Source organism: Cololabis saira, chromosome 4 (assembly GCF_033807715.1).
Source record: "Cololabis saira isolate AMF1-May2022 chromosome 4, fColSai1.1, whole genome shotgun sequence".
In the NCBI taxonomy this organism is placed as follows: domain Eukaryota; kingdom Metazoa; phylum Chordata; class Actinopteri; order Beloniformes; family Belonidae; genus Cololabis; species Cololabis saira.
In genome coordinates, this window is record NC_084590.1 from 16077106 (window position 1) to 16149194 (window position 72089).

Sequence of the window (72089 nt, forward strand, 5' to 3'; positions counted from 1 at the left end):
TGCTAAAGTCAGGTTCACGCTACAAGATTTTAAGGTTGAGTAGGTGAACATTTCCAGTAGCCAAGGTAAATAATTTGTCACTTTTTCTGCAAATCAATCAAACTTTCTGCTTTTTTCCCCTGTGGTGGTTATACAGTATGCACTCATCTCATGAATGCTCAGTAGGCACGACTGGTGTTTACAAACGAGATCAGTGGCTGCAATAAATAAAGTGAGAAGTAATACTGGTTGAGACTGAAGAGCAATGCTACAGTGAATGTATGTCTGCTGAACAAGTACTGTACTGTTACAGTAGCTGGCACAGTTGTGTGCATTCATGTGATCTGGAGGTGTGATTCCGAAAATGTGATTTTATTTTATCATTTATTTCTCTTTGTTTGCATTTTCACAAACTATATACAGTTCAGGTGATTTGATGTCTTGACATAAAAATAAACTTGCGGTGGCCTGGGCTCTTAAGGGGCCTGACTGGCCCTTATGTCTAAAAGCAAAAACAAAACAAAATCCTAGCAAACATCATTGGTGCATCTGATTGGCCTGCAGAAACTGGCACCGCCTACAAATAAAGGGATTTGTGTTTGTTAGTTGTTAGTAATGTGGCGATTAGTCAAAATGAAAAGTCAAATTTTATTTTCCAATTGATCAACACGAAAGCACAAGGAGGCAAGACAGGGGGGCAGAGGCATGTGTCCAGCGACCAACAGCCACGGGGTTTTCTGAGAGCCTCAAAAGGCGACACACGAGGAGCTGCCTCGGCAAACATGTTTTTAATGTATACACTCTTCCTGTCATACATGTTGTGATTTCTTTTATTTATTTATTCATTTACAAACATGAGCGTTAGGCCGTTGAGAATGAATTAGGGAATTCAAACCAATTTCAAATGAGTCCATTCAGATTCAGATTTTAAAAGCAATTATTCAAATCCAAATTCAAATTCAGGTTCAAATTGAATGATTCACATTCAGATACAAAAACCTCAAATTCATTTCCTACTGGCACAAGATTTATCCCAACTACTGAAAAATATCAGACATTTTCAAATCTTCCATCAGCAGTGGTGTTTAGTCCCCCGCTACATCATGTGAGTTAACGTTTAATCAATGACAGATACAAGGGAGACAGTTGTGTTACAAGCTGCAAACCTATCTGAAGATAGCATGATGATCACTGTTGAGAGTCTCCATGAGCCTTTTTATGTAGTTGTAATAATGGCCTTTGCTGCTACCATTGATATACAGCCCGTCATATTTGGAGTTACCTGGTATAACCTGGATGAAATTAAACATTTATTTAATAATATGTGTTGTGTTAAACTGACAGGTTAATTATTTTAATAGTATTTTAATACTTTGGCCGCTTTGCTATACCAGTCTGTGTCCATACCAGTAAATTGTCCACATCTGGCCCCGTCCAACACAGAAGTAGTTGCAAAACTGTGCCAGTGAAGAGCATTTGATTAATCCACGTTAATTGCTGATGGGAGAATGTTGGGTTTAATCAGTTTATCTGTGTGTTTATGTGGTTTTGCTGTAAATTATGTGATTGTAACTTTTTATCCTTGCTGGTTAAATGTGTTTGACGCCTGAAATTTATGTTCACAAATCCATATGGAATATGTGCGTCTGTGTGTGTGTGTGTGTGTGTGTGTGTGTGTGTGTGTGTGTGTGTGTGTGTGTGTGTGTGTGTGTGTGTGTGTGTGTGTGTGTGTGTGTGTGTGTGTGTGTGTGTTTGTTGCAAAGCTGGATATAATGCAGGTGCTTCAGAGGGAGGACGGTCCACTAGTTCTACAGATGAACTGGCAGCATGTAATGATTACACTCTTTCCCCGTATATCAGGGTCATCTCAGGTTATTTCTGGGTCATCTCAGGTCATATCAAGGTCATCTCAGCCTGGTTGTAGCTCAGAAGAGCTTACAGGTACAAGGGAATCTATAGTAGAAAAACAAGTTTTTGGTTTAAACTTGAATTATGTATGAAATATGATTATGTTATTAATATAGAATAGATATGCAACAATTAATCGATTAATCATTGACTAATCAACTATTGAATAATATTCTTTTTGTCTTTTTTTTTAAGAATAAAAATTCCCAAATTCTCCGATTGCAGCTTCTTACATATAAACATTTTCTGGTTTCTCAAGTCTAAGACAGTAAATTGAATATGTGATTGTTAACTGTTAGTTTGTACAAAATAAAACATTTGAGGATGTCTTCTTGAGCTTTGAGGAATAGTGATCAAAATGTTTCACAATTTTTCACCACTTTTTAGATCAAAGCTAAACAGATTGTTTATCTTTATTTACATTTTGTATCAGTAACAGCTTAAAATCAGCAGCAATTTATTATAGTAATCTGGCATTGAAATAATTTACAAACAAAATATTATAGGTTTCGCGTTTAGCTCAAAGAGACCTGTTGTGACAGTTGCAGTGAACCTTTTGGTGAGTGTGGGAAAGAAAAGCACTGGACAGGTGCCTTATACTTTTGTGTTAATGGCATTTAAATTTAAATTTGGTATATAATAATGAGTTTTTAGTGATTTCTCTCCCATATGTGTGTTGTGTGCAGCAGCTGCTCAAGTGTGAGCATGTGTGTGCAGTGTATGAGTAGGGGTGGCCTGAGAGAGTGTATGACTCCTGGACGGACCTTTTGTCCCAGTCCAGCCCTGTGTTGTACACTACAGTAAGGACGACTGTATCCCACCCGTAGCCTGCGGTTGTTGGCTGGTAGTACACGTTCATGTGATCTGGAGGTGTGATTTTGCTGGATCAGCAACAAACAGGCAGGGTGAGAGGAAACAACAGGGGAAACCTGGAGGGGGAATCAGACAAATGTACATCAAACAGCACAAAGAGCACGTATGAAACATGTAATAAGAGGAACTACTAGTTGCCAGATCTGTTGAACAGCTAGTTGATCAAGCCGACTCACCAGGAGCATCTTCTTTTATGTAGTTATGTGATACTTACTGTACATGATACTGCCATGCCACCTGCAACTGCTTCATGAAAACCAGAAACAAAGAGCCTTGTGACAAAATCTTGTAGTCTGTGTCCTCCTGTCAGGAATCAGCTGTGTTTTGTGAACCTGCCACAACAAAACTCCCATTCATAGTTGGTTACATGTGCACCATGTAAAGGGCACTGTACAACAACACTGAAATGTTATGGTCTATGGTTATGCCTAAAGGTAAAATCAATCCCAAGAGTTTTGAGTGTTCAATAGTTAGGATTGGCTCCCACTAGGACAGGACTGGTTAATCCTACATCATTGGCAACTTTTTTTCCTTTGGTGTCCATTGTTTGGAGTTTATGTTTGAAACACAAACCTGGTCCGCGGTTTGTGAGTAAACTGTGATCAGCAGCAACAAGAAAAGCTTTAACTGTAGGCGGACCTAAGCTGACTTCAGGTCAGTCTTGTAATTAATTATAGTTGAATTTTATTAATTGTTTCTGTATGCTGTGATATCCTGACTACCTAAGAGTAACAAGGGTTTTACAGATGATTATTCTTACTTTATATCTGGAGTTATGAGAGCATCTAAATTGTTGGAGATTTTCATGTTCATTGAGGCCGTCCATCTAAGCTATTGGTAAACAACTTTAATGTTAGCCATCCTTTTGAATCTTCTTCAGTCTGTGGCCAACACAAGATGAAGGTCACATCATTGGTCTTGTTCTGTCCTTAGGTTTTTCTGTCTTATGTCCCACAAAAATTATCTGGGGACCTGTGGTAATATGTAATAATCACGGAGGGTGTCTGTGAATGCGTCATGTCTCTGATTTTTAAAGTAAAAATTCCAAATGTGATAATATATTACAACTTTACAATGTATATCCACCCCATAGAGTGGGATTGTGGCAGGGTGGAGGAGCTGCAGCCACTTAGGCTGATTAGGGCACAGGTGGGCCCAATCAGCCTCTCCACCCTGCCTGCCTGCATAAGGCATGGCTGCTCTCCCTTGGAGGCTGCTGAAGCTGGAAGCACGTGTGTCCCTGGTATGCTGAGGTGCTTGTGCACGTGTTGGCGGTGATTTGGGCAATAAAAAGGGTTCTGCACAAAGCTCTGTGTCCTCCTCTATCCTGTCGGTCGGGCCCCCGTAGCACTAGCCTTGCTACACTGGAGCCGAACGTGGGGCCCAATGGGGTGGACAAGGGAGGCACGGAGCGGGCCCTGGACGCGCTCGCCCAGGCCATGGCGGACCTGAACGCCCTGCTCCGGGACCAGAGCGAGCATCAGCTCGCTGTGCTGGCGGCGCTGATGCCCGTGGAGCGACCCACCCCTGCGCCACGCTCGAGGTTCGCCGCAGCAGCGCGGGAGGAGCTGGCGGCGCCGCAGCTGAGAGGCCGGGAGGCAGAAGCTGCGGGCCGCCAGGCGACGGCTCCTGGGACGGAGGCGGAGTCGGATGCGGAGTCGGAGGCGGAGGTGGAGGCGGAGGTGGAGTCGGCTGCAGAGGTGGAGGCGGACCAGCAGGGCGGCGTGACGGAGGAGGCGGTCCTGGACACACCAGCTCCAGAGAAGGGCTGCGCCGTGGAGGAGGTGGTCCCGGGGACGGACCAGCAGGGCGGCGTGACGGAGGAGGTGGTCCTGGACGCACCCCGGCCACGGCCGCGGATGCCTTCTGGCCCGAGGCCCCCATGGGCCAGGTCCCGAAAGCAGCTTTCTCTGCAGTTGGCCCGTCGCGGAGGACGACCCACTGACCGTTGCCGCTGGTCGGCCCGACAACGAGGGCGGCCTCCCGACCGGTCTCGACGTCCGTCCGACCAGGGAGGGCCCGGGGGCGCAGACGGCGGTTCCGGGCTTCCTCTCCCGCTCCGAGATGGGCGGGGGGGGGAGTATGCTCGGCCGGACGGACCCTGGCGCGAGTTTGGCGTTGGGGGTATGTGGCAGGGTGGAGGAGCTGCAGCCACTTAGGCTGATTAGGGCACAGGTGGGCCCAATCAGCCTCTCCACCCTGCCTGCCTGCATAAGGCATGGCTGCTCTCCCTTGGAGGCTGCTGAAGCTGGAAGCACGTGTGTCCCTGGTATACTGAGGTGCTTGTGCACGTGTTGGCGGTGATTTGGGCAATAAAAAGGGTTCTGCACAAAGCTCCGTGTCCTCCTCTATCCTGTCGGTCGGGCCCCCGTAGCACTAGCCTTGCTACAGGGATTATTAAATATTTTTAGATGTAAACTTATAAAAATGAATCAACATGAAGCTTCATATGAAGACTTGTGAAATACAGGCCGTTTCTCAATACGCGTGCTTACTTGCGTTTTTGGGAATTGAGAAATGGCCACATAGTCACGTGCTGCTGCATTACACAGTAAAACACATTTTATCTTTCATCAAGCTCAAAGCCTTTCTGACAGCACAAAACCTTCAGGGCATTAACAAAGGCTCCACTTATGTTAACCATTAAGTTTATTATTATCTATCTATCTATCTATCTATCTATCTATCTATCTATCTATCTATTGTTACCATGGCAATTTACAACATAGGCCAATAATCCATTTTCAGATTTTTTCACTTCTCAAAATGTGACTTGTAACCACTGAAATCTAGCTCTTGAGTGTCTGATCAGATGTTTTTAAATCAATATAAAAATATAATGTTTAATAAAAAATGCGAGGCCTTCACTTCACTTTTCTGTAAATTAGGGTAAAACCTTAGACTGCATAAAACAGTGGACGAAGCATTAAGTTTCATGACTCATCAGTTTCTGAAGACAAATTTGGAGTCAGTTTTACTTCTTCTGGAGCGCAGCCATGTTGCTTTGGTAGCCGACAGAAACACCCACCATATGTCCATCACAGTTAGTTTTGCTCCTAGATCCTTTAGCCAAACCCCACCAAAACACTGCAGAGTTGCGTTTAGTCTACACTGTGTTAATAAAAACGGGTGATTGCTTCGCGAAGCGCGGTAGCATGACGATTTCAGATGAAGAAGTGATAGTGACTTGCCATTGGCTGAGCCAACTGTCAATCAATCATATTAGAAATACATTTAATGCCTTATATAAACTGTCCTGGCGTGATACAAAACAAATCATTCCCCTGAGAGTCGTCATGAGGTCAAACAATTGGGACCCATTTTTTAAAAAAATTTTTTAACCAGGCTGTAAATACGTTTATTTATGTACTAAAGGTGGACATTTTAACATTGTAGTCAATGGCGTTTGACTCGCTTTAGGAGCCAGCCTCTATCAGTCAGTCGAAGAACTGAAACAAATCTTAGTTCCGCATGTGACTTAATGCGGAAGTAAGATAGTTGGTACTTTACTTATCCAGCGTGAACACACAGAACTAAGTGACCGGGTGTATCTTTAGAATGACTCCAGGTCCAGAGGTACATTTTTTGTCCAGTGTGAACATTACAATAAATACAATAATCCTATCATGGGTTGAAGTTGTTCAACTTCTCAACACCTGTACAATTCCTACAGTATTCCACTTGTTTACACACAAGAGATAACTTCATGGTTTTATTTTATTAGTTAAAACAGATGCTCTGTCTCCTTTTAAAATGATGCAGCCAGAGTAAAGTCTTGGCCATGGTTAAAGAACAACACTGTTGCTAGAAGACAAGAACAAAAGGGGGCTAAACAAAAGTGAAAAAAGACAAATTGCAGTTATTGTTTGACATTTTGAGAGCTAGTTGGTGCAGATATCAGGAGACTTTTAAAGCTGAAAGGGCTCAATTCCTTTCGGATATTATCTGGAATAACATTATCTCCTATAACTCCCACAAGCCTTGTGTGGCTTTAAGCACTATTACCACTCTTGTCTTGATAATTCCTCTGAAACCTGTCTTCTGTCACTGGTCAGTTTAACCTTCTGTCTTCATGCTTTCTCTCATAATTTGTGAATAAAACCTTATAGATCGTCTTGGTCCCGGTGTTGGAGCAGGATGTGGTGGCTGATGTTAGACATGAAAGAAGTTCCTGCACGGACTGACTGCATGCTGCTGAGGAGGCAAAAAGGTGAGACTCCATCTTTCTACTTACCTCTCAGTCTGCTCCAAGGACAGATGGCCAGACACACGCCTCAGCCCAGACAGAAGACGGAAAGAGAGGAATTCAATCACACGCCATGGTTACCCCCCTACAACCCCCCTCCAAAACCCCATTTCCCAATATGTTCTCCCCTCTCCCTCTCCTCCCCCACTCCCCCCTTTATCATTTCCTCTCATTCTTTTTTCATCTTTTTAAGTCGCTTCATTTCAGATGCATTCATACATTTCCAATATCTTTATGTATGAGTCTGTCTCCCTTCCTCCCTCCTCCCCCTCACCTACCCTTGCCTTCCCTCCTTTCCATCAACCCCCCCACGTTTCCTCATCTTCCATCTCTTCTCTCACTATGACTCCCTTCTTCTTTCTTCTGCCCTGTCTTCCTCACTCCTTCCCTGACACCCCCAACCCAACCCCCATCCTCCTATCCCTCCATCCCATTACTGTAATCCATCACTCCTCCATCAGCCACCATGCAAACAGGCCTCCTGGTTACCATAGCAACCACCTCCGGCCCGGCAGTGTGTAGACCTTCTCCGATTGGCTGGCAGGACCTAAGCAGTCTCAGTCTGTCTGGGAGAAGTGGTAATTGGCTGGGAAGCCACACACACACAGACACACACATGTACACACACACACACACACACACACACACACACACACACACACACACACACACACACACACACACACACACACACACACACACACACACACACACACACACGCATGCTGCATAAACAGTACAGTATTCACACACTGACATATTGTATGCACATAGACATGCACACAAATACACACACATAAATATAAACACTAATGTAGTTACTTTAGGCTTAAATAAATATACATACATATATTGTTTTGGGTATTAAAATACACATACATGCAGCATAAACATCCTCAGAGATATAAAAGGGAGACAGGGGTCAGAGTAATGAAGCTCATAAGAGGATGAGGGCTCTAGGCAGTGTGTATGTGAGTGTGTGTTTGCAAAGAGATTTTGTGTGAGAGAGCATGTCTGAAAGTGTGTGGCACACAGGCATTTTTGTGTGGGTTTCTGTATGCACAGGATGGCTAGGGTTGGGGGTGGTGTGCAGGATTTTGGATAATGTTGAAACTCTGCCAAAGGATGGCTGGAGAAATAGTTGGTTTTTTTTTGTTGTTGTTGTTTTGTTAAAAATACCTATATTCACCCCCAGGAACCAACTGTGCACAAGATTTTTGAGTTCTGTCTCCTGGAAGCAAAGAAGGAAAAAATGTGGCTGCTGATGGGTCTGACTTCACCCTGCTGCTGTTACACAGCCAGGTCTGGCCAACATGGCAGCTATGATGAATGTCTCATCTCCAAGAATACATCACAAATAAAAACTGTACCTGCTCTGAATAGCAAAATGTATTCTCTGCAGTGTTGCTTGACAACAATCGTAAATGTTGAGGCGCCCACGTCCCTGATCATTAGTTTTTTTAAGCACTTTGGCAAAAACATGCTGCTCCTTTAAATTTTTTGGCAATTTGTTACCAATTAAGTCCTCCCAAGACACTTGAAAAGGTAAAAATAATTTTGGAGAGCTCTGAAAAAAAGAAAAGAGAAGGGGTCCGAATGGTATGTTTTTGCTGAGAAGTGATTAATTTAAATTGGAAATGATGATTCATTATTCCGGGTTTGAAATCTGACTTTGAACACACCGCCTTGATAGATTTCAATCTGCGCAGTGAAAAGAGGGGAAAATGGTTAGTGTTAGCCTCAGCTTCAAGCCTGGAAGAGTGGCTGCATGTGAAAGAAGAATTGTATGGACAAGCTCTTTCCACCTATTTAAAAAAAATACAAGTCTGACTTCTAAGCTGCCCTAGTTGGAAAGATGAGGAGACGAGACAGAGAAGGAATACTGCCCAAAATGGCACAAAAATTGTGTGATTTCTTTTTTTTTTGGCACAGCATGTATAATGCACACACAATTACGCATGTGCACACACACACACACACACACACACACACACACACAACACATGACAGCACAACGGTTAAGCTCATTTTTCAATCTCATCTTTTTAATGAAAAAAAAATGAATTGAGAGAAGAGAAAAAAATCGGGTAAATTGAGAAAGCTGGATGATTTCACAGAGAACGCTTGACAGCGGTAATGGCAGCAATGCGGTCACAGTCCACATTTCAACGCATTCCCAGTTAGCACACGGAGAACGAGAGAGCAGAAGGAAAAGAGGGTCAAAAATGTCCCGGAAGATTTCATCTTCCTCCTGAGGTAAAAAATACAAATTAAAAACTCTTCTGTATCCAGTGTTGTTCACAACTAACAATGAAAAAAAAACAAAACAACGCATCAGTTAAAAAAATGAAACAGTCCACCCGCCCACACACACGCTCACTCACATATATACTTACAATGAGCTTCATATTTTTGACAAAGGGGGAAAAAGTGCAAGCAAGATCACAGAACAAGTTTACAATCCGGGCCACGAGTGGCCCAGCTTCTCAACCCTCCGGTGGAGCAATCCCAACGGCCAAAGATCAGGCCTGGAGTGTAATGGCATCAACCCTTTGTTGACCCCCTCACCCCCATCCCCAAGCATCAGCCTCCACTGAGTTTGCCCACTTGTACAAATGAAGATTCAATTTTTCAGAATACTCAGATCTCTCCAAAGCTCATACATGGCTTCTGCCCTTCCCCCCCTTCCTCAGAGAGTACAATCAAAATGAGTTCGACTCCACCATGCTTCTCCCATCCAGCTCTGAGAAAGCTCCTAATATAAAGTCTTTTCAGCCGCCACTGACATCTCCATCACCTCGCATTCAAAACACAAACGTTTCCTTGATTTTCAATCTAAGAATCATTCTGAAGCACTTCCACTCCAGCACACTTCAAGTGTAGCTCTTGGCTGTGATTGGTTAATGGAGACTTTTGATTGGATACAACAGATTTTGTGAGCAAATATAACACAAGTATAACACACCATAATATGAAACAGTGTAATCCAAGCGCTTTGTGTGAATTCTGTACACTCAAGTACACTTGTTTTAATCTGCAGTCAACGTTACAGCTCTCTGCAGCACTGTGCATTGCAACTGGATCCCCAGCAGAGAAACAGTAATATTTCACTAATTTGGTTGATTTTGCTTTTTTACTGACCCTCCAGTCGTCACACGTGGTTCACAGTCAGGCAAACAGACAAATACCATTTCACACAGAGGCATAAACACTCCAGTAGCAAATGCTGCCACGCTGTGCAAAATGCAGAAAGAAAAGAAAACATATTTATATAGAAAAATAAATTACAAAACCAAGACAAAAAAAACAGGAAATAAAAACAGTTTAAAGTTTTCCCTCATCATTATTTAGAAAAATGTTAAGAATAATATAAAAATGATGTCAGAAATGAATCAAGTGCCATTCATGCATCGCTGGAGTTACATTGAGCTGATGGTAGCACAGTATTTGCACCTAAGTCCTTCGCGATCAGATGGCGGAACACAAATGCAGTTCAGGTGCATTCTAACAAGCCAACTGATATTGCACATTTCAAATTTTAAAGACATGATACAGCGAGACAAGATGTTTATTCAAACCAAAACCAACAAAATCCCTGCTGTTTGATTCATGTTTCATTTTTTTTGACAGAAAAATGTAAAATACTGTATGACATTTGTTGCCTTTTAATTCAGTCAGATATTTACAGCTATTGTCTCCAAGCTTAAAGCTAACAGATCAGTAAACGAATGCCTACTCTGAAGTAACATTTTAGAAATGTTGCCTGCATCCTTCAAACTCAACACTTGCACTTCAACTGTTTGTTGTGCCCATTAAAACGGTGTTGAAGAATCCAGTTGAACTGCTTGAGGCTATTATAATGGATTTTTGAGTTAGAGATTTTACTTCCTCCCCCTTTTTTTCCCTACAGGGGAAGCTTACAAAAAAGGCATGCTGGCTGGCATATTAAGCCCATTATGACAAACTCAGCCTCAAGATCTATAGTGGCCTCTCACGTGCATTGCAGGCTGGCAGGAAGCAGAAAGTTTTCTGACATCTCATCTAACCGATATTTTGCTTTCACTAAACAAACGGCCTCATATTTCACAGGACACAAAGAGGATCTGCGTTTACTAATTTCACTTCCCACATTTAGTTTCTGTGGCCAACTACGACAAAAAAAAAGAAAAAATCCACTTAATGAATGTGACTGAAAATGTGATTATGTTGGCAATAAAAGCAATGACCTCTGACGTTTTGCCGTGGTGATATCTATCCAGGCTTTGGCCTTGGTAATCCTGAATAAATAAAGATGCTACTGTATTTTGACTGGGATTGAAAGTGGTGAGTAGCATATTAAATGAGTTAAATGAGAAAATTTATCTTTTTCACAGACGTCAAACTTTGTTTCAGCTGTGAATAGTTAAGCGAGTAGAGCGTTAACTGATTCCCATGTGACAAAGTAAAAATGAAATATTGTGTGAAACATTTGAAGCGAGATTTGTGTATTATTATTCTTTCAAACAATGTTTTCACTTTTATTAGCTCATATTGGCTTGACTTTAAAGGGCTGTCAGAAATATTCTGCAGATATAAGAGGGAAGTCATGTGGATCGAATGACAAGCCTTAGAGCTTCGCAATCAGAGAAAATATGTGTAAATAAAACCTCTGCAGCTGTTAAACATGAGGGTGGATTGATCATGCTGTCTTTCTTCTGCTGAAGCGAGTGACAAGGGGAACATCTCAATGACAGAGAGAAGAATGGACTCAATCAAGAGGCAAATTCTGGAGACAAATAATAAATGATTAAAAATAAACTGTAAATTAAAAGATGTATGATAGATAAAAAAACCCACAATGGACTAGCCCAGGAGATGCTAGCTAAACCATTTGAAATGCTCGTGAAAGTTCATCGATCTAAACGCCGGTTATGGACATCCATCGGTTTATGGCTATAAAAAAAAAAACAGTACATCGAAGAGAGCCCAAGTTTTTTGCTGAAATAATCAGCCAAAACCGCCCAAACAAATCTGGAAAGTGGTCACGGGTTTCTACCAACGGTTGCTTAGCAAGCAGTGGCCCGCTTCTTTTCTTTTTGTTATTTCAAAGTTCAAAATCACATTTAACTTGTTCAGCTATCCACAGAAAGAAAAATAGTTGTTTTTTTTACATGTCTCCTTTTGTTGCGTAAACATGAAGTTCCAGTTATGGGATGGATAGCTAAGCTGAGCTATCCATCCCATAACTGGAGCCACCGAGTAACCAGCGCCACGCTGACTGACGTAAACAATTCTGGCTGCTATTTCCTTTAAAGCTCAGAGCAATATGTTAAAGAAAAGGACAAAAACAAACCACTTTTGTTGGGACTGCGGATTACGAGCCCGGCTATATTGACTTCTCGACCCATTGCTCAGAAATATTTGTCACATAACCTACTGGTGAGAACATAACTCCCAAACTTGTCCTTCAACACCCGTTTGTCTTTATTGAGGACTTCAGCGCCAAGACTTGTCACACCTTAATCAAACTGTCTGAATGAGTAAATGCTGACTTCCCTTTATATTCCCATCATCATCAATTTCCCTTTGGGGATTAATAAAGTATTTTTGAATTGAATTGAATTGAATTGAACTGATCTCACGGCTACTTTCCTCTCACAGACCCCCTCTGGCTTGGAGCTGGCTACAGTTACTGTACTGCTCAAATAAACTCACACAAACAGATACAGGCACACACAGAGCTTAAAAGACACAAAAATTGGCCAAAGAGTTCTTATCACAAACACATTATTGCGAATTAGGTGTGCTTTCTTTTCCATTTCAATTAAAAGTTGTTGTTTTTTTTTCCAAAAACAATTGAAATAACAACATGCAAATGAACATAACTCTTTAAAAAAAGGAATCATTAAAAAATATGCTTTTAGGCCTCAGCATGAGCCAGACAAAGATCTGCATTGTCCACACATGGATCCTACATTCTGAACACATACATGATACACACCGGGCACCAGGAGTGTTTCAGTCTCGCATTGGCTTCACAGTCATCGTTTCACAGGAGGATGGGGTGAATACAGGGCAGGTGAAGGATCTGTGAGGACACTAAACCTAATTTGTCATGTTTAAATACACAGGTTCATCTGACGTACCAGATTAGATAGAAATCCTTCCTTCCTTTTGTCAGAGGACCCCATCCGTTCACTAAAACCTTCAGGCTCAGTCCCAAAGTGTGCCATTCATTTGTGGAAACCCCATGCATGGAGAGGTGGAAGGGTGGATTCCTGACCAAATGCTCCTTGTTTTCCCTGGAGGGAGTTCATTCATGAGTGTGTAGTTAAAAAAAAACTAAATAAATAAAATAAAAAAAACAAAAAAAAAAAAACAGTCAGTCTAACGCTGTACAATTCACTTTCTGCGCAGGACCGTCGGCCCCGTGCAACAAACAACAGAGCGGAGTTCGGTGTCTCAGACTTTGCAGTTAGTGAAAATTTGGTTGGGTTCCGGTTTCACAGTTGGTGAACTCTGAAACACGCAGCTCCGCGGTTAACTAGCCTCTTCACTGTATGGTTCTTAGCCCCAACGCCGCCATATTAACTCTCACACACTACTTGATTGAGTTGCAGTTGAAGATCATCAGGGCTCATCCGAGGGCCCTTATGAGGGTTCCTGTGGAGTCATAAGCCGCAGAAGTGCCATTGGAGGGCTGGAGTAAGTGTCTTGCTAGCAAACTTATGGCCAGCGTATGAATCCCTCTGCTGAGACAGAGCAGTGACGATGGACGGGGTGCCGGGGGTTCGGGTGAAGCACAACAGGGGAATTGGAGTGACGAAAGAGGCCGGCGCGCCACTGGAGAGACGTCCGGGAGCAGGTGCAGCGCTGTGGGTGCTCCGCGAGCTCGGCCACACCAGAGGTCACACAGACTGATTGTAGGGAAAATGGATGCGAGTAGATCAGAAGAAAGGGGAGAGGTGGAGGTGCAGAAGCAGAAAGAGGAGAGGTGGCTGGAAGAGGAGGAGCTCCGCAGATTAAGTGAGGGTGATGTAGGCTGAGGCCTTCTCCTTCAGTTGTCTCAGACACAGATGACAGCTCCAGCTCCCTGTAAGACACACAGGGCACATCACAGATCACCAGTTCAGTCACAACTATTGTAAAGCCGCATGGATTAACCCCCGACTTCACACAGGGAGCTAAGCAACACTGTAAATTAAAGCTGCGCGCTGAAACACCACATGCTGGGCCGGTGATTTGTGGAAGCAGGAGATTTGACAACTATTTTGAGATGAGTTTTGCAACATTAATTAAACATTAAACTTACAACTAACCCGAGATTTAATGCTTTAAATCTTGAAATCGTATCAGTTGGAGGTTTAAGCACAGCACAGACGGCGTCAGGTCTATAGGGTTACGATCCATGTGACAGAATCCATGAGCTGCAACTGGCTTTTGAAAGTAGTTTTTTGTCAATTGAAAGCTTTGCACACATTAGCACAGCTCGTTACTGAGTAATGAACACCGAGGTAGCACTGCTGCTGTATCTTCAGCCAAATTAAACTTTTGTAATGGAAACAATATTTTTCTACTTCTCATTTCCATGACGACACCATCAAACACCCTGCCATCATTTGCGGTTTATGTGACAGTTTGATATGATTGGTTGCTGCTGCTGCATTCCTGTGACTGTAGCTGCAATGCCAAGACGCTCTCAGCCTTGGGACATAAGGATTTTCAGAGGGATGAAGAGTCCTGAGTGCTACAGATTTCACTGCCTGAAAAAAAAAATCCCAAACAAAAATTTTAGAGCTTTCGAGCGTTTCTCACTCTCCTCAGTGGGGCTGTCTTCCCATCTACAGTGCAGACACTTATATAATCTGTGCTAATAGCAAAGGCGTTCTCAGAGGACGTCTCTGGGTTGTGCAGACTGACCAAACACGGGTTGAAGGACTCTTCAAGAGCAGTACATCTAGATTACCTGCTGTATGTAATACATTTATTACACATTTGTGGAATTACATTTAGGCGATGCCTGTTGCAGTAACATGCTGCTATATGAGTAGGATTACATATTGATTTTTTTTCTCTTTATTGAAAACATTGATTTTATTTATTGATTTTTCATTTTGGTTTGAATGCTTTCACTTTTGACACTTTTTAAGACTTTTTAACCATTGCAACGAGAAAGTGGTTTACAAGGTGGGAACAGGTGAATGAGATTTCAAAAACCCAAACAGTACCGAGGCCCAGTTCCCCAAACCCTGATGAGTTTAAAGGGGTGATGTGATGGACGATGAGCAGAAGGTAAGCGGAGGGACAGAAAGAGGAAGATGAAATTATCACTTTCCTCAATCATAACGGGGAATGTGAGGTTTCTAGCACTTAAGATGGACAAGTTTGCAGCACTAACGAGGATACAGCCGGAGCATCCAGAGCACTATTATGTGCTGGCTGCACCACCATATTCCTATGACTCCTCTGTCTCTGGCTTTTAGTCTATACCAGTTTATATTTCACATGCAGGTAGCAAAGATTGGTTTAAGTTTCAGTTAAAACAATATCTTTTAAAATTTTATGAATGATGATTTGTCATTTAGAGGGAACAAAGTGAAGGTTGAAATATAATTATAGGTAGTGTAAACCCTATCGTAATAAGGTGAAAAGTGGTCAAATAATTCTAGATAAGGTCATTCCAGGCAGGTATTGGTTATAAAGGTGTTTTATTTGATTTCATTTCTATGTGTGTATGTCTGAGAATGATGGTGATTTGGTTATCCTCTGTATAGATTGTGATTAAGGGAGTTGTGTCTATTATTGTTTTGTTTTGTCATGTATAATGTATGTTTGCATGTATGAAGTGTTAATTTGTGTGTTGTGTGTATGTCGGACCCCAGGAAGAATAGCTAATGCTGTGGCTAATGCTAATGGGGATCCTAAATAAAACAAACAAACCAGCAGACAGATGTTTGAAGAGGAGCTGCTAAAGTAAGGGTGGAGGTATTGCAGTCCTTGGTGTTATTTAGGACGTGCTACTGTGAAACATTGTCTCTGTAACCTGGATATTAAACTGTTAGCAGTAAGATTTTGTCCATATCATATACAAATAGTTCACCAGAGTTATTTTGGTAGCATTATACACCCCAGGGTGTACCAACAGTTTGACAACGGCTCCAGAAGAGAATATTAAATAAAAGTGAATTGTTCTATGCGAAAGTCATAGATGCACAGTTCCTCTGCAGGACCTGCTCTCAGCAAGACAGACCATAACCAGGTCTTCTCCTCTGGCACCCACAAACCCACTAGTTCATAGACAACCAGCGACTAAAAGAACAGTGAGCAGGTGGCCACAAGAAACTGAAGAAACTCTGCATTGATGTGGGGATGCTGTCAAATCCATGACAGAGTGTGTTACTGACAGTATAAATGTCTGTGTGTGCAACATCATCCCCACCAGTGAGGTGCTTCTCCAGCAATACGTCCTGGATCACCAGTGACCTGGAAGAGCTCCTCAACAAGAAAAATAGAACCTCCAGGGAGGGAGATGGGGAATTATTGAAGTGAGTACAAAAAACAACTGGAAGTCAAGATTTCGAGAGAAGGAGGAGGACAGGAAAAGGCTGGAGAGCGAGCTCCAGCAGAACAGTGCACTGTACAAGTTGTGTGGTCGGAGGAAGAAGATCACAGACTTCAACACAAGGAAGAAAAGACAGATGGAAGTCTGGACAGAGCTATTGATGAGCTAATGAACTGGAAATGTTCTTCAATAGACTCAGCTCAGAATTTAGCCCAGCATCCCCATGTCCTGCCCCCAGCCAGACAGACCTCCCATCCTCCCTGGACCCACAGCTTCCCTGTCACACCTCGGCTGTCTCATCTTCCACCTGGCTCATGGATCTTGCTGCTGCTCCATCATCGTCTCCAGCTGCATTGGGACATGCCAGGGGCCAGTCGGCCTTGTGGACGGTAGGGATGGGCGGTATGGACTAAAAAATGTATCACGATAATTTCTGGCATTTATCCCGATAACGATAAATATGACGATAAAAAAAAACAATTCAACTCCACCTTTTCAACTATAAATCTATCTCGCTCTCAGATCCGCCATGTTTGTTACACAAAAACGTCATCAACGGGAATTTATCGTTCTTTCTTTCTTTCTTTCTTTCTTTCTTTCTTTCTTTCTTTCTTTCTTTCTTTCTTTCTTTCTTTCTTTCTTTCTTTCTTTCTTTCTTTCTTTCTTTCTTTCTTTCTTTCTTTCTGGCTCATTTCTTTCTTTCTTTCTAGCTCATTTCTTTCTTTCTTTCTGGCTCCTTTCTTTCTTTCTTTCTTTCTTTCTTTCTTTCTTTCTTTCTTTCTTTCTTTCTTTCTTTCTTTCTTTCTTTCTTTCTTTCTTTCTTTCTTTCTGGCTCATTTCTTTCTTTCTTCACAGTCATCTGGATGAAGCAGGCTGTGCTGTGAGGATCATTTTCTTTGATTTCTCCAGTGCCTTTAACACCTGGTTGTGTGTCCGCAGCACAGGAGGACGGTACTCTCACCATTCCTCTTCATGTTGTACCCCTCAGACCTCCAGTACAAGTCCTGTCATCTGCAGAAATATCTGCAGATGACTCTGCAGTTGTGGGGTGTATCAGTGGTGGAAAAGAGAGTACAGACAACTGGTGGATCATTTTGTGGCATGGTGTGGGATCAATCATCTCATCTTGAATGTGAACAAGACAAAGGAGGTAGGTGTGGGTTTTAGGAGGACCGGGATTAAATCAAATACTATTTTCATCATCGGAGAAGAATGGAAGCTGGTGGAGGAGTATAAATACCTCAGTGTTCACCTGGACAACACACTGGAATGGAAATACAACACTGATGCTGTCCACAAGAAAAGACATAGCACACTTTACATCTCGAGGAAGGTTAGGCCCTTTACTGTATGTTGTCATATGTTCTATACCAGGGGTCGGCAACCCGCGGCTCTAGAGCCGCATGCGGGTCTTTAACGCTGCCCTAGTGGCTCCTGGAGCTTTTTCAAAAATGTTTGACCTTTTTTTTTTCCTTTTTTCTTCTTTTTTTTCCTTTTTTTTCTTCTTTTTTTCTCTTTTTATTTCTTTTTTTTCTTCTTTTTTTTCTTTTTTCTTCTCTTTTTCCTTTTTCTCTCTTTTTGTCTTCCTTTTTCTTTTCCTTTTTAATGCTTTTTTCTCAACATTTCGACTTTTTTCTCGACATTTTGACTTTTTTCTCAAGATTGTACTTCAACATTAATCTTGAAATTTCGACTTTTTTCTCAAAATATCAACTTTTTGCTCAACATTTCAACTTTTTTCTCTAAATTTCGACTTTTTTCTCAAAATATCAACTTTTTGCTCAACATTTCAACTTTTTTCTCTAAATTTTGACTTTTTTCTCAACATTTTGACTTTTTTCTCGAAGTGCATAATGAAAAAAACTCCTCCCCCAGTTATAACTAATATAGCTACATGCAGCACGTGTTGTCTTCATTCCAATGCTGATACAAGACTCGGTCATTTTTTGCGGCTCCAGACATATTAGTTTTTTGTGTTTTCGGTCCAATATGGCTCTTTCAACATTTTGGGTTGCCGACCCCTGTTCTATACTGTTGTAATCGCATCTGCAGTCATCTGTTGGGGGAGCAGCAGCAGAGCCAGTGACTTAAAGAAACTGAACAAAAAGGCAAAGAAGGCCGGCTCTGTTCTGGGGAACTGCTCTGGAGCCTCTGGAGCTGACTGTGCAAAGACAGATGCTTCATAACAACCCTGAGCACCCTCTTCCCAACGCAGTGTCGTTAGTGAGAAGCTTATTCGGCTTCCTCAGATCCACTGTAACACAGACTGTTGCAGAGGATCCTTCCTGGGCGCAGCTATAACCATCTTTAATGACCCTTTAAAGAGACTTAACAGAACCTGCACTGAAGTGAAATGACTTGAAATTGGACTGAAATGATGGTGTTTGTGCTGTTATGCATACCCTCTGGTGGCTCAGACATGGGAGGGCTCAGGCAGTACATGTGGTAGCCTCTGTCACAATCGTCACAGAACAACAGCTGGTCCTGCAACAGGAGAGAACAACAGGTGTTAATGTGTCTGGGGACCGATTTGAAAGGAAAGCTGAGGACAAAATAGCAAATGTTATGTGCTTAGTGGTTTAAAATGTGATATACATATAAATCAAGCACTTGGGGTGTGTTATTTTTAAACTGTGAATCACTGTGATTATATAAAACACTTTGAACGAAGTGAACCTTCCTTCAGGCAGACAAAAAAAAAGGTGAGAAACAGCAGCATTTCTTTATTGCTTCTGTAATTACCTGAATTAAATGTAAACACGTGCTTTCTTAAGTCTGCATTTTTGAAAATAGTCACTCGACAGCAGTACACCCCAATGATCGCACATCAGCCTTCCTTCCCTTCCATTTGTCATGGACTCAAGTTTATGACCAAGTCAGTGTTGGAAATGACGATTCTCAGGTTGAACGCCGTTAACACCTGCACCTGTCCGAGGCATCGATCCAAGCAATAAGTCACAGGTTTGTCATAGAAATTATAACGAGGGTTAATGCATGTGTGTATTGTTTGCCTATGTGTGTATGTGTGTGTGCAGCCACATGTGTTCAGAGTAAACATGCAGTATGAAGAGAGGGCCTACGTCGTTCTCAGAGGTGCCACACAGGCTGCAGGACTTGCACTCGATGCACTGCCAGCGATAAGTCCTCACCGCAGCTGTCATGTTCACTGTGAACTGCAGACAGGACGGGTGGCCTGGGTGCACACACACAGACACACACACGCACGCACACACACACACACACACACACACACACACACACACACACACACACACACATGCACATGTGACACATATACACTCACCATTCACCTTTTTTCACCAGTTTGTCTGTGTCACACTTGTGAAAATTCAGCATTGGTCTTTTGCAGATGATTGTAATAATTTGTTGGCTGTTCTTTTGCTCTAAATTTACACTCAGACAGAAAAAGAATTGTATTGTATTCACAATTAAAGTCATTCACGTCGCTATCACAAGGACCTGATTCTTGTTTTAAAGTTGTTAGGGAATATCTGAGTTAAAGTCTGAAGGGCCAAAGCCCTGAACAACAGGAAAATATTGTTTTTTCACAAATCTCCACTCCGATATAAAATTACAAATCTGTCCTTTAATTCAGTTTCATCAATTTTTCCTGATCCATTATTGTGATATAAAAATATAAAGTCAAGCTCATCTTCTGACCCTCAATTATCTTCTTTATTAGCGCTTATAAAGAGTGGGACCATACCAATGCTTTGCAGTAGCCCATTCACTACAAATCACATGCATCTTTATGAATCTTTTTTTATTTTTTTCCGATAAAAATAAATGTGAGAAGAAAAAAAATTATATTACATCAAGTCAAACGGTAAATACAGAAGTTTTTCATCTTGCACACAACAATCTGTACCTTTACATGTTATCAAGAGGAACCAACACATGCCGTAGAAAGAAAAAAGCAACTGATGGGGCAATAAAACAACAGTCATCCTCTAAATTCTAGTTGGATAAGGTAAGAATGGTTTATCATATCACAACAAGTAATATGCAGTTTTTGATATTGATCTGGACAACTTTTTCTTATTTGTCAGACAGTGTCTCACCAAGATGATATTTTATTTGATTCATTCAAGTATTAATTTAAATCGCTTGCAACTGCAACGTTGTTATTGTTTTTATGAACTGGATATTTGTTTTGTTTTTTTCACAGAGCTTTATTCACTTATAAGCAGGTTTGTCTCTCATTATTAACATGTTGCTTATAAAGGAAACAAAATAATTTTCCTCAAATATGTTTGAGAAAAACAACAAATCATGAACAATCGCTCATTTATGTTTCCATTACTGACTTCTGACATATAGCACATGCATTTAGAGGTGTGGATGGAAATAACAGCTCACTTGTACAGCAACCCAAACAGAAAAGGCTTAGATGATATGAGAAATGAAATTCTTCAACAGTCTGATTTGTAAACTTCCTTTGAGTTTTATTTCTTTTCAGACAGTTTAAATCCAAGATATTCTTTTTTTATTCTAAACTTATTTTCATTTGTTAATATACATCCATTTTTAAATTGAATGATTCATTTTCCAAGCAAGCCTATATCAGTACACAGAAAAAAGTAGAGAGAAATTTTAGAGCAATAAATGAAGCTTTAAAGACTACATCTTTTCTGAGGATGTCCATGCATTTAAAAAAAAAAATCAAAACAATGTACAACCATTTTCACCACACTCGCTTTACAAAGGCGTGGCTGAGGATGAACAGGGCAAGGGCACTGAAATGGATGCTTGAGGTCTTCACTTGTCCTGAAACTCTGATAACATGATCCAGTCCAGTTGCACAGCTTAAAATGTCCAGTATTTGCAGGACAAAACAACATCATCGTTTGGTATCCTCGGTGCCAGAACAGTTTCACGTGCTTCGAGCAGGAACGGCGACATTACAAAGTGACATAAGATTTACAGTCTCAACTTGAAAAAAAAATAAAAAAATAAAAAAAGCATGTACTGTGTAATAACAAAGGAAATTGATGAAATATATATATATATATATACATATATATTATTTTTTTTTAGGATCATATTTACTGCTTAGGTTAAGAAGTGAAAAAGAGTATGATTAGAGGCAATAAACTACTTTAACAACTTATGTGGCAACCAACATTTAATATGGTTTAATGTGTTTCCTGATTTCCAGGCAGCCATTTCTTTTTCAATAATCACTGTGTTCAACTTGCAGAGACTGCATATTTTATTATGAGATATAATGTCATGCCATATTATAAGACGCTTCTGTTTTCGCCGAAGTTGTGTAATGTTACGTGGTTATTTAGCGCAGACTCATTATGTGCAACAGAAGACGTCTCCCTTGAGGTTTATGGTTTCACTGTGGTTTGTTACTGAAACCAGGCTCACTGCTTAAACAGGTTTATTTTCCTGCCGTAGCAGAATCAGAGCGGATGGCTGCCAGGAAGGTGAGAAAAACATTTAAAAAATCTCCAACATTACATTAAATAGTTATCAGTGACTTTTAAGACAGTGTACATTGATTTCTATTAGATGGGCTAAAACACAACCCAGTGGTATGGTCCTCCGGTCTCGAACTTCATCAAAGGGATTAAAAGTTGCATTTATATAACTAACCAGGTCCACTCTCAATAAATGAAATAATAATGTAAAAACTGTGCATCAGCAGAGGACCGCCTTCCTCCTGCCAATTATCCCCTTCAGTGGTGCCCTACCTGAGCGCCCACAGTCCGCACAGGAGATGAGGTCTTCAGGGCAGCCGGTCTTCTTTGAGCCTCCGAGGCAAAAGTCGCAGTAGCCGTTGGCGATGACTGAACCGTCAGGTGCTTTCTTGGCTGAGAGAAGAAAGAGACGAAAGAAGGAGGTAAGAAAAACTGAATCTTGGCTTAACTGCTCGCTTGGGAAAAGGGGATGAAGAGCAGAGTGGGAACTCGTAAGGCGGCGTTATGAAATGGGGTGGAGAGCCTGCCTCGATATATCAACAGTGGAGATAGACTGAAAACCATTACAGATCAGCAGAGCACCCATCGCAGACCAGCATCAACAGAGGATTGCTGACAGAGGGTGATTAGAGATCAATGTTGAGATACAAGATGATGGCGAAGAGACATCTTGCTCATATAGTTTTGCATTTACCGTATTTTCTGGACTATAAGCCGCTACTTTTTTCCTAGGTTTTGAACCATGCGGCTTATACAAAGGTGCGGCTATTCTGTGGATTTTTCTTCCACCGCTCGGGGGAGTGCTAACCGGAATTAGAATAAAAAATAAGACAAAATAAATGCAAAGAAGAATACTCTACTTCTTCTTTAGCAGATAGAAGTAGGTGGAAGCAGATTTCAAACAGATGAATACCGGTTATTTTCTCTTGGTTCAGTCCACTTTTAATCATGTTAAAGCCGTGTTAAAAGACACTGTTAGGAAAGGATCTATTTAGGTACAAACATGTACATAATTTACACTTCAAAATCGTTCTTTACATGTAGTAAATATCTAATCTAACAACATAAATATCTGCGGCTTGCATATCTTTTTTTTTTAAATAAAAGTGGGTGCGGCTTATATACAGGTGCGGCTTATAGTCCAGAAAATACGGTATATAATTGAGAAAAAAAACAGCACCAGCTCAAGTGTGCACAGGATTCACTGTCTCTCCAAACACCAGCTCACCCAGGAAGTGAGAGACAGTGGGGGGAAGTACTGAGCAGGACTCCCACTGGGAGCCCCCGGGGTGTGCTGAATATTGTCAGGAGAAGAAGATGAGGGGGAGAGCGAAAGGAGGAAGAGAAGACTGTGAGGGACGGTGTGCGTTTGGGAGCATGGTGGGACGTTGCAGGGAAAGACCTGCTGTCGTGACGAGGGCGGAGAGAGAAGTGCTGCGAGTGAAATGGCTTCCTGATAATTATTAACAGGAGAGAAGTCCCCCAGCCCGCCTGCCCGCCTGAGTGCTGTGTACATACAGCATGTGGGCATGTTTGTGTACATGTTCCACATCCACCCCCCATCCCTCTCTGTCTGACTGGTCTGCCTCCTGTGTGCCTCACTGCTGTTGATTGCATAATCATTTCAGTGGAAGCAATCACATAACCACTGCGGACTGTTTTGGAGGGATGCTTTCGTCTCTAAGATTTAATGCGGTGGACAAGCCCTTGACGAGGAGGCAGCGAGGACAGAGCCACAGTGAACACAATCCAGACAACCGCATAGGTACACCACAGATGCACACAGAAACATTCATCCTGCAGAAACATAAAAGATAGGCACGTGGACATGCAGCGCTGTTCATAATAGTGCATGCTCACCTAACAGAGAGGTAATGAGTTATCTGTTTCAGGGTGGAGTCTTGTAGCAAGCGAAAGAGAGGGAGCAGTGGGTGAATTTGATGGAATTTGACTGTGGCGTCGAGCTGGAAAGAGAAGTGAGATGGAAAGACTGGATCTTCACACAAGCTCTGGCTTTAATCCTCAGATACATAAAATGATCATAACAACATAAAAAAGTTTCCCTGGATAAGGATGACAGACGGGAAAGCAGAAAACAGTGAATCTGACCAATAAAACTGCAATCTCTGATTTTCATTTCCACGGTGTTCTGAAGCAAAATAATAATAAGAATAAAAAAAAAAAAAAAACATGCACAACCTGCAGAAATGGATTACATTTGCTGATTTATAGTGCAGCATTGGCTTGTGCACACGCTGGACTCCATAATATGAATACGAAGGAGTTCCTGATCCATATGGATGGACCACAGAACACGGTGAATGTAGAACTAAATAGATTAGACTCCACACATATGTGTATTTATTCATTAATAAACCAACAGAGCCTGAATTCTACAGAGAGCACCGGGATGGCGTGCACGGCTGTGGAGATGAGGGGTGCAGGCCCGAAGGCCACTGCAAACACGTTTCTGTTTTCTTGTTAGAGTCAAATAAATTTCTTTTATCTTGACTGCTTTTATTTGGGCTCACAGCTGCTGATTGGGCCTACGAATCCCCGCTGGAATAAGGTGGATGGGCACACATGGATCGCTACGAAGGCGCGCACACACACACACACACACACACTCACACCCAGATACACATACGCACACATGAAATACATTGAGTTTGCTTTTTATCTGTTCTGCGTGTATCTTTATTTGCTTTCTACTCCTGCATGTGTGTGTGCTGGCGGGCCCAGGAGAGTGAATCAGCAGGTCTTGGCGTACACGAGTTAGCCGGGCTGCCCGCTGGCCCGCTTGTGTGAGGGGGAAAAAACTCCATCAATGATTAAACGCCTGTGGCCATGTTTCAGAAGCTGCCCACAACCACAGACACACCATCGCTGGCAAAGGGAGGAAGGTAAGGAGGGAGGAGAATAGTGATAGCAATGAAAGAGGAGGAGTGGGATAATGAGTGAAAATAAAACTGATATATATGCCAAGTTAAAAAAGAAGAGAAAGGAAACAGAAATTGAACCAAAGGCGAAAAAAACAGTATGCTAGTTCCATACATCCCCTCTTCTTTTACTTCATCTCCAAATTTTTCTGTTTCCCCCTCCTGTATTTCTCTCCTTCACCTGAACATTCTCTCCCCTCCCTCCTGCCATCCCTCTCTTCTTCCAATTACCAGGAGGAGTAGAAGCAGAACCGCACACTTCACAGCTTTCAAGTGGTGGAGAGAGAACCTCCTGGGAATTATCCAGCAAGAGATGAATCCTAAAATGCTCCTCACCCCCCACCTCCTCTCCCCCACAACACCTACCCTTCCCCATCCGTCTCCCCACCACCACCACCACCACCACCACCACCACCACCACCCGAGTCTCATTTCCTTTTCTCCTCCATGCTGCTCCTTCATTACATTATGTTGTTATTCGGCCCTTTGAGGTCCCCCATTCAACAGACATTTATCTTGCCACGTTACACAGAAACACACATTCAATCATGTTTTTAGAGATTTTTAATTTTTTTTTTTTTTATGTGGTGTATCTTTTTTTTTAAGAATTAAAGAATTACTTTGTGGGTTTTTCCGCTGCAATCCTTGTATTTGCATCATCTCCAAGTGTAACTCTTTCTATCAACAGCACAAGTCAGAGTTCCAGCCGGCCTGACGGAGCGACGGCACGGAGACCTCCTAAATGCTTAGCAGAAGAGCTGCGCAGTGAGTCTGACTGAATTCACACTCGTCTGCAGAGGTGGACTACAACTGCACCAAAAATAGACGAGAGGGAAAGAAATGCATCATACCTTTGCCTGCATGTTGCTGCCGTGTGTTTTAATGCAGGCCTGAGAGCAGCCATGCAGCGATCATGTGACATCGATACCAAGACAATAGAAATGGAAAGAGAATAACAACAAAAGTGAAATAGGTTGTTGTTTCAAATCAATTCACTGAAGGAATGAGCGGTAAAACAGGATTACCACCTCTCATTTCATAAGGAATCGTATAAGTGCGTCCTATCTTAAAGAACTCATTAAACACTGAAGTTGCTTCACTTCCCGTTTAAAGGATGCAACCGCTCATTTCACGGCTGCCACATACTTATTCCTGCATCACTTTATTTAGCAGCTAACGTCCTAAGACAAATAAAGACTGTTTGATGGGGATTTTCTTTAACAAGCTGGTCTTTATTAATGTTTTATTTTTACTTTACACTTTCTGTAGTGGTTAATTTTTTTTAAATTTCTAATTATTATTATCATTACTGCCCTTCTGTCACGCGTGTTGCTGTCCTTTGTTGTGCGCTGACTGTGCCCCCTTGTGTGACTCCTATTTTGTGCATTTCACTCAGGATTTTGGAATTAAACTGTTGTTTCATGCCAAATCCCTGCTTTTGAGTTATTTTCCGATCAAGGGTCATCACACGCCCCACCCAAACACCCTTCCCCCCGTCTGACTCAGACTGATAATCTCATCCTTTGGCAGACCACAGATGAAGCCTCATCAATTTGCATCTTCAGCCAAGAGGGAATTACCCTGACTTCCCAAGATATAGAACAAATACAACCTGTTGACTTTAATAACTTCCTCTTGTAAATTACTTATTTTTTTATATATATGTATGCATCACATCTGGATGGCATTTTCTTGAACTGACTGAGGTGATTTATCATGCTGCCAGTTGTGTAAAGGTAAGCTGAGCCATTACCCAAATACGTTTCCATGGATACCGTAGTCACAAAAGCAGGAATCTTGTTCAGTCAAGGTACAGATTTTGACATTCGTTACAATTACTGAGAAAACTTCAATCACTCAATTTCCACAAAGTTGTTGGGTGCAGATGGAAAGAAGAAATGAAGATGAGAAGAGGGGAAAAGAGAAAAGGGAGGAGGAAGAGAAGGGTTCAAACAGATAAGGGGCAATGAAAAGAGGGCGATGAAGAGGAGGAAGATGAGGAAGCACAAATGGGGAGAAGGAAAGGAGGCAAAAAAAGTGTCTCCAGTTGTACCGAAGCAGCGGTGTGTGAAAACACACACTCTGCACTCCTGTCGCCTCGCTGCTTAATGAGGAGAACCTCTCAGGGGTAACACACACAAACACAACCACAGCACACTCAGACGGAGACCCACAATCACACGTACAGTGTAGAGTGCACACGCGCACACAGAGATTTACAACTGAGCCTTTGCATAATAACTTTTGCCGTCCAGTTTGAGTTCAGCCCCATCCCCCACTCGCTCTCCCTTTAATGTGATGAATGAGACTCCCTGTAACCTCTGTGCAGCCACACACACACACGTAATTACAGTCACAAATATTGTCGGTAAGATGGCACGAAACAAAGGGATGCAGGAAAGGACAACATAAAAGGCACGGAGCAGCATGCAGCAGATGCAGGCACGCTCGCACAGACGAAACCCCAAATACTCAGGAAGACATTTTCAGGTTTTTTTATGTAGACAAGGAGGAGATGCAGTCAGATGAAAACCGTCAGTCACAGATGAAAAGTGGCTTCACCCCCCGTTCTCTCTCTCTCTCTCTCTCTCTCTCTCTCTGTCTCCATCTTTTTCCTTTCAATCTTTCACCCATTCTCTTCCTCTCTCCCTGCACTTTCATGCAATCTCATTATTGCCGTCTCTCTTTGCTTCTGATTCCATCTCTTCTGTGCGATTCATTGTACTTTTTTTTTTTACTTCCCTCTTCATATTTTGTCTTTTTCCTCCTTCTTTACTCTGGAAGAGGAAATTGGAACTCTGTGCTGCAATCCATCTGTTGTCACACTAATGCTTGCACCACTATTATGCTCTGTACTCTGCTTCCCTTGCTCCGCTCCTTCCTCCGTCTCTGCATCCGCCCAACCTGCCGTACCCTACACTTTACCTTCTTCCACACACACAACACACAGACACAAGTAATGCCCCCCCCCCCCCCATGTCCAGTCAGCATGCCGCGTAGCCTCCAGTGCATTGTGGGGCTGAACACACGTGTCTGTGCATCTGTGTTTGACAACGTGCGATGAGAGTTGCGTGCAAAGATGACATTGCAAAGTAAAGAGGACACGAGGCCATTTTGGTGTATATTAAACTTGACATATGGCTTCAGTGCAATCAAACATACCTAGGGAAACACTGACATGCGTACACAGCTTCCCAATATGTGCTCATTTAGTAAATAGACAGAAATAAAACATATCCATATGCAGAGACACTCTGCAGTGTGCCACCCCCATAAATCATGCATGAAATCAGACATAGACAAGCTCACAGAGCTTACACTCATGTGCGATATACTTTGTGCACATGTATTCACATTTACAAACTCTGTAAAGGGGCCACTTAGCCAGCAGAGGCTAGTGTCCATGTCGATAGAGTTAAAATGCAAATTATTAATCCTATTTAGCTCCAGAGACAGCTCGGCTGGGAATGTGTCTGTAAATCCTCTTTGAACTGCGCCCAGTCTCTCCTGGTCCACTATGCTGCGTGTCAACCCTGAACTGTCATGTGGAAATGTTAAGAAAATAAAAAAATAAAAAGAATACCACTTGGGACAAAGCAATATGCATAAAAGGGAGACTTTTGCACGAAGTCGCGAGCTGCATTGCATTCTGGGGGCATTTGGGCGGCGTAAAAGGGGAGTTTGAGACTCTGGAAGGTGGCGTTGCCTTCTTTGCGTGCAGAATCGTGCCGGCTCTCCCTCCGGGTGCAAACTACCAATTAGATCTTTTTTTTTTAAGTAAACACATGCAGAAAGTGGCGTGTTCTTTGTGCACCATGTAAGAACCAGGTAATTTGCCAGACTTGAGCTCGAACGTGTGACAAGTAATTGCCGGCCAAATGTCTGATGCAGTGTTGATATTCCTGAAATAATAGAAACAATTCATGAGTATAACCTGTTACTATGGCACTGTGGCTCTCTCCTTGAGGAGTTTTACAGTTACCGTTCTCCTCAGTCACATGCAGATAAACAGACCACAAGAGGTGGATGGAGGGAGGGGATGGATTTGGGGGCGGGAGGGAAGGAGAGTTGTGGCTTTTGTGGGGGCCTTTTCCAAACATGGCCAACACAACTGAAGGACCACAGAGCAACCAGCCGGCAACCCGCAGCATCACATCTTGAGACAGAATAGCAAATGAAGCAGACTCAAATATTACGCTGCCTTCACCACTCCAACTGTCAGGAGGAGTCTATATGATGAATCATGAAAAGATTTTCCCTTCTCTTTTCTCAACTCTCTGCTTCTCGCTCTGCCTCTCTCTTTGTCTGATTTCTCCCTCTCTTCCCATTCTTTATGTTATTTTTAATGAACTCCTCTGTGTGCCCCCCTCCGCTCTTCTCTCCACTCCAACTTCTTCCATTCTGTCTTCTTCCTTTCTCCTCTCTCCTTCCTCCTTCCTTCCATATTTCTCTTCTTTCCATAACTCCCCTCCATCGCCCCCCCCCCCCCCCTCTCTCTCTCTCTCTCTCTCTCTCTCTCTTTCTCTCTCTTTTCAATGTACATAACAGTGTACTCGTTAGGAGGGAGCCCTGGCTGTATCTATGGCAACTGAATTGCTAGGCAACAGCCACTTCTCCCTTCCTTTCCTGTGTCGTGCAGCAGTGGCAACAATTAACCAACCAAAAGCTCAGAGGGAATGTCAGAGTACGTGAAAGTTCAGAACACGTGTACTGACTGAGCGTGGACAAATAAATGTCCCTCAAACCAATCAGTGTTTGCTCTGGAAATTAAAATAATTAGGCTTTATTGTAGTCTACAGAGCCACTAAATGTGAAAAACAAAACAAGTTCGGCTTCTGCCGCTGCACACATGCAAACATGAACAAATAATCAGCACATGAGTCATTAACAAGCTATTGGACTTTTGTCATCACACCACACCAAAGCTAATCGGAAAATGTAATAGGCGACTTATTAAACATACGTTTCTGGAAGGAAACATTTGGAAAGTCCTGGTTTTCCTCTTGATTTATCCTCCAGACCAAATGACCACGGGAGAAACCGTTAGTCAGATGTTTGTGGTTGATAAAGCGGCTCCAGGCACCACCAGTCCATTTAGAATCATGTATAACAATACATGTGGCATTCATAACAAACACGTCTTCAACACTGGTCAAAATTACTCGACTCCATACTGTAGAGTACATGCACCCAGAAATGTAATCACTGCATAGCAACAACGATGCAACGGAATAAGCAAGGTAAATTGGTTGTAAAACATCAACCGTATTTTGTTCTGCTGAATTAAAAAAAGTTTTAGAAAAAATGTCTGATACATCCTTTTTGTTCTGAGGCAGCAAAAACCTTTGACTGCAGACTTCTTAAAAGCTCCGTCTTGGATTAAACAAACCATTTTTGGACTTAGATCACACCTCTCTTCCTTCTGTGAGTCTTTTTTAATCATAGAGGTTGCATTATTCAGTGGGGGGAAAGTTACAGCTCTGCTTGCTTCAAAATAGAGTATATATGCACCCATTAGATTTTGTGCATGCATTCATCTACACCTCTCTTACACCTCTCGACCTAAAAGGGGAGGCCTAGGAGAGAAGCTCTACAGGTTTGCACACTGGGAATAACTAAATGTTTGATTCTGAATGTAACTTAATGCAGAAACAGAACATACTGTAATCAAGATTAATTATAGTATACAATCTTTGATGATTTTCCATCTTTCAATGATCTACAACATTGCATTTGTGGTCAGATTATATGTTTTCTCCTCAAAGTAGTTTCCTCTCCTGGCATAGTGTCATTGTAAAATCAAGATGTATATTTAAACAGTTTGAATACATTGTTTAAAAGACTAAATATATAGCTGGCTGTATTGTAACTAAATTGTAATATAATCTAATTATATGGCCAATTAAACAATCAACTTATTCACTCAGCAAGTAGAGTCAAGAAAAGTTCACACCCCTCATTTCTGATGTTCTGATACATATTATCATAAAATCCTCTGGTCTTTAAAAGGTCGTAAAATTAGATAAATGCAATGAATGAATATTAGACTGTGATTATTTTTTCAACAAAAACTCACCCCAAAATGCAGAAGAGTTAAAGTACTCTCACTGCTTCTGCAGGAGAAGAAGACGTCTGGTGCTGCTTAATTTACTTCATTATCTGATCGTCACCAGATGTGAGCGCCTTCACAAAAGATAAAAGAACTCAGGTATTCAGGTATGGACTGACACACCGCCAAGGAGGAAAGATCATTATATATTATATTAATTATATATTATATTAATTTGTCTATAAACTATCAGGATGTAAAGTTAGCTGGGAAAGGCTCCAGCATCCTCCAGACACTCAGTTTGTCCACTGTGTCCATTGATTTCACAGTCGTCAGGTTGGGGAACTTCAGGTAGCAACAAAGATTCAGAAAAGATGAGGCAGCTTGTCAGACTCACAAGGACGAGTATTAAAACATCGCCGCATCTGTCGAGTAACACTGCAATGAATGGCAAAGCAACAAAAACAACAGTTACACTGCAAAAACAGCCCCTCCAGAAATAAGGCCAATATTCCACAAACCTACTAAACTCTCTTGTTTTAAGCAGAAATATATTTTCCAATAGGATAAGAAAATCCTAAAACTAGCAAAATAGTCCAAAATGATCCTGATATGTTCTTTTTTTTTTTACTTTCTTAGAAATTAGTGTTTGCAGTGTAAAATCTCAGCAAAATCCAATAACTTCTATTCAAGCGTTGAACACAAATAAAATGGGAAATATAAGAAACTACCACATGGCACACATGACAGGGTGGGGAGTGGCCATTTTAGCATCTCAACATTGCCACAAATGTTGTCCTTTACTCGTCTAGCTGCAGACAGCAGGGGGAGGACAGGGACGCCATTTTGAAACACAAGGCCAAAAAGTAGAGAGAGGGAAAAAAAAAAACCCAGCACAACAACTAACAATGGTGAGTAGGTACACAGGGATGCTGACCTTCAAATGGCTCAGTTATGTGCCTCGCACACATGCGCGTACACGCTTGTAGGTGGGCAGGATTGGCCGTCCAGCACGCTCACGCAGCTCGGTGTGATCCGACTTGTGTGATTTTGGAAAACGTACATATAGAGGCACACATACCCCATGAACATCCCCGCTGCTCCACACCGCAGGACCGTCTGTCCGTCCAGATAAAGTGGCCTCTGAATCTCAGTCCCTGATTTGAGAGGGGGGAGGTTTAATGACAACTGCACCCCACTCTTCCTCCTCCCTCCCCGGCTATCTCTCTGTTTTCCATTTGTTCCTCTCTGGCTTTTCTTTATTTCATTCATTCGGGTGCTGTTTCGATCAGTTTGTGTCCCTCTTGCAATCTATAGCTCTCTTATTTCAGGGATTTCACTATTATTCCGATCGGGCTCCTTCTCAGTCTCGCGCTGTCTCTCCAATCCTGTCTGTGGCAGCGAAGCCAATTTTCAGGTGGACACTGCAGGGCCAAGCACTAACGTGAGCACCCCCCTCTTCTTCATCCTCCTCCCCTTCGTCTTCTACCCCTCACCACCCCCCCCCCCCAACATCACATCAATGCCAAAAAAGAGACCTCCACACCTCCACCCTGCTCTCCCCCCCTCCATACCTCCATCCTTTCTCCTGTTGGAGGAAAAGAAACAGTATATGTGGTGCAGTCATGAATTTTAATGGTGCTGCTCATTCTGAGTAAACACCATTTCGGCTTGTATCCAGACCTACAGTATATAGGCAGGGTTAGTGATACTGGTTGATTTTAGGGACGCTAGACATAAAACAAAGAAAATAATCGTGTGAGAAACCAGCCCTGATGGATGAGGCAAACTGCATGGAGAGAAAATGGAAAAGTAGGTGGGGGTGGAGTTGGGGGTTATGAGAAGATGCAGAACAAGATGAGAAGAAGAAAGAGGTGAAAGATGGACCAAGTGAACGAGCGGGGAAGGAAAATCTCATCTCCTCGAGGAATAATCTGTCATTTATCACACTGATGGTAAAAGAAAGGTGGAGAACGGAGCTGGGTGAGGTTCAGAAGTGACACACTTTTATAGCTTCTGTGATAAGTTTCTGCGGGTATCAGCTCACACTTGTGTTGTGGATGCTGCATACATACCATAGCGTCTAGACAGAGAATACAGCATCAATTATGCATGCAGGGTTGCTCTCATCTAGCCGTATTAATATTATTACATATGTGGCAATAGGGTGGAGGGTGGTGGAGACTCATCCAAGACCCTCAGCAGATTGGGATAATGTATAATAGTGCACACACACACACATGCATCCATGAGTGTACATGCACATTCATGCACGGGGATGCTCACAGAGCCTTGCCAATGCGTGCACTTGTGAACATGCACACACCATCCAAAAAGACTAAGCTTCTTTTTTTCATTTCAGCAGAGAAAATTGCATTTCACTGGAGCAGAGTGGGTGTGTGTGTGTGTGTGTGTGTGTGTGTGTGTGTGTGTGTGTGTGTGTGTGTGTGTGTGTGTGTGTGTGTGTGTGTGTGTGTGTGTGTTGGGAGGAAATGTTGGGGGCATATTAAACAATTCAGATGCTGTCTCTCATGCTCTCCTCAACTGGAGAGGTCCAAGACTGCAGTATGACCATACCAAACACACACACACACACACACACACACACACACACACACACACACACACACACACACACACACACACACACACACACACGCACACGCACACGCACACACACACACACACACACACACACGCACTGCCAATTAACTGACAGACAGCATCAGCGTGCACACTGTTGCGGTGCGGTGCACATGTGTATTTTGTGTGTTTTGTGTGCTCTATTCTGAGCAAATTGCTTGTTTTAAGACCAAAAACAACAAAGAGAAGGGTTTTTCTGAGCTGTGTTTTCAAGCATCTACAGCTATTTCTCTTTTTTTTTCTTTTGTTTGTTTGTTTTTTGTGTTAAAACCTTTTTCAATCTTACTAACCATTACTGACCAAAACCCAATCCCCCGAGGGATAAATATGTGCTATTGTCCATACAAACAAAGCATGCAGACAATAGTGAGCACAAACTGCGAGGCAACAGAAAACTGGCCACGGGGCTGAAATTGCCACAAAGAAACAAAGATGGCAAGTAATTTGGATTCTGTAGCTGACAGCACCAAGGTTTCGGCTCTGATTCATGATCCGCACACTGAAATCTAAATATCTTATCCAGTCTTTCAGCGCCGACATTGAAGCATTTAGCAAATTATGTGTTACTCCAAGTTTTGCATGAGGCCACGTTTAAGCCTTCAAAAACAACAACAGAAAATAAAATTGGAGCCTTACTGAATTCATTCTATCAAATACAGTGCGAGGTAAAATCAACCCATGAGTAACATGCATTTTGAGGGGAAATCAAAGATTTAAACACAGCAAATGTCCTCAGGTCTGAGACATGAGTTTTTCAAGAGTGGGTATTGTAACTTGTAAAAGCATGTCATTTCTAGGATTATCTTCAGTAGATTACCATTGTAGCTGAAATCAAATTGTTTATAATGCATCTTAGAGTCAGGGTCCTGCTTTTCACCGCCAGCCTTTAATAATGCTGATTAACACCAGTGCTAGACCTGATGTTGAGGGTTAGCACAGCCACCCAGCATGGCTGCCTACTGCAACCGAGTACTGACGTACTGATGTACTGATGTACGTATTATCGCCACTTAAATCAAATGTTAAGCAACTCTGTGAGATTGTACTTGGACACTTCTGCAACTTTGAGGTAAGTGACATCAGCGAGCCAAGAAGCCAAGAGTGAGCAGGATGATACAAAATTATCTCAGGACAGAACGGAGCAACAGAGCAAAGTGCTGCAGCTTCCAAATGAAAGACGACCGGTGTTCTGCCATTCCATGCTGCCTGCCAGAAAATGCTACTTTGTGGTTCTGCGCATGCGCACAGTCGAATTTCAAAGTTTGATTGCGACGCCAATCATTTCTTGCACGATGTAAAAAGGATAATATGGGATGTCGAGTATTTGATCCTTCAAAATACATTACCCATGACATGAATTGCATTACACTTTGTGAAAATTATACGATAAAGAGAGAAAAAAAAAACAATTCTATCGCTTTATTTGATATTAATTTGGCTATTCACCTTTATTTAACCAGGCAGGTCATTAAGAACACATTTTTATTTACAATGACGGCCTGGCAAGAGACAAGGACCACATGGGGGAAAAGGACGTGGTTTAGGGAGTAAAACACAATAAAATTGTAGCTCTACAAAGGTAGAAAACCATTAGGTAGCATTTTTTGGCAAAGCAGCAAAAAATGGCAGGGTCTCACGTGGAGACATGTACCAGGTATGTTTGTCCGCATGTCCAAAACACAGTAATATTGCTGGCAGTTTTCAAAACCACACCCTCCTTATATACTAATATCAGAAGTCATTTACCAGGCGTTTAACTCACAACTCATCTCTTCTCGTGTGACAGAGAAGTGAAGAAGGGAGAAATGTGGGGGCGAGAAATGAAAACTAAAAGAACCTGGAGAAAGGTTGTCGGAGATGGGGATTGGTCCTGAGAAATAAAAAGTGTGAAACTTGTTTCAAAGCCATTTGGCAGCATGTCCAAGGTAAACATCATAATTTACAGCGTTACGTCGTGGATATCAAGTTGAGATTGTAGGCTTCTGCTTGCCACATGTGCAAGGCGAGGTTCATCACGTGGGGACACTGAGGCTGCGTCTTCGTCTTGGCTAAGTGAGGCCTTACTATTCCTGCAGAAAAGCCGTACACGTCCCACTGTCACTGTCATGACGTGGACATCCGGCGCTGGCGTTCACTGTTTTGCTAAATCCATCGCCACAGACAGCACCCTACAGAATAATTTACATGGTCCACACTTTTACTTTGGCCAGAAACACTCACAAGGAGGACAGGTGGTCAGAGATGTGGGTCGGCGTACTCCCATTATGGCGTCCTGTTTGACACCTGTTGTACACAACACTTTTCACGTCTCTGCTTTAGTCTCCAGCCCATACGGTAATCATTATATATGAATTAATATACATGCATATAGGGGTGGGCAAAAATATTGATATGGCAATATATCGTGATACTTTTCCAGCCGATTCAATATCGATATTCAAAATTTGAATATCGATTTTTTTTTTTTTTTTATCCCCGATTTTTTCCCCATTCTATCACCCAGTGCTCCTACCTAAGTGACAGTCCTGGGCATTGCCACTCTCTGCCAACCCTGGGAGGGCCCTGCACTAAGCTCAGGTTTTATTTCACGTTTTATTTCATTTTATAATTTATTTTTTATATAACACAATTGCCTGTCCTTAAAAAATGAAAAATAATGGACAGAGGTTTATTTATTTATGGATTTATATCTATACTGACTGATCACTGTGCCTGTCCTTGGTTTTAGTACCCATCTTTCTTGTGTTTATTATCATTTGCCACATAATTAAAGCAACCTCATACTAAATTTAATGTTAATTTCATATGATGTAAATAATATGAAAAACATATACAAATATGTTGTAACTTTAGCTTGTATAGTTATAATAAAACATTGTTTTGACTCAGTTTGTCCCATGAATTGTCACTATAATCTGATGAACGTGCAACTCAGATTTTAAGATCCATCACTATCATCTGATGTACATATATACAACTTGGATTTTAAGATGTGTAATGCATTTTTACATTTTTCGGTGAACTATGTAGAATATAATAATTGGGATATCGCATAATCGGGATATCGCAATGTGTATCGTATCGTGGCTCAAGTATCGTGATGCGTATCGTATCGTGAGGTCCTTCCCAATACCCACCCCTACATGCATATGCTTTTATGTCATAGGGTTTAAAATATACATGCTTCTATAATGATATGTTTCAAGTTTGTGTTCTTAAATTGTTATTGTATCATTTACCAATTACAACTAAACAGTCTCCAGCTGAGGCCGATGAAAATGACAGTAAGTGTTTGTAAAAACCTGAACACTGGGTAAACTACTCTGATTTGCCGGTGGGGGAAATCTCAAAACACTTCAAATATGTGTTTATTGTTACACTGATATAAGGTGAAAATTATAATCAAGCACATTAGTCACGTGAAGTCGAGTCAAGTTTATTTCTACAGCACAATTAAAGCCGCTGCAGTTGGCCGAAGTGCTGTACCGGCTGAAGCAAATTAAAATCCCCAAATCAACAATAAAAAATGTCCACGAGACCCCATCAAACTTAAACAGTCAAAATATTTCAGTTTAGACCAAATTGTTCAGCGTACACTTGACCAAACTTCAACCTCTATCAGAGTCGCCACTTAAACTGGAGTGAAATGCAAAACATATTTGCATTTGCAGTATTATTGTACATCTCTATAACGACACATAATGACATGCAGCAGTCCATTAACGGACATTCAGAAAGCCCTTGATTCACACACAGCGTCAAATGAAAAGACAAAGATGAGAGAAGTTGAAATATAATAGGATTCTCAGTATACGTGGTGTTTGTTCGCAGAGCTGATGTGTGTTGACTGAAGAGTTGTTCCTTTCTCCCAGTGACCTGTTTCAACAACTGCTGCAAGGTTACAGCGTATTAAATTAACTGAAGCAGTTTTCACACTAGAACTCTGAAAATCACCCGACACAGCTGCATGTGAGAGGGCAGTCGTCTGAATCGGTCAGATCAGACACTGAGCAGATTTCCCCGTGCCAGCTCCTTTGTACAAGGTGACCGTAGGATGTGACTCAGGCCAAGTGTGAGCAGATTATTATCTGTACTATACAATTCAAGACAAGTGAGTGCGTATGCTCATGTCATTTGCTGATTAGTTCTTTCTTTTTTTTACGTATATACTGCTTCACAGTCTTTCATTGATGCTGGATTGTGGTATGAACACACTTACAGAGAAGTCATAAACGTCATCCACTATATTACTGTGCTGTGAAGAAAACACAAAGACCTCAAAGTGTTTCATGATGCTCCTTTAAGCACCAGCCATGCAAACCTCTGAGTGTGTAGCAGGACAACTGTGGGTTAGGTCCTGACCTGATTTTGCTTACTTTGCCTGGAGTTCTTGAGTGAAAACTTTGTTTTCACATCAAGCTTACACTTTATTTGTATATTACAGATTCACGGTGACGGTTCTCTCTAGACACTTTTCAGAGAAGGTGAACAAGTCCAGTTGCAAGCAGACCAGTTCACTTCAGTCATAACTAAATGCCTTAAAGGAGCTTGAGGCTCCTTTTAAGAAATGAGACTCTCTAGTGCCACCCTTCACCACGACGGCCGTTGGGGGTACTGCAGCCAACAGCGAAGCCGGCACGGGAGAACGGGGAGAACGCACATGCAGCGTCATGTGACGTCACATCCGCAGCCCAGCGCGGGAAATTCGGGACCGAATTGCCGCACATTTTGCAGCACACAGCCTGTTCAAGGCAAAGGAGAGATACACTAGAGGGCTCATTCTTTTTGGTTTGGAACGCTTCATCTGACATTATTACTAGAAAAGTTAAAATGTATACGGATTTTTTTCATAAATCCTGCCACAATCCGGCCTCAAGCTCCTTTAAGAGAATCATGGAGTATCTTGGTGTTTGATTTATATTGGTTCAGTATTTCCATCATATGTTCACTTGATATACAGGAGCACTATGTTTCTACAATCTACAATGGTTATGTGGAGGGGCTGGGGATTGAACCACCAACCATTCTTTTATTATTCTTCATTGCAATGTTTTTGGCATGGCAACTTCAAATAATGTAAGATGCATGTGTAACTGAATATTTAAAGGAGCCGTCTGTAAGAAATGGCCAAAACTGGTACTGCAGTCACTTTCAAAATATTGTTGAGCGGCGTGTACCCTCCCCCTCCTCCCCCCGACCAGAGGTTGCCAGGTAGGCTGCAGAATGCAGCAGGAACGTAGGCTGCCATGGCTGCGATAATTAGAGCCGAGCTGGCAACCCGGATGCCGAAACAATACTGACTTGGTGATTGGGAGATAGGTGGAGGGTGGAGCTTCAGAAACAATACTGACTTGGTGATTGGGAGATAGGTGGAGAGTGGAGCTTCAGAAACAATACTGACTTGGTGATTGGGAGATAGGTGGAGGGTGGAGCTTCAGGCCAAAACAAAAAATGACAACATAAACATCAGTTGAGGGCTGCAACTCCTCTTTTTAAACTGGAATATCCTGGCTTGAGTGCTGTTGTCAGTGACATAAGTATTTGAAATGAACATGATTTTTAAATGTCTGTTGACATATCGGGGTCATTTTATGATTCGTTTTATTATTGCTCTTACATACAGCTCCTTTAAGGTCTTTACGTACAGTGATACATGAAATTTGAACCAGGATGTCAGTGACATTAGCTCAGGACTACAGGAGTGCAAAACGGTACCAGAAAGAAAAGGAAAATGTAATCAAATCAATTTCCTTTGGGATATATTAGCCTTCCGGAAAATGTGGTGTGATGTATCACTATAAGTCCACGTGGATCAACAGATAACGAAAGTCACTTTCAGTGTCCATCAAAGTAAACCCTTCATCCGTTTCCAGTGTAGATGGTGTGCTCTTCAATGCAGGTCGGCTGAAAGCGTGTGTAAATCTTTTCATTAGGAATAATAGGTTTTATTATTATGGCGCCACATTTTAGGCAACATTTCAAATCAATAAAACATTGGAGGACATTTGTTTGCTCTTGAAGTTCATTTCTTTTCACTCAAATCAATATGACTTCTCAAAGTCTGGGGCGGGAGATCAGCTCTGACCGGCTCATGACTGGTCATGGTGAGCACGATCCGAGTCACGCGGTCGTCCAGCTTTACTTTAACCGACAGATAGTAACTCGAAGGCCAAAGTTGCAGAACCCTTTTGAAGAAAATGCAACGGCACAAATAATGAGCTCTCAAAGCCTTCAGTGGCCTGCCCTGAAACTCTTTAAAGTCAGATTGATTTGAGTGAGTAGAAATCCACTTCACGAGAAGACGTCCTGAGAGTGCAAAGCAGGAACTGTTGCCTGGTCTCCTGCACAAGGCAGGATATGCTTCACTTCTTGAATTAAATCAGTAATTTGTCTGTGAGACTAATGCAAGCATGTTTTTGGCTTTGGTTTGGTTGTTTTTTTTGCATTATTAACATCTGACATAAGATTGATGTCCCACCTCCTCTAACAGTGCTGACCTAGAAGCTCCATCTTCTACAGCAGAATCACTGAAAACCCCATGGGCTGCATAACTTAAAAAAAAAAAAAAAAAAACAGAGCAAAGTATAAAACCTGATGTGAACTCATTGGGAAGAAACATACTGTTCACGCACACAGGAGCCACTTTGATTTACTCAGTCAGCAGGGCATCTAATTGCAATCTCCTCCAGGACAATCAATAGTTCTTTGTGGTATTTTGATTACAAACAATTGTTGTTCTGATTGTGAAACTCCAACACGTGAACTTCACATTCATCCTCTCGTCTTTCACTTCACGCAAAATGGATAATCGACAGATGGAAGAAGGATAATTGTTGGTATGTTCAATATTCAGAGAGCAAACTCACGCTTATGGTTGTTCTTGCGCTGGAAGGGCAGTGTGTGTCGCTCTGAGTCTTCTTCACCCTCCTCATCCGCCAGGTGTGTGTGAGTGTAATGGTAGCTCAGCCCTGGGCGGTTCTTATATCGCTTTCCACAGACTGCAACACACACATTTGGCATGTAGGCTTATTTTTAAGTACGGGGAAGGGTTTGGGGAAGAGTGAGGAGAAGTAGAAATAATCACGTAAAAGATGCAAGGCTCACTGTCGCAGACGTAAGGCTTGTCTCTGTCTTCAATGGCAGGCAGTTCTTGTCTCTTCCTCATGCCCCCAACGCCGTAGGCCTGCAGAAAAACACACCCGCAGATCAAGACTCGTAAGAAAAGACATATGCAATTGTATAAAACACAATTAAGTTTAAACCTCCACACTTGTCTATAACAACGTATTCATCCTTTTCTGTGTCTGAATGTCGACACATAAACACACACAGAGGAATGCACGTTTGCATCGTAATCATCTGCTCTCAGCATAGAGCTCCTCGTGCAGCAGGAGGGGGCTGATGACACCTAGCAGGGGAGCAACAGCTCCAATTAGCGACCCTGGTGTCGGAGCTTGCGGGTGTGTGTGTGTGTGTGTGTGTGTGTGTGTGTGCTGCACGTGTGTGGGATGATTTTCAGAATGCATTCTTAAACATGTGATTATCCTCCCATAGGATGCCTGAAAAGAATCAGTTGTCAGTTTTAATCAAAGTTGTAAGAGAAAAAAGGGGGGGGGGAGGGGTCATCTCAGCTTGATATCATCTCTGAACATGTTTGCACTTAATTGTAACAAGTGTCAGATTGTCAGGTGATGTCTTCCTGTTATAGAGAAATCACTTGTCACACTGTGTGAAATATGACACTCACAAGTATCACATTCAAGATGTGGAAACATAAAAATCCACCTTACTGTTGTTTGGATCAGAGCTCTGTCAAACTCATTAGTGTAATGTTGACTTGACTTTCCAACACTGACAGTCATGCAGCCTCTCGCTTATCGGTGAAGTGAAAATTGATCCAGAGAAAATAAATTAACAAAGGTCTTGGCTGCCCTACCCGTGCTTTGGTTCGGTTCTTGCGCTTCGGGACATCTTCCTCCATCTCGTCCCCTTCTAGCTCATGAGGGAAATCCCCAACAAGCAGCTTCTACATGTGAAGAAAGAAAGATTAATTAGTTCACTTATCTGGTTTAGAAAACCACCTGAAGACCTGAACTGTTAGAATAAATGGAGCTAAATGTCACAGTTTCATTGCAATGAAATCTGACAAAGACCGAATGGTAATTTCTTCAATTAAACATCCCCACCTTGAGATCTAGTGCGGTGGGTTTATAAAGTAAGGACACTCCTAGGAGCTACATAAAACGAATTATAAAACCAAGGTGCTGAGGCAGATAACATCCTTTTTAGGGTCGAGCTCCAAAACAGCAGATCTTACGCTTCTCATAAAAGAACTTGATAGCTCCTTTTATTAGACCACCCCACGTCCTAATTGTCACCCTGTGTGGCACTCAATGTGATGAATAAACTGAGCCTCATGTGTAAAACTGACAAAATGGCCCTCTTAAAACAAAACCTTCATCTCCTCAGATGAGGAACATATGAGATTTATCTCTTTTGTAGCTTGATAACCGCAGACTGAGAGGTAATGGAAGCCAGTGGGGATGAGAGTGTGGATGTTGGAGCCTGGCACTGCCGACCTGCAGACGGGGAAACCCGGGACCAGAGGCCTTAAACACCCTTCTAGCTCCCAAAGGGCCGCACTGAGTGCTATTCACTCAAGTGCCGACAAATCAGTCGTCCATCTGATTTCAAGAGCAACGTCCTTTTAGTGGTTAAACACTCCAAGTGTGCAAACGTACGCAAAGAAAAGCCAACAAAGGTTTGCAAAGTTGTTCTTTAGCGCTCATGAGTGGAAATCCCTGTCAACCCACAAGCTGCTGCGCAGTCACACACAAGCGGAAGCACATGCCCACACACTCGGTGCCAGAAGGGAGCTGTCGGAGCTGCGGGAGCCGGTGTTGGCGCCAAAACACACGCTCCGAGACAAACAAAGGAAGACACAGACAAAGAAGACACAAACAGAGAGAGGGTAACACAGACAGATAAAAAGAGAAAGATGGCCTGCAATTAAAGAAACGACAAAACAGAGAGGAAAACACGAAACCTACATAGACGAAGCGAGAGAGAGAGGAAACGGGAGAGGGAGGAACGAGGAAGCAGGCTCCCACCTGACATTCACTCATTGGTTCTTCTTCCTTGGTTTCCACCTTCTTGTCCAGGGTTTCCCCGGCGAGCAGCGACTCCAGCACGGGACCATCTGGGATGCCCCCCTCCTTCTTTAAAGAAGCCTCATAGTCTGGAGGATGACACGAATACATCCAGGACAGAGATCAGAAATTCATGCAGACTTGCACTGAGCAGGACGTCAGTGTACTTTGGAAGTAAGTCCTGATCTGTCTGGTGTTTCCACTGCATGGCGTGTTTCCTGCAGGGCTGCAAGGACGCTATGGGACAGTGTCTCCAGTCAATGAAATCACACATCCATTACATTGTATTTTTTCTTCCTGGCTGAAGAAGCTGAGTTTTGTTTTAGAAAAGATGTCAAATTGCGTTTATCAAATTGTGCATCCGTGTTGACCAATCAAATGACTGCAGTGTCTCTAGCGCCACCTTAAGTATGCTGTAACACTGGTTCCAGCACCTCAGCAGAAGGGTGCAAGCTGTACAGTGTGCATATTTGATTATGATTCACAACGTTTAAGGATGGAAAACACAAAAATGAAACTTCAGATGTAAGTGAACCACATAAATGTGTAAAATATACCTAATAACTGCTCAGGGGTCATGTTCTGGGTCGCTGGAAAGCACAACTTGCGTTGTAATAAACGCTAAATAAATACGATTGAATTGAATGGAGTTATTATGATTAAAATTACAATGACACTATATGCAACTTCTTTTTTAATTAAGGTCCAGGCAATAACTCCGTAACACCAAAAAACCACAAGCGATTAATTTACAAGTCATTTCATTTCCATTTTTACAAAACCAAGCTTGCACAGAACAAACAACAGGAGGTGAAACCAAGTTAATGGGCAAACCACCAACAGATCAGTTCCTGAAACAAAGAAATAACTATAATCAGAAAAAGCACCAACTAACATAGATCAAATAGAGAGATCAACGCCAGGCGTCAAGTTCAAGTTAAAACAAATTAAATTGCTGGGGTCTTTCAGCCTTTAAGTCCCCATGAAATATGATGTTTTTACTTATTCTATATATACATATTAATGCTGTCAATCAATTAAAAAATTGAGATTAATTAATTAAGATCTGTAATTAATTTATCTAATTAATCTCTTTTTTTAATCTCACCTAAAAATTGCAGAGAAAAGCCCTCAACTTGGGGTGTTTTCATTACATTATTGTGGCAGATCAAAAGATTGATATATAACAACAAAAAAATGTGGAGTCCTAGCCATTTACATCCACTTGCTTTTTTGAATTTGAATTCCTCAAGTTAAGAATACTTCCTGTTTTAAAGTGTGTCCTGATAGGCTACTGATATGTAACCCCCTAACCGTCCTATTTATATCATATAGAACATTTCCAGGTGTTTATGTGTGGAGGTAACTAGAGAGAGGCAGATAGCACAAGTCTTTTCGTGGTATACGTGTTTTTAATTGCTTCATCATATATGATACTTACCAATCTTGAACTCGATTGGTACGAGCCGTGGGTCCTCCAGGATGTTTAGCCGTCTCTTCTTGCGCCAGCAGCGAGCGGGATACGTGTACAACTGACCTGGAGCATGACCTAACATAGGAAGAAAGGATCCACAGTTTGGATATGATGAGGCATTGTAACAGCACCGTGGTCGACCTGAATATCAGCTTCCTACCCCCCTGCAGGAGACGACACCTTGGAATTTGCCTCAAACAGACTTGGAACACTAGAGCACCCCATGGGGTGATTTGGAACTTAGTGACAGTCATGCCAAATGCCCGATGGGGACATTTGACCACAGATCACATCCAACTGTAAATTACTTTTCGTCTGTCACTTGGCTTGTGTATTCCCTGCCTTTTGCGCCTTGAATTTACGGTATAAAAGTCTTGTCGTCGAGCCACTCTGGGTCAGCATTTCAACCAGACTTTGGTCTGTGTAGATGTGCTCACCGCCGGCTACTGAATAAAAACTCACTATACTACAAAGCGGACTTCTGGACTGGTTTTGATAAATTCCTCAACAGATATTTCATTCACTTCAGTTCGCATGGCTAAAGGTACAAATGACTGGTATTAATATGTGCCAGGGTTTGGTAGGCTCTCTGGGGGTTTTGGGGACTGAGGAACTCCCTGTCGTTTTGTCTTGGTTAGTTTTGCCCCACAGATGGGAGAGCTGAGGTGATGTAATAGCTAACTAGTGGGTGGCAGATGAGTGCAAAGTGACAGAAATTTCTCAGTATCCCCTTAATAAATCCTGACCTTCACTATCAGCCGATTCATCTGGTCCATGTTCAGGTTTATATAAAGTTAACCTCACATCTGAACAATTCAGTGATTGGGGAGCAGATGTCATCTCCCCTCCTGGATGCATTTTTGATCTCTTGATCTCCTGGACTAATTATGGCATCTGCACTGGATACAATGGCTCTGATATTTAGGGACAAAATTCAAGAGCTTTGTTATTTGTTATCAGCATGAATAACAAAATGCTGAAAGGAAGACTTTTCTATCTTTCATCAGACTCACAAACACAAGTCTGGCAGCCCAAAACCATGGCTATAAAGAACTCTCCTACTACAGTAATCAACCTTTACTACACCTCAACTTAAGCACGCACAAAGTTCAAGTGTCATCCTTTGCTGGTGTCCACCTGTCAAAACGTGGCCTGTGGCCTCCAGAGTGTATGATCATCACCTATGTCGTCATTTTTAGTTTAATCTGACCACATTTCCGAGAATTTATTTCAGTAAATTCGAGTAAAACACATAGTTGCACAGAGGACAAGGTTTCAGCTGCAACTTACATGTCTGGGCTCTGCTGCTTCACTTGTATAAATAACTGATCTCTGTACACTTGCAGCAGGCTGTCTGAACAGCCGGATCATAGACGGTTCCCCTCGAGTTAAAAAAAATAAAAATACTTCTCTGAGATGGGAGGTAAAAAAACAAACAAAAAAGAAAAGCTTTGATCTATTAATACTGGATTTATATGCAAAATAATTTGTATGATTTAGTTCTTTTTAGGACAAAAATTGACATACTACATTATTATTTGTACCAAAGTTGGCAGCTTACTGAGCTCTTAATATAATGTTTTGTTCAGAATACCAGAGATACAGTACAACAGCTCCCTTTCCAAGCATGTGTCTACAGCTCTGCTCTGACCAGTTTAAGGGGTTGGAGCCAGACAATCCCCACCATCCTCGTCTGCAGCTGGCTGTACAACTTTAGACTAAATCTAATTCAAATGTGCAGCTGAAATAAAGACAGTAAAGCTGGATAATTCTGCTCTGATCCTGATCTACGATGTTGGAGCTCCCTGCTCACGGCTCAGTGGACGGTTCAGCCCTGAACAGAAGCAGGATTATGTTACGTTCAAGTTTTGATTTGGTACTTAAGGGACTCAAATATGGAATCTCACATATATACGTATATTTCTGAGACATCTGCGCCACCCTCAGAATCTAAACAATAAAAAATGGTTTTATGCAATAAGAAAAGTTCTTTAAAAATCAAATTTACTCAATGTATTCATGGAGATAGAAACAATATTAATTACAAAACTGTTAAAGGCAAAATTGGGGGTGCTTTTAATTTCAATATACTAAACACTTTAAATTAAAAAAGTCTACATATGATTTTCTGTTATTATTTAATATATTAGGCATCAAGGGGATAACATGTCGCCTCGAAGATAGGATGAAACAAAAATATACTTCCAATCTAAAAAAAAGAATCTAAATGATTAAAACTTCCAGTGTAACTGTGAAGATATAAGTTTAACACGGGAGGGATTGCACTTCCAGTGGGATATCAATGCCTTCAGGGGTGTCTGATTCACCGCCATGACACACCGATGTTACAGAGGAAGAAAAGAGACTAAGGAAATGTGCTTAGAGGAAAGGTAACAACACACATTAGTGTAACGGGGGGGGGGTAAGGAGGCAGAAAACAGAGGACGGAAAGAAACTGGGAGACACATTTCGAGAATGATAATTTTGTAGCGTAAAAGCTGGGAAGCACAACACACACACACACACACACACACACACACACACACAGAAAAACACTCCTCAGCCAGCTCCCCTGCGTACGTAAACACTCACCTGGTCCACGGTGGTTCTTCTCCATCCAGATGTAGCAGTTGCTCTGGGCCACGCCGGTCTGCGAGTCCAGGAAGGGGAGACGCATGGAGCGCTCTGCACACAGACGGGCATTGTAGCTGCGACAGTGTTCGATGGCCTCCTTATAGAACTCCTCACCAAGACTGGGGGGGAACAGAGAGGGAGGAGAGGAAAGGATGGGGTCAAAGGTGAAGGACGAGGAAAAACACAGTCCAGCAGCACCCGTGTGTAGTCTGTACAGTACGTATGGTACTGGGTTGTGTTCTAAGTTTTTTTTTTTATATCATGTGTGGCTCTTTGTTTATTTATTCTATATTTATTTATATATCATAATGTATTGTTATCTATTTCAAGCTGCCTTTAAATTGCCCCCTGGGGACAAAAGACTGCTTTATTTAATATTTGAATTTGAATCACACAAAAAATGTGTGTGTGTGTGTGTGTGTGTGTGTGTGTGTGTGTGTGTGTGTGTGTGTGTGTGTGTGTGTGTGTGTGCACACGTGTGCGTGTGTACGCGTGTGCGTGTGTATGTGTGTGTCTTGTTAACTGTTGTCACAGCAGCTATACACACTGTGTAAATCACATGCACATGCTGAACAGTGTTCCAGTATTTAATAATCTATCACTCCCAGAACTACTCGTGCACTATTTTCTCACCAGAACAAGTGCGAGTTTGATTAACATTCAGCCTAATATTCTTCCCTTTGTCCCCCACACCCCCCGCCCCTCCACTCGCCCCCCCCTCCTACCTGTTCTTGATGACTGCACCTCCAGATTGCCTGCAGGGGGAGGAAGAAAGAGAAAAAATACCAACAGATGTGCAGTGAGTCACTCGTTCACCCCACCCGGTTTTCTCCACAGTTTACTTAGCTTCTCACTCTCTCAGAACACGTCTCCTCCACTTCCTCACTTTTTAACTCTTTTTTTCTTGTTTAAATCTCTTCCCGTGTTCAGCCTTCACACTCTTGTGTGCTGCACTTCTTCTACCTTTGTTTGGTCAGATTTTCATCATGTCTCTCCACTTATTTCCTTGTTCCTTTTCTCTCTCTGTACAATCACGCCTTTCTGGTGGGTTTCTTTGTTTTGGTTTTTATTTGCTGAGTGCAGACGTCAAGGTCACTCAGCTATACAGACATAGATACAGGACACATAAAACCACACACACGTCTATGGTGCAGGACCAACGGCAGACACACAAAAAGAGTGAGGCTGCTGGTCATGATTCTTTTTATTTTTTATAACTAATGATTTAAGGTTCAGCCACTAAATGGAAAAACACAGATGTGAACATAACGAAGCATTTGTAGAATATTTGGTTGCAGTTGCCCAGTGTGCTCCATCAGTTTGGCCATGTCTTCAAACACATCTGAAGAAAATTTCAAACATATCACCAAAGGGAAAGAATGAGTCAGGCATTCTTCACTTCACTGGGTTGGAGTGAATGAATGAGGCTGCACAATGTCGTGGTTGTGAGGAAGTGAAGGTTCGGTCATGTGTGTGAACAATCTAAAAACAAAGAAATGAAGAAGACTCAAACAAAACCATTTGCTTGGGCCAATTATAAGAAAGGACAAGAGGGGAGGCTTCAGATTCTCTGATTGTAATCAGGCACGTCATGGTCACCTGTTTATATCAACGTTTCTTCTCTGGAAACAGAAGCAGCTGCTCAGCCCTGTGAGATAACATCACAGCCTCCCAGAGAGTTTATTCCCATCTCCCTTAAAGTTCAGGAACTGCTTTTCCAAAAAGGCAGGATGTTTAATAAATATTTTCTAAAGTGATGCCTCAAAAACCAAATCTAAAATATTTGTGATAACTTGGTGATGAAAAAAAGCAAACTGGAAAAGGTTGGAGAGGTAATAATATGAGGAAACATGGAGCAGAGCAGGTGTGCCGTCTGACCTTTGACAGTTTATTTGAGAGGATCTGTTGGCTTCTCAAGTGACATCGCTTAAAGCGATTTACACTATTGAGCCAACAAATTTTTCATCTGCCAAGATGAGCTGTCTGTCTGTCTGTCAGCAGGATTTCACAGAAACTGCCAGTAAGTGTCATTATATTAAAGAGGCCACAAATATCCCTCTGAAAATCACCAAATCACAAAAAAGAAATGAAATTGAATCAATGCCTTGCAGAAAGACGACTATTTGTGGAAAAATTGTAGTTGTGTTTGAAATGATGATTTTGGGTTAAAACATTTTTGTCTCTGTGATTGTAATTATTAACACATGCTTAAGGTCAGAAAGAATGACATGGCCATGAAAGAAATAAAAAGCTGAGATGAATGGTTGATGAATGGTCTCGTGGGTCTCTTCCTCTTTCAGAGTAGACACACACACACACACACACACACACACACACACACACACACACACGTATAGTTAATTACTGCAGTATCAACAGCATGCCATGCTACGCTATGTAGCGAGGTACTGACTCAGTATCACAATCAGTGCAGAACAAAATGTGACTTAAATGTGAAAAGATGGTACTTCTTTCGCATTAAGACACATTGTGACAATGTCGTGTGGAATCAGCAGTTCCAGGTGAAAAGGACAACAAGTTCATCTCACTGCCATCAGGCCCAGCAGACACTGGTGATGTCTGACAACTTCTGCACGCCGTCGTCCAAACCTCCTGCACCAGTTCTGCAACCTTGCGGACCGTCAACGGATGCATGACATTTACAGAACGTGACTGAGGCATCGATCTACCGTGGTCGTATCTGTCTCACTGGGTATGAGCAGGTCCCTTTTTTATATGAGAATGTTTCTTTGCATTTGGTCACAAACACGACCATCAGAGCAGTTTCTTGGCGTCACCAGAACCGGTCCTCCTGCATGTGCCTCTTTTTTTATGGATACAGTATACTCTGATCCAAAGGAAATTACTATACACGTAGGTGGAGGTATTCAGAGGTAAATAAGGGAGTACCAACTCTTAATGTGGGGTGAAACTGAAATTATTCAAAATGTAAAAACCCTGCATCCCTGAGCTGCCACATACTGCTCCCCCCTCAGCACCCTTTTACCTTTCTTCATCCTAAATCACTGCCATCCCCCTCCTCTCTGCCGCCTTCAGAGTTACTGGAACAAGTCCCCCCGGTAATCAGTTGACAGTGGTAGAAAATGCTATCTTTCAATTTGGTTGCATCCAATCGCATTATATTGTGAGAAGGGAGCCGTTTGCCTGTGTGGAGGCTGCGAGGAGGAAGACAAAGTTGGGAAAACACTTGAGGGAGGAGAGAAGAGAGAGCAAGGTGGACAGAGGAGAGAAGCTGAGCCACAAGAAAGTGACATCCACAGTGAGAGAAGCAGCAATGCGGACAGACAGGAAGAGAAATGGGCATTGGGGGTATTGAGTTCTCCAGTAACAGAGCAGGGTGACCTGTGATTTTGGATATGTCTCATAGATAGCACAAGACAGGGCTGCTGACACGCTTTTCCGGACTATGGAACCATTGATTTATGAAATGGCAGTGAGAGTTTGTCAGCCTATCAACGCTGTTTTAAAAAATAATGATCGCCAACTCTTAGATTTGATCCAGAACCGTTATTGAGTGGGTGGCAACAGCTGAAAGAGCATGATCAGCAAACAACCCCTCAAATGCAATCATGCTGGCCAGCTCGCTAAGTAGAATTAACCTGAATTTCAGGAGAATAAAGCTATTCTCGGTGCGGCAAGAGCCACCCTCATCCCTCATGCACCTGCAGGTGCAACAAAAATAGTGTTTTAAAATAGCAGTCGTGCAAGAAAGGCTTGCTTGTTTGGTGAAGCTGCAGCCAGGAGCATATTAGCTTAGCTTGCTGCGGCCTGAAAACAGCAGTATCTCTGTTTTCCCCAAACAGAAGAAGACTTTCTCTGCAGGACTGTGTTAAATGTAAGAGGCACTTCCCAAGATTTCTTTAACATGGAAAAAAGGGAGATGTAACCACTAAACAGATATTTATCACGCTGGATGTAGACATCAAAACTCTCCCAGCTGCAGCTCTCTGGCTTGCAGCCACTGTGGTCCTACAGGCCAAGCAGTCGCTGAAAACACAAACCACAGTGAGAAGCACTCAGAAGCCAAACTGCCTGTCATCAAACCACACAACCGGCGAGGGAAAACCGAGACCAGATTCTGCACTAACACACACACACACACACACACACACACACACACACACACACACACACACACACACACACACACACACACACACACACACACACACACACACACACACACACACACACACACACACACACACACACACACACACACACAGAGTGTCCCTCGGTCGGCTGAAGAACTCTTTTTTACAATTCCAGTCATGTACATAAAGGCCAGTTTTCCACACTTAGCGCTATATCTGTTTTTTTTACTCAAATGGTTACAAATAGGCTCACAAGTGTAAAGAGGAATGGAGCAGCGTCAGTAATGAACTGGAAACCAGCCAACTCTCCAGCAAACTGGAGCTGACCACCATAAATGTCCAGGCAGACACGACATGCACAACACTAACAGGGATCTGCACTGTGCAAGGGCACAAACACACAAAGCAGACTCGTATTCATGCATACACACACACACACACACACACACACACACACACACACACACACACACACACACACACACAATGCAAAAAATAAAAAAGATTCAAGCAGTATAGTAACAACAAAGAGCATGTACAGCAGTGTGCACGCATGCACACACAGGATGGACAATCATTTGAACCTTAAAGCACATACATGCCAACTCAAGATAGAGAGTGGAGAGAGAACCAGAGCGCCTGGAGCATGCAGACTGTGTGTTTGTGTGTGTGTGTGTGTGTGTGTGTGTGTGTGTGTGCATGAATCCTAAGCCCACACTGAGCTGTCTGCCTCAGCCTCCACTAAGCAAACAGCAGGGAGGGAGAGGCCTCCACCAAGACGCCGAAGAAACTGGTATCACTGGGAGCACACACACTAATAAACACTCGTGCAGCTGACAGGCAACAGACACAGAGCCATCCCAGAAAGCTGGGCCGCCCCGCCGTGCCCACCCCGTGCCCACCCCGTGCAGGCCATTGTCTGGATATCTGGGTGATCCCTCAAGTCCCATCCAGCGGAAGCAGCCCACTTCAGCACACACCGGGTCTCTGTCCGAGCCGCATCGACGCTCAGAACACACACACTCAAACTGCCGGCAGCACTTTCTGAATGTGGTACAATTAACCATGCCAATTAACTGGCTCTCCGACCATTATGGGCACAAAGGGCTCCCCCTAGAGGTGAAATCACATCACTGGCAAAGCCAACAGGAAATATGATGGAATCATAAAAAACATTGGTCCACAATTACCAGAAACGCCCATGCCAACAAAGGATTTGACTCCGGTGCTGGTCTCCAACTAAGGGGAATTAAACTACAGCTAAATGAAGTATTTCACATGTAAGTGGCTTTTATAAAGGCCGGGGGGCAGATTGTGTTCAGCCCAGGAGATTTGTCAGGAAAGGCTCTGGCTGGTAGCTGCTGGGCTATCTGTGTGTTTGGGTGAGTGTTAAGGCCATAAACGTGCGTGTGCCTCCACAGACCCGTCTGTGCACCTGGTCCACACACCTGTCTCGCTCCGCCATTGTCCATCTGTGAAGCTCCTCGCCAGAGACACACAGAGACACACAGAAACACACATGCAGCGACCTCTGCACAGCTTTACGTGCACGTGCACAGAGGAGCACTGATATCAGGCATCCTAGCCCTGTTCGGCTCCTCCCCTCCCCCCATCGCGGCCTGAACTCAACAGATTAAACTATGCAATATCACCCTTACCAAGTCCCCCCTCCTCCTCCTCCTCCTCCTCCTCCTCCACCTCCACCTCCCTCCCCCACCCCCAATTCAATTTCTTTTACACTCTCCCCCTCTCTCAGTCAAATGATTTCTCTATTTTCTTTCTTCTTCCAGCCTGTGTGCGTGAGTGTGTTTGTGTGTGCTCGCGTGCACGCCGGTACATTTCCCCCTCCGTTTGTCTGACATTCTCAGCTGCAGTGTTCGGACAAAAAACTGGCACATATACAGACAGAGCTGCGCTCTACAGTAAAAAAGGGTGAAATGTTGACACGTAAACATGTGAGGGGACACACTAATTGCGGTCCGACTTCAGTGTGGGTTTGTGGTTGCGTTTGTCTGCGACGGCGTGCGAGTCAGTCCCGAAAAAGACAAAGAGGCCACACTCCGGCACACTCTGGCTTTGACAGTGACACGCGGACAGATGGACAGACAGGAGCATGTGTGTGTGTCTGTGCAGGGACGGACGTCTGACACAATACCAGCTGGAAAACGTCAGTTTCCTTGAATTGCTGTCAGTGCACCGGGTCGGTCCGTGTGTGTTCTCATGTGTGTCTATGTGTGTGCCTGCAACTGACTGTTTGCATATCTGAACATGATGTGAGATGTGACAGGCAACGGCAGGGCGTGGAAGGCAGACGTACGAGGAGCTGTGCAACAGATCATGTCATTTCTGTCTCAGCGCTTTGTGTAACCTGCTGCTTGTGATTTTAATGAAGAGTTGTGTGCAGCATCCTGTCTGTGTCTCCCTCATTGTCCACTGGGTGTGGTTATCCCATAAACCTGGGAATCACAGCCCCTTTTTTGCGCATTTGTGCAACCGCATGTTTGTCCACATGCAAGTTATTGTCTGTGCATGCCTGTTTCTGCGTTCCCTGCATGCATGCACCCCCAGTCTGAGTGTGTGGGTGTACACAGCCCATGACTGGCTGCAGTGTGTGCTGAGGGCAGTACATCAGACTAAGGCAATCTGCCTCTGAACAGCTCCTTCAGGTGAGATTTATCACCACTGCACTTGGCCTCTTATTATGCCGATGGATTCCCTACCTCTGAATCCGTGCGTGCACGTGTGAGTGCATGTGTGCCGGGCTGCGTATATGAGTGTGTCTGCGTTTTGTGGTTCCCCTCTAAACCCCACACCTCGTCAGCCCATTCTGCATCCTTATTAAAGTGCTGCAGAGGGGAGCAGCCATTGTTTTGTTTTGGTTTGTTTTTCTCATTCCACCGTCAACCACTCCTGACTCCGTAGACGCACAGCGGGAATAGTATAAACAGGGGATGACAGTGGAGAAAGGAGGATGTTTGAATTGGATCGGATCAGATCGGACTGGGTCTGATCTGATCTGATCAGAGAGGAGAGGAGAGGAGTTGAAAAGATTTGTGTTAATTCATCCCCTTATCTTCCAGCTTCACACTACGTGGATGTGAAGTTGTTTCCAAACAGATGTACAAATTCCAAATTCGCTGGCTGGAAATCACGCAAGGTCCCCGAGCAGTGGAGCTGACTGACAGTCAGTTAGGTAGCACTGGAGAAATAGGTCATAGAGCTAAAAATACTTATCTATGTTTCTCTCTTTCTTTCTCTCTCAGTTTCTTTCTATCATGCCTTCTTGAGAAAAAAAAGAAAGACAAGCAAAACAGATAGAAAGTCTAAATAAGGGGATGATGAAAGGAATAACTTGGAAAAAGTAGAACCCTTAAAAACGTCAGACCCCGGGCATACTCCAATACAGAAAACAACTGAGAGCAAGAGAGGAAACGAGTGAGTGCAACAGTGTGTGTGTGTGTGTGTGTGTGTGTGTGTGTGTGTGTGTGTGTGTGTGTGTGTGTGTGTGTGTGTGTGTGTGTGTGTGTGTGTGTGTGTGTGTGCGTGTGTGTGTGTTCCTGCACACAGTGGTGATGCTTCACAAATGAGCAAGTGAGGGAAAGAGGGAGAGATGCTGAAAAGAGAAGGAAGGATCTAGAAGTGGACGCTGGAGCCGGGGCTCCAGCCGTCACGCGGGGCTGTTTGCACACAGAGTCGGTTATTACAGGGAACTCATTTAGCTCAGCTCAGTCAGGCAGGGCAGAAATAATATCATATAGGCCCTGCCACCACTGGCTCCAATACCACGGCGAGCGCTTATCTGCATCACCCCTTTAACCGGCACAAAGAAGTAATATTGCTGGAGAAATATGCAACGTCCACCGCATTCGGAACAAATCCTGCCTCCTGTGCCTTTAATGTGACTGCCAAGAAGTCAAATTACTTCATTTAATTTCACTTTGCTCGTACCATATTTCCATATTTGAGGATTTCATTCCCTTTATCATCCAAATTAAAAGTAAACATTTAGATGATGGATATTTATATCTCCTTTAAAAGCAATATAATTATCTGCAGTGCCTCAATGTGAAATATTAAACCATTAGCAAACAGTCGAATATATAAACCCTCTTTGTAAGTAGATTGTTCAAATCTGCAGTAAATCCCTCTAAAGGAACTCCTCAAGTACAAGCTGTCTGGAAAAGATTTAAAGGGGGATCTGATAAAATGCATTGAAATGTCCCCTCGCTGTAGTTTCTGCTGAATTTCAAAACAGTGACATGACATTGATTCAGAATGCAGAGAAGTCTAGTGGAAGTGGGGAGTGGGGTGTGTGTGTGTGTGTGTGTGTGGGGCGGTGGGCTCCAATGGTTTGTGAGGCTGTAAAGAGGGGAAAAGGGGAGCAAGAGTGAGAGGAAATGGCTGAACAAAAGGCATGAGGGTGAAACAAGTGATGGATGGAGAAAGTGGTGAAGAAGGAGGGACTGAGAGTGGGAGGGGGGGTTAAGGGAGGACAGAGAGGAAATCAGAGGGAAAAGAGATGAAAAGTGGAAAAAAAGGAAAGAAAGAGAGATTAAATGATTCTCTAATCCAGAGAAAGAGATAGACAGGCTGGTGGGGAGAAGCACAGTGGATTGGAGCTGGCTGCTATCCTCCACTGACGCTCACGAACCGTCCACTGTACTTCCACACGCGTCAGCTGCCGTTCACGCTGCATTGTACACTGTAAGGCCGCGCTCACGCTCGGCCGCGCACTGGACATCAATAAGAATTAACATGCACTGAATTAATTGTAATTTATTACTGGGATTCAACAAGCTTTGGAGATATTTAGGGACACAACTGGCGTCGCCTGTGCCTCGGCGGCGCAGCGCGCCACCTTATTAGGGCTGACTTTGAAACAAATGTTTCTGGATGTTTGGCCCATTTGGCAGAATAGTGCTCTAAACGGGTAAGCCTCTCTTGTTTGTGGACATGAGATGTAAATGGGCTTATTTAAAAGCTCATTTTAGTGTTGTAACGTGGTTTAAGTCATACTGTACTGACAGCATTTATACAGCCGCGGTGTGATATTGATGGCAGCAGCTTTAATTGCTCTGTAATGAATGCATTTCTGCACAGATGCTGCACTGAAACAGTGATCTGCCATCACCACAGAGTCAACTCCCTCTTAAGCACTCAAACAAAAATCCAGGCAAGACCACCAGTGAAAAATGTGGTCTGTAGTTCATTAATCACTGGCTTTGAGCCTGTGCACTCACTTCCCCGCTCCCCTCTCTGTCCTGATATATACTCCATGCATATCAGTCAATTCTGTCCCCTGACATGGTTTCAGCGAGGGCCTCTGGGAGCAATCTGGCCACACGTTTGCTCTGCTTGGATGAGCATGCCATGGAGGAAAGGGGAATAGAGAAGGAGAAGCAGAGGAGAGCAGAGGAGAGGAGAGCAGAGGAGAGGAGGAGGCGCGCATATCAAAGGTTCAGCACGCACTCTCGTCCACTCCACCTGCCAACTTCTGTCCCATCAACATGCTACATTATCAAGCACCACCTTATTCGTGGCATGAATAAAACATTAAATTATTCGCCTTACTCCTCATTTCGCCTTTATTTAGGCTTGTGCTCGGTTGCGATGGGGCAGCGTTTAACCAAAACACTAAAATACCACCACAGCCAATCAGCGCCGGCGCCCAATCAGCACCATTGCAATTCGTTTTCCTCTCGGCTGTGGAGTGCTTTTCAAAAGCATGGGCACGTACAGAGCCCATTTGTACCAAAAAGGTTGCAAGAAAAATCGCCTGTGTTTTGTACCTCAGAGAAGCTGCACATATATCCCTGCTCGGATGAGAGCCGCGCCGAGCGTGCCAGCTGTTTGCGCACCGGTCTGGAGACTTTTCTTTGTTAGGAACTGATACAGCTGGAGCGCGTGTGCGCGGACGCGCCACGCCGTGGGTTTATGTCAGGGCTGTCGTGGGTTATTTTGGCGAGATTAGACTAAGCACCCGCTGACAGACGCGCATCGGCCACCTTTTTGGCCGGGAGCCCAGGCGGGCATCAGTACGCGCCTCTGCATTCCGCTGAAAAAAGAGCCCCCCCCCCCCTAAAAAAAAATCCCTGCGCAGAGCGGATCGTTAATGACCAAACTTTACAGGAGATCCGCCGCTTTACTGAAAAACAAATATTAAAATCACGTTCATTTAGAGCCCCGAAATGCAATAGAGATGCACTATCGGCATCGGTGATGGATGCGAGTCTCCGTCCAGAGTCTTTACCTCCGCCTGCCTATCCATCTCAAACAGGTCCGATCCTAAACGCTGCAGCCTAAAACCAAGGCACGGCGCTTCATCCTATACCCCTCTTATTCACTCGCTCTGTGTCCGAAAGATATGTGCAAAATGTGCACTGGGGATCAGCAGATCCGTGTAAGCTCCGGCAGACCGCCACCCCCGACCCCAGTCTGGCTTTGACCGCGATCTTGGCTGCTGTAAGGGACATACCGGGTCACCAGCGTCTCCCTCCAGCATTCCTCCATATCCGTGCAAACACGCTTCTGCATGCCCACGGTTTTATCAATTGCACCGGAGCGCACAAACACCCTCGCCACAAAAAGAAATAAGAAAAAATAACTACTGATATCATCAGCTTCAAATACAACTTTTCTCTCCGACTGAGTCGCATCCGCTGACATTATCTCAGTGTCTGCTGTATGCATTGCATGTGTGTGTCACTGTGTGTGTGCGTGTGTGTGTGTGTGTAGGCTATGTGTGTGTATGTGTGTGTACGTGTTGATGATCATGCTGAGAATTATCTGGGAATTTCAGGCACTGAAATTGCACTGACAGCATGCACAACTGCAAGAAAGCGTGAAAGCACAGGAGATATGTTGTACTTACGATTTGAGGGGGTTCTGCACCGCTGTGGCCATTTTGATATAGTATGATAGAATGCAGCGCTGCAGAGCCCGGTATTGTACATGTAATGTAGCAGCTATTTCAATTTCATTCATTCTCTGGGGCTGCGGCTGCGGCGAGCAGCCAATGGCAGGCGGGAGCGCTCCGTGACAGCTTTGGGGAAGTGTAGTTCTTTACGCATGTCAACATGAAACAGGTCGGGGCGGAGCGCACTACAAGTACCGGCGTGGGTAGCGGCTTCTGTTGGACCACAGGCCCGCCTCGGACTGGTGAGGGCAAAGTCACCCCCTCCCACCTCCATCCGAATTAGCAGAGAGAGAGAGGGGAAAAAAAACCGTCTACACTTATGATTTGGTGGGATTGAAGGACCAGCCAGCCAGTCTGAGGATCCCAGAAATACTAGAACACTAATACAGGGATTGTTTCCTATATTGATGCTGACAAGAGTTAATTGTCATGCCACTTTAGAGGGTGTTCACAGAGTGTTATTAGAATAAATTATCTGAAGTTTTTCCTTCTTCCCAGACTGTATATGCACTCTATTTACAGATGTGATGATATAAATAGCCTGTCACCAACATATGCTCATTAAAGGGATCATTCTGAAACTCACAAGACACAGAAATTACCCAAATTAAGGTGTTTGGCTGTGCTGAGGAATAGTAACGATGGGTATGATAATTATTATTGAATATTATAGCTTATATGACAGGTTTATGCATTCGTTTGGTTAAATTGATGAATATTGTTTCTGTAGAATTATACATTAGTGGTGGCATTTGGATAGATTCACGCTTAATCTCATATCATCCATGCTGAAGTCCTGCACCGAGAGGCCTTAATTATTCATTAATCAGGGTTGATGGGCTGGGAGTAGCCTATAATTGATTCTTTCAGACATTTGTCTACCATGGTTGAACCCCAAAAAGGCTGCGACGCTCTCTGATCCTCTTACAATGTCAACCTTTTTTTATTTTTAACATATTTTCTTACCTGATGCAGGATCTGCACCACGCAGACGTTTCATTTCACATAGTCTGCAGCCAAGTGTATTACAAGCAATAGTTTTTTTTTCTGTATATACTTTGAACTGTGGCCAGATATGCAACATGGGAGGATGGAAAGAAGGGAATAAGGAAGGAAGGAGAAGTCAAACGGACGTCACCTCAGCCAGGACTGTAGGAGCAGTGATGCTGGAATTTCTGTCTCCATGTCATGTTAGCAGCAGTGGCGCCTCTCTGAAGCCAGTCAGTGACATGCGATATTTATAGATCTGTACTAACAAATATTTAATGAACATTAGCAGGCACCTCTAACAAGGCAGCACTGCTCCAATAAAACACTCTGACAGTTAAATGTCAATTTGGGTTCTCTGTGTATTTATGTTAATACATTGTTCTATTCAAAATATGCATTATTTATGTGGTATATGTTGTGTTTCTAATGTATGGACTACAAGTTTATTTTGTATGAATATGTATTCTAACTTAATCTATTACCGTGCAGTCTGCTCAAGAGTATTCACGTGGGCCCTTTTCTATTAAGTACTGTATATGCTTTGGCATGCTTTCATTTCACAAGTTTCATGAATGGCGATGTTGCGTGTTATGCCGCAGTCTGGCCACACGGTGGCGGTAACGCACCGAAGAAAGGCGCAGGAGCAGTACGTCCTTACGTCACGGTGTACGTGCTCCCTGACCCCGCCCATAGAGATATATACGTAGACGCCCCATCGAGCACTGAGCCGTACGTCAATGTCGCCGCCATATTGGATGTGGCAAGACTGCGCTGGAAACTAATACAAGTAAATTGACTTATTTTCATAAAGCGCTTTCTACAAAGAAATTTACGTTTTACATCTCATTTATTCATTCACACACTCACTAATATACTTGGGAAACAGTTAGGTACCAAATATAATATATTTAATTTTCTCAGATGGTAAAAATAAGAACTTTATTGATCCCACATAGGAGTAATTCATGTTGTATCAGCTATAGAGAACAAGGTAGTGCCGAAAAACAATATATATCCCCCCTCACAAAAATAAGAAAAATAGTGAAACTTATTTTCTCATCAACAAAACAAATTTAAAATTTTCAACTAACAAAATAACATATTTGAACCATTTTTCAGACAATAAAATAACATTTGAATAATTTTTCAGACAATAAAATAACATTTGAACCATTTTTCAGACAATAAAATAACATGTTTTGTTGATGAGAAAATATGTTTCTCTATTTTTCTTATTTTTGTGAAGGGGGATATATATTGTTTTTCGGCACTACCTTGTTCTCTATAGCTGATATAACATGAATTACTCCTATGTGGGATCAATAAAGTTCTTATTTTTGCCATCTGAGAAAATTAAATATATTATATTTGGTGCCTAACTGTTTCCCAAGTATATTAGTGCGTGTGTGAATGAATAAATGAGACGTAAAACGTAAATTTCTTTGTAGAAAGGCGCTTTATGAAAATAAGTCAATTTACTTGTATTAGTTTACAGCGCAGTCTTGCCACATCCAATATGGCGGCGACGTTGACGTATCGCAGCAGCGGGCAAGAACACGCCCCCCGTGACGTCAGCCGCACACGCGTTGTTGTTGTGATTGACAGGCAGGAGTCATGTTGAACTTTCGCTTTGTCGTCCGCCGCTACAACGATGCTGTGAGCGACTGAGCGACGATGTCAGAGATCCTGATGAAGCCGGCGGAGCGAGCAGCGACGGTGGAGCAGGCGGAGCAGGAGGGGCAGGCGGGCGGGCAGAGCCGCAGCTTCCTGCTGGTGGACGAGGAGGAAACCCTGCAGGTGGACGGAGCTAACGCGGCTAAGGCTAAAGGCTGATTTATGGTTCCGCGTTACACCAACGCAGAGTACGGTGTGCGTCGCCGCGTACCCTACGCCGTCGATTTAACGCAGAACCATAAATCAGCTTCACGCCGTACAGCCACAACTCCATTAACATGAAGGAAACTGGAGCTGTAAAGTGTTATAAATGTGTCGTCAGAAGCTGACTAGCATTCAGAGCACTGCTCTGATATTTTGTTACTATTTTTTAATAGTAAAGTACGCTTATGGCAGATTTAGCTCCTATTTTAATAGTTGTATATAACACATTACAGTCTTATGTAAGGTTTCCTCCGTGTGCTCTCTGTAAATATTACAAAGACTCATAAACTAAGAGCTTGAAAGAATAAATAATAAACTACTAAAGAGGCAAAGAGCATGTTACGTCAGTGGAGAAGTCCCCAGATCAGCTGATCGGCGGATCCTCCCAGTGTTTGTTATTGTTGTATTATTGTTTTATCCATCAGGTTGGGAGAGCATGCACTATTAATATCACACCAAGGCCCAGCAGCAACACTGCTGATGAATGCAGTTGTCATTTCTGGGATAAAAGTGGGCAAACCCGAGGATTACATGACCCAATTCGCTATTTTATTCTGCCTCTGACTGGCAGAGGTGTCAAAAGTATTCACATTCATTACTCAGGTAGAAGTATAGATACTAGAGTTTAAAAATACTCCTGTAGAAGTTGAAGTATCAACTCAAGTTTTTTACTCAAGTAAAAGTATAAAAGTACTGGTTTCAAAACTACTTCAAGTATAAAAGTAAAAGTAATGTAAGGGGGAAAAACGCCATTAAGGACAAAAGCCATTGAAAATGAATGCATCTTAGTATAATGCAAATATATTAAAGAACCATATATGTGTACTATTGAGCATTAACATGTGTTTCAGAGAGCAGGAGATATGATGACTAGTTGCCTATAAGTATTGTAATGGTGCAAAATGTCAAACTTCAGAGGCATGTTATCATTTATCCTAACCTTTATTGGAATGTACATCCAAGTTTAGTTGCAGGAATCTGAGGGAACGGATGTAAGAACAAAACTGGACAAGAACATCTGAAACAACCACAACCAAATTCACTCTATCCGGATGGAGCAATTTAACTGGATAGTTTTTTTTTAAAGGCCGAAATGAAATAGAGTAACAAGGCTGTTTTTAAAATGTAAGGAGTAAAAAGTACAGATAATTGCGTGAAAATGTAAGGAGTAAAAGTAAAAAGTCGTCTGCAAAATAATTACTCCAGTGAAGTATAGATAACCAAAATTTCTACTTAAGTAAGGTAACAAAGTATTTGTACTTCGTTACTTGACACCTCTGCTGCTTACAGAAAATACTTCTGTGGTGTTGTGTCCAAGCAATTTTATCTGTTCAGAAATAGCTGTCTGCTAAGTCTTTCCCTGCCCTTCTCCCAGGTCCGTGACAACACTGAGTTTCTGGACAGACTCGGCTGTGCAGATGTGGCAGCGGTCAAAGTCCTCTCCATCTTTGGCAACACCGGTGATGGCAAATCCCACACGCTCAACCATATCTTGTTTGGCGGTGAGAGCATGTTTTACACGTCCAAGTCGCCGAGCTCCTGCACGGTGGGAGTATGGGCTGCTTACAACCCCGATCTCCGACTGATTGCTCTGGATACAGAAGGTCTGCTTGGAGCGGCGGTCAAACAGAACCAGAAAATGAGGCTGCTGCTGAAGGTACATTTGGTGGGGGATGGCAGAGTTTGTTCACGTAAACCAGTCATTCATTTCTGATTAAGGGATTTAGGTTTGTCAGTCTATAAGACTGTGTGACGGTTTGTGGCATTTACAGTTTACAGTATTTACAGTTCAAAATGTGTTTCTCCAAAGTCTAGATGTTTCTTAATCTTTAATTTGTCTGAAATTATATTTTCCTTTACAATTAAAACTGCAAATTAAATTGTCATACAACATGAATACCCGCATGACCAATGTGGGTATTCTGCTTGGCTTTCACTTTAATCATGTCACAGGGAAATAAATCAGGGACAACTTATCAGTTTGATGTATTTGTGTCGCCTGAGTTGGTTGTTTTGACTTGGAGACAGTTTCCCTTCATGTGTCTGTCCAGTCTGCTCTGAACACCGTACAATGTGGGATCTAGTTAGTATAATTAATGACTCCTTTCCCTTGGGTGCACAAAGTTTACTGGATTTAATCCCGGCTTCTTTCTCCTACCATGAACATAGTTAAACACTGTTTAAATATATCATCATATTAAATATGGAGTGTGATTATAAATTAGACCTTAGTTGACAGTTTTGGTCCTCTTTGTATCTGTGGACTTTGCTTAAAGCCTAACTGGGCTCAGCTGAACGTCACTGGATCAGAACTACTTAATGCCGATCAACATCATCCGCCGGATGTGCGGTACCAAAAAAGACTTATACATGACTCTCTGCTTTACATCGTCCCAGTTGTCCAAAGGTCATTTTTGTCTCAGTGAAGGAGTCACTTTATCTTAATGAGATAGTTATTGCTGCCTGACCCAAACTACTGCCAAGTTGTTGAACTAGCAAACAGCAATTTCATCTTGAATTTTGGTCTCAGTATTAAGTTGCATTATTTGTGTTGTTATTTCTTGTTTTTGTATTCATCAGGTATATATATATTCATATTAACATGCATGCAGTTTAATTATCCAGCACTTTAGACCACATTTATTGCATTGAAGGTGCTTTTCAAATAGAGTTTACTGTTATTATTAATGTTGTCAATCTTATTTTGATGTGTACATCACTATTCTCCCTCATTGTTAACAGATCTCTGTGAGTTTCCTTGGTACTGTCAGATATGTTTATTTATTTATTTATTTATTTATTTATTTATTTATTTATTTATTTCAGATCCCCATTAGTTGCTGCCTCAGATGCAACTATTCTTCCTGGGGTCCAACAGTACAAATATACATTTCTAAAAAACTTTTACAGTACAATATAAAATGTTAGTTAAACAGAATAAAACAAAGTAGATAACAAGTACAAAGAAAAAACAACTAAAAGAAAAACAAGACAAAAAACAAAAACTAATAAAAACTAAAGATAATAAGAGGCAGAAAACAATGAAAAAAAAGAAAATGAATTTTCCTAAATGAAAAAACAAAAATGAAAAAAACAAATAACCAAAAACAGATAGATTAAAGATAAATCCAAGTACAACAAAAGATAAATAAGTGCATACTAAATGAGGCAAATACAAAAACAAAAACAAAAAACGGCTAAAACCATTAGACACAATCTAAAACAACCAGTTTCTTTTGAACTTCCTTTCTTAGTTTCCTCTTGAAGCCAACTCTGCCACTAGTTGAAATAAGATTTTCTGGAAGTCTATTCCAGTAAGTAACTGCCCTGTACATTACTGTTCTTTTTAGTGCATCGGTTTTAGGTTTGGGCAGGGTGAAATGACCTCTCGTGGCATGTCTAGTATGATAGCTGTGGCTATCATTAGCAAGAAGCAACTGAGAAAAGAGATAATTTGGTGTATGACATGTGTAAATATTTTTTAAAAACAGTATCAGGCTACATGCTAGTCTGTCATTGACTTTCATCCATGAAAGTTTATTATGCATTTTTTCGACACTAAATCTATACGAGCAATGCAGAGCGAGTCTCGCTGCTCTATTTTGGGTAAGCTGGATCTTATTTATTTCATGTTTGGAGGCGTTAGAGGCGTGTTCAGTTGTTACTGTCTGATCTCCGTAGACATTTGCCCTGTCTCCACCAGGTTTTGGCAGTGTCTGATATGGTAATCTATCGCACACGGGCAGAGCGTCTTCACAACGACATGTTCCAGTTCCTGAGTAGCGCCTCGGGGGCCTACCTGAAGCACTTCACCCCCGAGCTGAGGGCCCTGTCCAGCCGCTGTGGTCTGGACGTGCCCCTGTCCTCGCTCGGCCCTGCCGTCATAGTCTTTCAAGAGACTACGCACACTCAGCTGCTAGGTCACGGTAGGGGGAGGAAATATTACAACATGCTTGTGTACACCTTTTTTCTGTTTGTAATAGAAACATTAACCTGCTTTTCATATTTTGTTTTTGGTTACTAAGATCCAGCATTAGATTTCCTTGTCTTTCCTGTCCTGATGCAGAGTCAAAGGTGCCGGGCCACGCTGACACGCTGCTCCAGAAGCGTTTCCATGACCTGGGTTTGAGGACAGATGCCTTCAGCTCAGTGCAGTATGTGGGCACTCAGACCATCACCGCCCCCACAGACTACGGCCGGCTGCTGGAGGCCGTCAGGCAGCAAGTGAAGAACACCCACACACGCTCCCCTCGCCAGCCCAGCATCGTATTTCATGCTCTGGAAGTAAGTCGTAGAGTGGAGATCCGAGAGCGCTTTAACAGATGGAGGAAAAAGAGCAAGTCTTTGTTGTAATTAGTCTTTTGGGTCGTCTCTCCCTGCCGTCCCTTCAGCGTTCATCTGATTTCATGTGCACTCTTCCTTTCTCTAAGTTTCCCTTTTGTGTTTGCCAGGCTTTGAGTGAGCGTTTCTGTGGGGAGCTGGCAGACGACAAGATGACACTGTACTCCTTCTTCCCAGACGAGTACTTCACGTGTTCCTCTGTCTGCCTCAGTTGCAAGTAAGTGTGTAACTTTGGTTTACACCAAGGATTTGTACAGTGTGAGGGTTTGGGCCTTTTTAAAGAGAGCTGAGAAAAAGTTTCCCGTTTGCACTCTGCAAGTGAGCCAAGGTAGTCGAATTCAGCGGTATGACATACTCTAAATACAGACCACATTGACATTCACATACTTATTAATTTCACTGTCCAGGAAAGTAGGAAAAATATGAATAAATATTATATATACTGCATAAAGTCTACTAAAACGGATGCATCCCAGTATTTCATGTCTTACAACAACACATATGTAGTCTGTTGTTCATAATCTGTTCAGTCATTAACCCAGACCTGCACGGTCGGCCTACAGGCCCCCAGAGACGTCCACCTCCCAGGCTGAAAACCTCTAGTCTGCACCTAAAGCCTTGGACCAAATGCTTTATCCAGGACTAAATGAATAATATCCCAGATGCCATTCTTAAAACTCTGCCTTACTAAGTGTTAAAAAGTTAATATCTTTTATTTTCCAGTCTTATTCTTTTCCTATACTTGATATACAGAAACCCCTGATAACAAGAGTGTCAGAGATGTTTGAGCTATATTTTAGTTTATTCAGCCATTAAGACAGATGAGACAGTCATAAGCTTAAACTTATAAGTTTTTCTGTCTGGAAACAAAAACGAACAGTAACAGAAACCATTGTTATTTTGGACTGAACTACAGTATTGACATCTATTCCTGATGGCAGGAATAATCCTGCCATCAGGAATTTAATGACAGGAAGCTGCTGCTGTTCTCATGAACTAACCGTCTCTCTGGGACCGGGACAGCGTCTGGTTAATGTCTTTCCCATGTTCTTTCTCTGAATTCCTCCGTCGTATTGATGCATAATGAAAATCAGAGAAGAGCTTGACTGAATTCATGCCACTTGTTCTGAAGGCGTTTTCTTCACGATTAGCGGACTGTACGATACTTTATACAACATCCATCCGTCGCTGACTCTTAACTCTTGTGTGTTTGAACTTCCAGCATCCGCTGTAAGAATGGGATGAATCATCTCAAAGACCGGGTCCCCCACATGGCAGACGGACTCTGCCAGTATGCACACCAGTACAACAACAAGGTCCTCATCTGTAAGGTGAGTCAAGACCTCACACAGAGCTGCTGCCGTTTCATGGTGCTTATTGTGTGAGGCCTCGCTTTATTGTCTAGTTCGTTGGGGTTTCAAGGTTCACTAATGGCCCTTTTCCACTAGTATCTACTCAGCGCGCTTCTACCCGCCACGCCCCCGTCTTGCGCTTTTCCACTACGGGCTGAGGTGGGTGGAGCCGTGCCAAGCAGATACTTTTTCTGTATCTATTCTGCCGAGGTTCTGAGCGTGCTGAGTCAGCCCTGGATCTGACGTCCTCACCCTCCGCGCCACTGATTGGTCGGGGGCGGGGCCGTCAGACGTTTGAATCAGGAAGCGGGAGTCATCGCGAGAACGACTGGCGGCTCGCAGCGATTTTATTATACAGCGCAAACGTCTGTTTGGTGATCCAACTCTGAGGTGCAGGTGTTCATAAACCTGGTGGCTGACGACAGAATTAAAAAAAGGGATGTAGACGGGCGATAAGGAACGATCAGATCCACCAGGAGCTCTGTTTTCTTCTCAGCCGCTCGCGGCTCCAGCTGATTTCTCATCTGCGCTGACACGAACAAAGGGGTTGCGGAATCGAGTACGTCACAGCAGCTTCACCCCAACCCGCCCACTTCTCACCAGGCTGTGGAAAAACAAACGGGGACAAAGCGGGTGGAGCCGGGACAATGCGTGACGAGCCGTACCGAGGCGAGTCGGGCTGAGTAGGTACTAGTGGAAAAGCGCCATAATAGGAATTAGTACTTTATTCAACATACATTGATTGAGGGCTCAATTCTATTTTCAAACTATTATTGGAAAAACATTTTTCACAATGTTTTTTTAAACCTTGCACTGTAGTGGTTATATTATGTTAAAAGGGTAGACAAAATAAGCTTTGGCTTCTGTCTACACCTTTTGGTCCTTGATCTACATGAAAAAAACTTTGTATCGACAAATAACTTTACAACGTGACCAATAAATATATATATATCAATATCAACAACATTTAAACAGCGTATCAACAAGCTCCAGATGCTCAGGGTGAAAACAGTGTAAACGCTTGTCGGTCTAACACTGTTTATGATGGTCCTTCAAATCTAATCTTTTCCTTCAAAATCATTCGGATTCATAAAAGAAGAAAGAAACACTGGCCACAAGTTTGTCTAGTGTAGATTAAGTACTTCAGCAGATCTCAGCCCTTGTTAAAAAGTTATGGTGAATCTTTATTTCCTAAAACACAAACACTAACATCAAAAACACTAAAAACAGGTACAGACACTGAAAAAACAGAGCAAGATCTATCAAAGACCACCCCCCATACTGTTTGGAGCGAATTCACTGAAACTAAATTATTCAGTTTACAAAGATGCTGTTCGTGAATTGTATCTTACTGCCATCTATGTATTGAATTATAAAGCAAAATGACTTGACTGGTTTCTTTCAGATTTGTCACGAAACCTGATTTATTTATTTATTTATTCAAATATGTTTTCTGTGTCTCGCATCCCTCCAGCGGTGCTATGAAGGAGGCAGAGAGGTGATTGTTGTGCCCAAAACATCAGCTTCCTCTGACAACCCATGGTTTGGACTTGCCAAATACGCCTGGTCCGGGTAAGTACTGTAGTTTCTCACAAACCTACACTTTTTGAACTGCTTTTGAAACCCCCATCTCATCATCTCCTGCCCTCGTCTCCCTTCCCTCTGGCAGATACGCAGAGGTGTCAAGTAACAAAGTACAAATACTTCATTACCTTACTTAAGTAGAAATTTTGGTTATCTATACTTCACTGGAGTAAATATTTTTCAGACGACTTTTTACTTTTACTCCTTACATTTTCACACAATTATCTGTACTTTTTACTCCTTACATTTTAAAAACAGCCTTGTTACTCTATTTCATTTCGGCCTTTAAAAAAAAAACTATCCAGTTAAATTGCTCCATCCGGATAGAGTGAATTTGGTTGTGGTTGTTTCAGATGTTCTTGTCCAGTTTTGTTCTTACATCCGTTCCCTCAGATTCCTGCAACTAAACTTGGATGTACGTTCCAATAAAGGTTAGGATAAATGATAACATGCCTCTGAAGTTTGACTTTTTGCACCATTACAATACTTATAGGCAACTAGTCATCATATCTGCTGCTCTCTGAAACACATGTTAATGCTCAATAATACACATATATGGTTCTTTAATGTATTTGCATTATACTAAGATGCATTCATTTTCAATGGCTTTGTCCTTAATAGCTTTTTCCCCCCTTACATTACTTTTACTTTTATACTTTAATTAGTTTTGAAACCAGTACTTTTATACTTTTACTTGAGTAAAACACTTGAGTTGATACTTCAACTTCTCCAGGTGTATTTTTAAACTCTAGTATCTATACTTCTACCTGAGTAATGAGTGTGAATACTTTTGACACCTCTGCAGATACGTGTTGGAGTGTGCGAGCTGCGGCGTAATCTACCGCAGCAGACAGTACTGGGTGGGAAACCAGGACCCTGAGAGCAATGTGGTGCGATCTGAGGTCAAGCACGTCTGGGAGGGGGTGAGTACTTCAGAGGGGCTTTTTATTTCATCTGCAGAGGTTTTAACACATATTTACACTTTATGTTCATGCAAAACGGATTTTGATTGACGATTAATATTTCACAATTACTTGAACAAATATCTGTCCACATTTGTGACCCAGCTGTGATGTCATAATGCAAATTCAACTTCATTTACAGTCCAGAGATGACTAGCATAACGTATGAAATGTATTGTTTACTGCTTTCAGTGCGACATCTTCCTAACCAACCACCAGAACGCCGCCCAGAGGGTCCTGGATGGGATGAACTTTGTGATTCAGTCGGTGTCGGAGTATGGCACCGGCCCCACTAAAGCTGTTACAGCCTGGCTCACGGACCAGGTGGCGCCTCCATACTGGAGGCCCAACGTAGACATCACAGTGAGTATGAAGAATTAGACCCAAGAGGAACATCAAATTAGGGCTGGGCGATATGGCCTTTTATTAATATCTCGATATTTTTAGGCCATGTCACGATATACGATATATATCTCAATATTTTACCTTAGCCTTGAATTAACACTTTGATACATACAATCCCACCAGTATGATGATTCTATATGTCTACATTAAAACATTCTTGTTCATACTGCAGTAATATATGCTAATTTTAAACTTTCATGCAAAAAGGGGGAATAAGTCAAATTTACCAAAACTGTATTTATTAAACAGTTACTAAGCAGTGAGTGGCACAAACATAAAAAGTGTAATTTCAAAACACAAAGTGCACGTTGCATCTCTGACTCCCCGTCTGAAGAACATCTGCTAAGAACATGTTCTGGTCCCGGTTTTACCTGGTTTTAACTGGTTTTAACTGGTTTTACCAGGATGAGCTGCTCTGAGCAGGAGGGCCTTTACAGCACCTTTATATTAAGACTATTGTAGGTGTAGGGACTGCAATGTTTCATCCTCTCCTCCTTTACTTTGCATCACTTTCACTTACTTTTAGAAATATGACGTCATATAGTGTTGTTTGACTTTGTTTCGATGATAGTGATTGATTTCATGTGGCCACAGTTAAGCAACACTAGATGACGTTTCTCAGCTCTGGAAGAGAAAGGCTCGGCGGCGCGCTGCACGTGAGAAACATCCCCTCCCGTCTTTACTAAACCGTGACAATGTATACTCGAATATTCACGATATAGTCATTTTGTACATCGCACAGAGTAGAAGCCGCGATACATCGAGTATACTCGATATATCGCCCAGCCCTACATCAAATCCAGCAATAACCGGTGTGACGACACCCAATGTTCCTTTTTTCTTGTTTACCCATTCTGTGCAACTATAACATGTTAACGGGTCGTTCTCGCCCTCCTGCTCCTCAGAACTGTCATGGATGCCAGAAGCTGTTTGAGGAGGCTGAGAGGAAGCATCACTGCCGGTCATGCGGCGAAGGTTTCTGCCATCCCTGCTCCAGCCACAGGATGCCGGTGCCAGAGAGGGGCTGGGGCAGCAGCCCCGTCCGGGTGTGTAAGGCCTGCTACCGCCAGGGGGGGCCACCTGACACCCCCACCCAAGGTGAAACACACGCAGCCCGTCAGTGAAGCTTGTAAACCACCAGTACACAGAGATCGGGCAGTTTGGTTGTGTTTCCTGCTGCTCGTCTCTGGGACGGACGCTGGGACGTGTCTGTTTGTGTCTCAAACGCGTTCATGCTTCTGTTCTTCAGTCTGTAAGGTGGAGCCTCGTGGTCTAATAGCTCGCAGGGTGACGGAGGTGGCCCAGTCTACGCTGGACATCGTCTCTACAGCTGTGGATTACCCGCTCTGTGAGTTCAACTGCAGCTTTATCTTTACACACATTTAATGATTTTCTTACCCTTTTAAAAAATGACTTATGAGCACACACTGAGAAAACATTAGTCTATACCAGTGTTGGACTTATTTTTATTTAGGTGACAGAGAACAATTATGACAGTAATGTAGACGTACTTAATCATCTCGAGTAACTGCAATCCTGCCACAGAAACATGTACGGTATGTTAGGTAGATTGACTAACGTGCCTGTAGACGTGAGCGTGAGCAGGAGTGGTTGTTTATGATCCTGCAATGGTCTGGCAACCTGTCCAGGGTCCCCCCGTCCTTTTGCCTGTAATGAGCTGGGATTGGCTCCAGCAGACCCCCGTGACCCTATAGAGCAGTGTCTCCCAACCTGGGGTCCTCCCCCCCCTGGGGGGGCGCCAGAGATCTCTGGGGGGGTGCGAAACTTTGTCTGCTTTGAAATTATGCAGTTGTAAAAATTATATTTGTGAATGAGTCATTCATAATACATTATTAGGAATAATTTATGAATGTCTTGAATATTTTTTATGTTTTTTATGCACTAGTGACAAACACAGGAAATTATTGAATTCCTTATAATTATATTTTTACTCAACATTTAATCTACTCCGACAGGTTGTTAAAGGAAAAATGTAAAAAATGTTGGTCTCATATTAAAAGAGACATTTTTCAGAAATATTTTTATGTCCTTTTATGTCCTTTTGTGCGTATTTTATACATTGGTGACATTGGAGAAAAACAAAGTCATATGTATACAGAGTAAACCAAAGAGAAATGTATCAAAAAAACATAATTAATGTTCATTTTTACAATTAAAGACTATTTTGGTGCTAGTACGTACGGGTCGGGGGGCCTGGCTGGTCTTAGACACAAGTAGGGGGGGCTCCAAGGAAAAAAGGTTGGGAACCACTGCTATAGAGGATTAAGCAGGTGTATAAAATGGATGGAACAAACGATGGAACGATGGAACGACAACACTATTAATTGTCAATAAAGAAAGACCTAATTACAAAACTGATTTGATAAATTGATTCACTGAGGCTGTATTCTTCAGTGTTGTTAGTATTCTAGTCATGAACTTGCTGTGGTGTTTTGGCCAGAGCCTTCTGGGTGCTGTTTTCATGTTTTCATATTTTCATAACACTGAGCGATCACACCTGGGCCGGCTTAGGTTGTACTTGTGTAAAAATTGTCTGCAGAACCGAAACCACAGGACACAATAATGCTGCCGTGCAGTCACTTGTCGCAGTGATGTATCTGTCGATTAGCCGTTTTAAACGTCGCCTTATTCAGTAAATGA

At 42.6% G+C, this 72089-nt stretch overlaps 2 protein-coding genes across 2 annotated transcripts in view; one reads left to right on the forward strand and one right to left on the reverse strand.

Moving 5' to 3' along the window:
- Positions 1–9098: 9098 nt before the first annotated feature.
- On the reverse strand, positions 9099–58078 carry dpf1 (double PHD fingers 1). Its single transcript, XM_061718991.1, is given in 13 exon segments — positions 9099–14078; positions 18950–19031; positions 19628–19740; positions 22271–22390; positions 40495–40626; positions 40733–40811; positions 41565–41654; positions 42739–42866; positions 44219–44326; positions 46844–47004; positions 47611–47640; positions 57872–58059; positions 58061–58078. Coding segments are annotated over 13 exon segments (1320 nt in total). The 3' UTR covers positions 9099–14007.
- A 2427-nt stretch (positions 58079–60505) lies between these two features.
- si:ch211-11n16.2 (zinc finger FYVE domain-containing protein 1) overlaps positions 60506–72089 on the forward strand; it is a 13203-nt gene continuing 1619 nt past the window's right edge. The window contains exons 1-11 of the mRNA XM_061718992.1: positions 60506–60703; positions 62160–62441; positions 64488–64710; positions 64851–65068; positions 65236–65342; positions 66348–66456; positions 67952–68049; positions 68867–68984; positions 69216–69386; positions 70334–70526; positions 70678–70776. Of these exons, the coding sequence (XP_061574976.1) occupies positions 60581–60703; positions 62160–62441; positions 64488–64710; positions 64851–65068; positions 65236–65342; positions 66348–66456; positions 67952–68049; positions 68867–68984; positions 69216–69386; positions 70334–70526; positions 70678–70776 (1741 nt within the window). The 5' untranslated portion in view covers positions 60506–60580. The remainder of the gene's footprint in view (positions 60704–62159; positions 62442–64487; positions 64711–64850; positions 65069–65235; positions 65343–66347; positions 66457–67951; positions 68050–68866; positions 68985–69215; positions 69387–70333; positions 70527–70677; positions 70777–72089) is intronic.